Raw genomic sequence first — 61,847 nt, 5'->3', positions numbered from 1 at the left:
TGGCCTATAGTGCTATCTGTACTTAATTGATTATGTAGCACTCCTATATTGTGTAATAGTGTAAATAAAAAAAAAATAAAAAAATAAAGAGAGAGAGAGAGAGAGAGAGAGAGAGAGAGAGAGAGAGAGAGAGAGAGAGAGAGAGAGAGAGAGAGAGAGAGAGACCTCACACAAGACATCGCCCCTTTCAGGTGAGGACAGAGCTGCTCTCAGCGTTCAATATCCTTTGGCTATATTATATTTGAGGACTCTCACGCAAGAGCGGGGTGTGGCCTTCACAGTGGAAGGAGGCCAGAGTCACGCCCATACACAAGAAAAAATCCAGGTCTGAGCCAGGCAATTACAGGTCAATATCACTCCTCCCAATCATCAGCAAGATATTTGAGAGGATCATCGGGGAGCAACTGACATCCTTCCTCGAGGAAAACCACCTGCAGTCGCCGAAGCAGTTTGGTTTTCGGAAGGGCCGCTCTACCTCCGACCTCCTCCTTCTCCTCTCAAAGTCCTGGCATGACGCCCTTGATGACGGCCACCCCTCTCTCGTGATTGCCCTGGATATAGCTGGCGCGTTCGACTCCGTTTGGCACCGCGGTCTGACGGTGAAGCTACAGCAACTAGGCATCACGGGGGACCTGCTGCGCCCGCTCTCAAACTACCTGTTAGGTAGGAGCTTCTGTGTAGCAGTCAACGGAAGCACCTCGACCAGTTTCCCGGTGGAGGCCTCCGTTCCACAGGGGTCCATCCTTGGACCTATTCTGTGGAACATATACTTTAATGACCTCCTGCAAACCATCCCAGCAGCAAGCGCCTACGCCGACGACTGCACCCTCTTCAGAATATACAAGAGGGAGGAAGCCCAGGACGTGATAGAGTCCGTCAACAGACTTGGCAGACATAATGGCCTGGGGAAAGAGATGGCAAGTCAGGTTTGCCCCTGACAAAACACAGGCCATGGTAATATCACGTTCAGGGGAGGATGCGAGGCAACTCCACGGCAGACTGAGATTTGGGAACGACACCGTCCCTCTGCAGTCCAGCGTTGACATCCTGGGCATGGAGGTGGACTTTCAGCTGCGGTTCGACCGTCATATTGAAAGGGTGGCGCATAAAGCCTCCCAGGTGAACCTCCTGCGCCGCATGAAGAACTTCCTTGACGCTGAGGGCCTGAACACCCTCTATAAGGCACGTCTGTACAGTGATGGAGTATGCACTGCTCACCTGGATGGCCAGTGCCCACTGCCACCTCAACCTGCTAGACAAGGTGCAGAGGAGGGCTGAACGCCTCATCAACGGCACCCAGCACCACCGACCGAGCCAGTGGGAGACACAGCGACAACAACATCGACAACATCAACAACAACAACAACAACCACACGAGTGACGGGCAGGAGCAGCCACGAACCAGCTGGACAGCCAAGAGCACCGTCACCGCATCGCTGCCCTGACGGTGCTACACAAGGCACAAGTGGGCCTAGTGCCCCACCTAACGGACCTGAGGGCTACCTGGAGGAGGTCTGAGCGCAGCACGAGAACGGTGCTGAGCAACGCCTCCCTCCTGGAAGTGCCAATGGCCCGCTCCAGCACCCACCAATGTGCCTTCTCCATTGCAGCGGTGGTGTGGTGGAACAACCTCACTGCTGATGTGGACGTGACACAACTGTCCACTCAGCAGATGAAGGTTGCGTCCCAGGTGGCTACTCCTACACCCACCGTAAAAAGCGTAAATGTAAACGCTTGCAAATAATTTGTAAACATGTATATAATTGTAACCTCGGCAGATGCTTTTAAATAGCTCCCCAACAGTCAGGGGAGCTTTAGCTTAGAAAAATAATATTGCCATGTACTAATGTACTGAACATGTGTTTAAATAAAAATAAAAAAATAAATAAAAAAGACATTGCCCCTTTCAGGTGCACTAAAGCCAAGCCTGACTGTTGGGATGGGAGGCTGGGCGTCGCCAAAACCAAGTCCAGCATGCAGCTGTAAACACTTTTTGAAGCTGCATTGTGGGGGATTGCTTGTGGCAGGGTGTGTGAAGAGAGGAAGGAAGGAGAGGCCAAAAGGGTGGTATGTGTGTTATTCTTAGGGGTAACAATGGATAAGCGCAAACACTCAATAGTTTTGGTTAGGGCTTAACCCCTATGGGACGGGCCGGGTTGTAATTTCCTGTCTCGGCCATACAGCTTAACACGTCAATCTCTTACTCATGACATTCACTTTATCAATACTCTTTAAGTAGAAATGAGGTGAATGGAAGGATGATGGTTCGTTGACGTATCACAATAGTTTGCTTTTGCGATATATTGTGTTCTTGTTGCTCTGCGTCGTTTTATTTTGGTGCTCATTGAGGTCTAATTATGTTTGTCGTGTTTGATAGTGGGCACTTGTGTTGTGACGAGTTGGATGTGTTATTGTTTTATGCAGCTGTTGTTGGTGTTGTGCTTACCATCGTGAAGGGGCGGAGAGGAACGGTGCTATACCTGTGTACGTGGACTGACACTTTATGCTTCATCATGGTCTGATCATATGCTGAACTCGCGATAGCCAGCCGGTACCCTTCTCGTTTTGAACTTGAAGCTACATATTCATGGAACTTTACGTAAGACTGGGACATCCACACACACTTAGGAGGCGGGACACGACCCCTGATTGTCACCCAGTACCCATTCAATGCTAAGTAAGAAGAGGCACGGATGAAGGAAAATTGCCAATCCGTTTCCATCTCCTCCGGGCATCCAACCCAAGGCCTCTCGGATGTTAAGCGTGCTCTGGCCTTTCAGTCTGCAAGTGATACAATGAATGCATGTCTTTCCATTCATTTATCTCTTATATGGGTTTCTACTTATCTACCTATCTATATATCACTGTACTGCCTGATTTGCATTTATCTATTTACTTATCTATTTAGTTCTGTCTTTATTTAAATGCTCCCGTCCCAAACAGGCATACATACAGTTATATATACATACATACATACATACACAACTACATACACATCTGCATACACACATGCATACTCATATATATACATACATACATACATACACAACTACATACACATCTGCATACACACATGCATACTCATATATATACATACATACATACATACACAACTACATACACATCTGCATACACACATGCATACTCATATACATACATACATACATACATATAAACATATATATATAGACACACACCGACACACACACACACACACACACACACACACACACACACACACACACACACACACACACACACACACACACACACACACACACACACACACACACACACACACACACACACACACACACACACACACACACACACACACACACACACACACACACACACACACACACACACACACACACACACACACACACACACACACACACACACACACAAAGTCTTAATTCTGTCCAGAGCGGTTACTGTTCCCCCTTTGAGCAAGAAAGGATAGGGGGTGTGTGGTGTGTGAGAGCCGTACCATAGATCCATCGATATGCGTCTCCAAGACTTTAGGAGATGGTACTGGCTGTCGACCACGAGTTAAACACTTAATTAGACCATTGGTGAATGACACTAATATTCTGTCGAACCATCACTTCCCCTCCCGTGGGTGTCCAGAAGCCACACCTTGCACAGACACAGTAAGAAAGCCTTGCATTTATTTGTGGAATAAGTGTTATGGTGCAATCTGTGCTACTGACGGTTATGATGATGTTGGTGCTGCTGCTTGTGGTTTCCTTTTTTAGTTTTTTTTTTTAAAGTAACGGAAGTAGCTGGAGGGAAAAAGAACAACCCCCTCCCCCCCAAAAAAGCCCGCGAAGCACTGTTCCTGTAAATAAAATAAGAAATTGAGTGGCCAAAAGAGTGGGTCGGTTTCGGATGAGAGGTGTTTTGATGCTCCCCTCTTTAAAGAGTTCAAGTTGTAGGCAGTAGGAAGTATACAAACGAAGAATGGCTGTTCAAGAGTTTATCAAGGAAAGGGATGAATGAATGAAAACGATGGTTAACTCCTGCACAAGGGATTTAGAAAGAATAGGGATGAGCTATCTGATGGTAGAAAGTTGTTTGCACTGGGGTCAAGGGAGGGTGGAGGCGTGCAGTTAGCAAGTTAAGATGTCAGCATGAACATATCGATAGAAGATAAAGAGACGACATTGCGTCGGAGTTGAGGGGTAGAATATTGTCAGTAAAATGAGGGGAGTTGATGAGATGAAAAGCTTTTGACTACTCTTTCCACCAGGGCTGTCTGTGTGGAGCCAACCCCCTTCCCCACATGAGATGCATATTCCAAGACCCCTGTGTATGGATAGCATCTGTGAGGGTAGAAAAAATTGGTGGACACTATACAGAACACTGAACCTCGTGTCATGAAGGCTAACAATTTTAATATCCTGGAAGTGGGCGGCATATTTCGTACTATGGTTCGTAAGTTATGCTAAAAATGTCTTTAATGGATTTACGTGTATGGAGGCGGAAATTTTGAGTGACGTCGTGAGCTTCACCGGCGGATAGCACGTGATAATGAGACGCGGAGGAGGAACCTTCAGTGATCAAAAGTAAGGCCAAGAGGAAAGTAAGGCCAAGAGGAAAGTAAGGCCAAGAGGAAAGTAAGGCCAAGAGGAAAGTAAGGCCAAGAGGAAAGTAAGGCCAAGAGGAAAGTAAGGCCAAGAGGAAAGTAAGGCCAAGAGGAAAGTAAGGCCAAGAGGAAAGTAAGGCCAAGAGGAAAGTAAGGCCAAGAGGAAAGTAAGGCCAAGAGGAAAGTAAGGCCAAGAGGAAAGTAAGGCCAAGAGGAAAGTAAGGCCAAGAGGAAAGTAAGGCCAAGAGGAAAGTAAGCCCAAGAGGAAAATAAGCCCAAGAGGAAAGTAAGGCCAAGAGGAAAGTAAGGCCAAGAGGAAAATAAGCCCAAGAGGAAAGTAAGGCCAAGAGGAAAGTAAGGCCAAGAGGAAAGTAAGGCCAAGAGGAAAGTAAGGCCAAGAGGAAAGTAAGGCCAAGAGGAAAGTAAGGCCAAGAGGAAAGTAAGGCCAAGAGGAAAGTAAGGCCAAGAGTAAAGTAAGGCCAAGAGGAAAGTAAGGCCAAGAGGAAAGTAAGGCCAAGAGGAAAGTAAGGCCAAGAGGAAAGTAAGGCCAAGAAGAAAGTAAGGCCAAGAGGAAAGTAAGGCCAAGAGGAAAGTAAGGCCAAGAGGAAAGTAAGGCCAAGAGGAAAGTAAGGCCAAGAGGAAAGTAAGTCCAAGAGGAAAGTAAGGCCAAGAGGAAAGTAAGGCCAAGAGGAAAGTAAGCCCAAGAGGAAAGTAAATGCACGGCGTTCTCCCTGGAGTTTAGTTTTGGTTGTGAGGCGACGATGAAATACAGGTGAATTGAAAGGAGGAGAGGAGAGACATTTTTATATTTCCACATTTCCTGTTCATTGATCTACGTCTCCTCTGTTCCTTTGTTGGGATGCTACAATAAGTGTCACCCCGGAGAGAGCGTTGGAGTGGTGGCTCTGGAGTAAAAGTTCAGTCTCCACAAAATATCTCTTCATGGATGTTCTGAGGTGCACATTTTTTCTAGAATCTCGGTTAAGTTAGTTTAGCTTTTGTTAGGTAAGTCGTGGTGTAATGTAATTTTCCAAAGGTATTTTGAAGTATGCATTCTTGAGGAGTGTTTAAAAAGATGTTATTTTGTTTGAGTTTGTCGTTAGTTTAGGTCAATATAGCTTATGTAAGTCACCACGGTGTAATGTAATTTTCCAAAGGTATTTTGAAGTATGCATTCTTGAGGAGTGTTTAAAAAGATGTTATTTTGTTTGAGTTTGTCGTTAGTTTAGGTCAATATAGCTTAGGTATGTCACCACAGTGTAATGTAATTTTCCAAACTTTATTTTGAAGCATTTTTTTTTAGGAACGTTTATCAGGCTTTATTTTATTTTACTTGTGTTTTAGCCTGGAGGTTGTTGTATCAGAAGCGTTTCAGTACCATATGCCCGAGAAAGACATCCCGCGTCCCTGGTCGGCATCGGTAATAACCACTCCCAAAATAGCCCCTGTAAGCTCTCCTACGCGCATTGGTCTAGTGCAGCCTGTCAGCCTAACTACATTATACCATTGTTGGGTGTGTTCATGTTCCAGTCTATTTATGTATTCACCCGCGAGGTCACACTCACCTAACAAACATCAACAAAAACAACAAAAAATGCTATTCCTGCATATTGTAATTATGAGGGCAGTGCTACAGTTCTGTCACAAAATGATGTTATTGCATTTCGTAATTAAATCTGGCCGCACCGGAGGGGAAGAGAAGCCGCCGGGGACGCGTCGGTGGGGTTTGTGTTGCTGTTATTTTTGTTGATGTTGAAGCTTGCCAATGCTATAATACAATGGCGTGCTTTCCCCTCTTCCCATCACTGTCAGCCATAATGTTGTGTTTTTATTGTAATGTCTTGTCTCTTATTTTTTTCTTTTTTTTTTTTGGTTGGGCCCCAATAGAGCTCCTATACAATCGATTATTTTAAAAGGCCACAGTTGATATGAATATTCTTTTTATCGTAATGCCTTGTTTTCAGTGCCATGTTCCATTACTTTGGTAAATTGGCTCTTGTATTTTTGTTAGCCTTTTATTCTTTAGCCCGTGCCTGTCTCACCTAACAGACCTTTCTTCTCTTATGACGATAGCTCTCGGGTTGATGCAGAGGGCGCGCTGCGTTTCTCACTCACTATTATAGTCCATCACGCCTGTAGGAGTATTCACCTGTTATTTTTTCTTATTTTAATTTGATTTGAATAAACAGATTCCCTTAGACTCTTAGAACCATTATGACTCGATTCGGTGTCCAAGACTGAACTGCACAAAGACTGCTTTGTATGTTTTGTAAGTGATTAATACGTGTTTTCTGGGCAATTAAATCTTACGAGGTGAATCATCCTATGTAATATTCAGTGTCTTGTTTCTGTATCTTTCTTCTATGAAGACTATGCAGCTAGTTGGTGTATATTCATTCATAAAAAATAGCTAACGTTTCAATTGGTCGCACACTCTGTTCGATATGAAACTTTAATATTATTTGTATACCAACTTTATTTTTTTTTAATTCAACGAACGATACTGGCATGTACATTGGCTTTATTCAGCTTTGATTTAAATACGTCTTATCGCTATGTGTTTACAGAACTACTGAAAAGTGGCACTGGTTCCATAACTATTTTAATATCTTGAAGTAACAGAAATAGTTAAGAGATGTTTTATACAAAAAAACGGTTGGAACAGAGCAGAGTCAAAGGCTCTTCGTCTCATCAACTCCCTTCCTCTTACTGACAGTTTTCTGCCTCTGTAATTCCGCCACAGTGTTGTCTTTCTATCTTATATCGATATTTTCATGTTGACTGCTCTTCTGAACTTTCTAACTGCATGCCTCCACCTCTCCTGCAGCCAGGCTGCACTCGACTTTCAATTCTAGCCCATCCCTATACTGTCCAAATCCCTTATGCAAGAGTTGACCAACGTACATCTTCATTCTTTCATCTCTTTCAGTGGTAAACTCTGGAACAGCCTTCCGTCGTCTGTATTTCGTCCTGCTGACAACTTCACCTCTTTCAAGAGGGGAGTATCAAGACAAATCTCTACTCGAAACTGACCTCTATTTTGAGCACTTTCATATTTTTTTCCTTGGGCTCATTCTCGTGAAGACTAGGTTGATTATTTTTCTCTCTCTGCGTCGCAGTGGACAAAACAATGCTGTTACGTAAGAAAATCTCTTTCTGATGCTTTTTCTCATTTACTGTTTTCTGCAGATTGATTTAGAATGTATGGTTCCATGGCTCTTGCATGGCTAAATTGAACACACACACACACACACACACACACACACACACACACACACACACACACACACACACACACACACACACACACGCGCGCGCGCGCGAGCACGCGCACTTGATTAACAAGGAAAGGTAGCGAGCATGATGATTTAGTCACTGCAAAGTAAATATACTCACGTTTGGGTAGGCAGTGGCTGAGCGGTTAGCGTGCGGGCCCCGCATTCACCGCGTGATGGACGACGGGGGTTCGAATCCGCCGCTACCACCTGGGATTTTTCAGTCACCGACACGTGTCTTAAGACTACCCACATGCTGTCCTGAAGACCACCCATCAACCCGGACTCTAGAGGAAACCGTCCAAGTGAATCAAGAACGAGCGCTGGAGGGCAGCATGAGCCAAGAAAAGATGGCTCCACTATGAAACACTTGCCTGCGCCATGACGTGCTGGGGCCGACTACCATCCAGGCCCCTCAAGAAGGCCTAACGGCGCTATAGGCTGGCACGTAAAAAAATATCGAGTATAGATATGGCGAACACACAAGACGACGAGGCCAAGGAAGTGATGAAGCAGCAGATGCAGCAATAACAACAAAATATAAAAGAGGACGATAGTGCTGCCTGTTTTGCTGTTTTGCTGATGTCTGCGTGTTCCGAGAAGCAGTAAAAATAAGAGCGAAAAGAAAAGGAAAACGTACGCTTGTGTATATGTTGATAAAGGACAGAATCTTGAGAAGCAACAAGAGCAAATATAATGGAAAGAAAGAAAGAAAGAAAGAACGGAAGAAAGAACGGAAGAAAGAACGGAAGAAAGAACGGAAGAAAGAACGCAAGAAAGAACGCAAGAAAGAACGCAAGAAAGAACGCAAGAATGAACGCAAGAATGAACGCAAGAATGAACGCAAGAAAGAACGCAAGAAAGAACGCAAGAATGAACGCAAGAATGAACGCAAGAATGAACGCAAGAATGAACGCAAGAATGAACGCAAGAATGAACGCAAGAATGAACGCAAGAATGAACGCAAGAATGAACGCAAGAAAGAACGCAAGAATGAACGCAAGAATGAACGCAAGAATGAACGCAAGAATGAACGCAAGAATGAACGCAAGAAAGAACGCAAGAAAGAACGCAAGAATGAACGCAAGAATGAACGCAAGAATGAACGCGAGAATGAACGCGAGAAAGAACGCGAGAATGAACGCAAGAATGAACGCAAGAATGAACGCAAGAATGAACGCAAGAATTAACGCAAGAATTAACGCAAGAAAGAACGCAGGAAAGAACGCAGGAAAGAACGCGAGAATGAACGCAAGAATGAACGCAAGAAAGAACGCAAGAAAGAACGCAAGAATGAACGCAAAAATGAACGCAAGAATTAATGAACGCAAGAAAGAACGCAAAAGTTAATGAACGCAAGAAAGAACGCAAGAAAGAACGCAAGAAAGAACGCAAGAATGAACGCAAGAATGAACGCAAGAATAAAAGCAAGAAAGAACGCAAGAAAGAACGCAAGAAAGAACGCAAGAATGAACGCAAGAATGAACGCAAGAATGAACGCAAGAATGAACGCAAGAAAGAACGCAAGAATGAACGCAAGAATGAACGCAAGAAAGAACGCAAGAAAGAACGCAAGAAAGAACGCAAGAAAGAACGCAAGAATGAACGCAAGAATGAACGCAAGAAAGAACGGAAGAAAGAATGCGAGAAAGAACGGAAGAAAGAACGGAAGAAAGAACGCAAGAAAGAACGCAAGAAAGAACGCAAGAAAGAACGGAAGAAAGAACGGAAGAAAGAACGCAAGAATGAACGCAAGAATGAACGCAAGAAAGAACGCAAGAATAAACGCAAGAATAAACGCAAGAATGAACGCAAGAAAGAACGCAAGAAAGAACGCAAGAATGAACGCAAGAAAGAACGCAAGAAAGAACGCAAGAATGAACGCAAGAATAAACGCAAGAATGAACGCAAGAAAGAACGCAAGAAAGAACGCAAGAATGAACGCAAGAATAAACGCAAGAATGAACGCAAGAATAAACGCAAGAAAGAACGCAAGAATAAACGCAAGAATAAACGCAAGAAAGAACGCAAGAATAAACGCAAGAAAGAACGCAAGAATAAACGCAAGAATGAACGCAAGAAAGAACGCAAGAATAAACGCAAGAAAGAACGCAAGAAAGAACGCAAGAAAGAACGCAAGAAAGAACGCAAGAATGAACGCAAGAATAAACGCAAGAATAAACGCAAGAAAGAACGCAAGAAAGAACGCAAGAAAGAACGCAAGAAAGAACGCAAGAATAAACGCAAGAATAAACGCAAGAAAGAACGCAAGAATAAACGCAAGAATAAACGCAAGAAAGAACGCAAGAAAGAACGCAAGAAAGAACGCAAGAATGAACGCAAGAATGAACGCAAGAATGAACGCAAGAATGAACGCAAGAATGAACGCAAGAAAGAACGCAAGAATAAACGCAAGAAAGAACGCAAGAATAAACGCAAGAAAGAACGCAAGAAAGAACGCAAGAAAGAACGCAAGAAAGAACGCAAGAAAGAACGCAAGAATAAACGCAAGAATAAACGCAAGAATAAACGCAAGAAAGAACGCAAGAAAGAACGCAAGAAAGAACGCAAGAATGAACGCAAGAATGAACGCAAGAATGAACGCAAGAATGAACGCAAGAATGAACGCAAGAAAGAACGCAAGAAAGAACGCAAGAATGAACGCAAGAATGAACGCAAGAATGAACGCAGGAAAGAACGCAGGAAAGAACGCAGGAAAGAACGCAAGAATGAACGCAAAAAAGAACGCAAGAAAGAACGCAAGAATGAACGCAAGAATGAACGCAAGAAAGAACGCAAGAATGAACGCAGGAAAGAACGCAAGAATGAACACAAGAATGAACGCAAGAATGAACGCAAGAATGAACGCAAGAATGAACGCAGGAAGAACGCAAGAATGAACACAAGAAAGAACGCAAGAATGAACGCAAGAATGAACGCAAGAAAGAACGCAAGAAAGAACGCAAGAAAGAACGCAAGAAAGAACGCAAGAAAGAACGCAAGAATGAACGCAAGAAAGAACGCAAGAGTGAACGCAAGAAAGAACGCAGGAAAGAAAGCAGGAAAGAAAGCAGGAAAGAAAGCAGGAAAGAACGCAAGAATGAACGCAAGAATGAACGCAAAAATGAACGCAAGAATGAACGCAAGAATGAACGCAAGAATGAACGCAAGAATGAACGCAAGAATGAACGCAAGAAAGAACGCAAGAATGAACGCAAGAATGAACGCAAGAAAGAACGCAAGAAGATAACGACCGCCGGTTCATTCGTTGGCCGGATACTTGCTCATGCAAACGAGGTCCGGTTTCAAGACTTACACGAGATAATTGACGTTGAGAAGATTAAGGGAAACACATTAATTCGAAAAAATAGCTTCGCCGAAATTAGCTGATTTAGATAAAGAAGTGGAAGAAAAATGTGATACCAAAAAGACCGCTGTGATATACTTGTCAGGATCTGATGGTAGGGGAATGAAAACTCGCCTATATGCAAGGCAGTGTTTTACGAAGCGGGCTACTTGAAAACATGATAAGAAAAGGACAAAGAAAAATGGTAAGAAATAGATCGCTTGGAGAAAAATTATTAGGAAACGTGGATTGTGAAAAAGTTGTTAGGGGGATGATGCTGAGAAAAGGGCGTTGGGAAGAAGATGGTCGGAAATGGGGTAGAGGGAGGGTTTCGGAAAAGAAGGAAATCGAAAAAGGGATGCCGGGAGGAGGGAATGAGAGAAAAGTGTTGGGAAATGGATGTTGAAAAAGTGTTGAGAAAAGGAAATCAGAACGAGTATTAAAAAAAAGGCCCAATGTAAAGAAAAGGGTATTGGTAAATGGGAGTTAGGCTTATAGGGTTGTTTACAGGGTTGTTTATGAGTGAGTGGAGGAGACCAATGGGACATCCACGCACCGTTGACAGATTATCGTACTCAGAGCCTCGTATTTACCGGTTTCTGAGCCATAGCTATTGCCAAAAAACACCAATAATTAACCATTTTAACGAGAACTATATATGAAGGCAGTTATTGGGGTCGAGGAGGCAGTTTTGAGGTCGGAAATTGGCAAACATGGGAGGCTGATTACGAAAAAAGTTGGAAAGTTTCGTTTAGTCGGCGCAACATCTGTGGTTTTTTTTTTTTTTACAGACAGGGAGACAGCTCAAAAGCAAAAAAAAGCAAACAAAACAAAAAAAAAGCCGCTACTCTCTTGCCATATGCCGGAGAGAGACAGGAGGGGAAGGAATTATAGGAGAAGGGAGCAGACCCCAGGAGACGGGACACAACCCCCGATTGATACTTGCTACCCATTCACTGCTGGGTGGACAGGGGCGTAGGATATCGGAAAAGCCGGCCAAATTTTTCCACTCCGCCCGGGAATCGAACTCGGGCTCTCTCGATTGTGAGCCGAGTGTGCTAACCACTGCACCACGAAGCCCCCTATGGCTGAGTACGACAATCTGGCAACGTTGCATCCACGTACGGTAACTCATGGGGGGGCGGGGGCAAGATGATCGTTCCGGGCAAGAGTGGCTTAGAACGGAAAGGGTAACATCTGGGAAGGAGGACACCGTTGGGAGGGGGGGAGGGGTAGATTGCGGGTGAGTGATGCAACCCCCCCCTGGTGTATGCTTCCCGATAGTTAGTAAGAGTTAGGAAAAGAGGGGATGAGGAAGGCGTTGGGATGGGAGTGTTGTCATAAGGTGTTGCGTCGACGTGGCCTGGATGGACGAGGTCGAGGCGGATGACACTTGTTGCTGGAAAACCAACCAGTAAAGCGGAAGAAGAGGGAAATTTACTTAAGAGGGTAAAGTATTTTCTCTCTCTCTCTCTCTCTCTCTCTCTCTCCTTTCTCTTATTCACGCCTTTCTTTCTCATTGGAGGACAAAGTAAAAGAATATGAGACGATTGGTTGCATCACTCAGCTTTCCACTTCGTTGCGTGGCACATCGCCCCCAGACGCACTAATTTTTATGTGTGCGATCGCTTCAGACTTTCCTCTTGCTCTCATCGGTGACATGGTTGATTAATCGGCGTCACGATGGTATCTGAGCGGGAGAGGAAAACGTTAGAACTTATCAAGACAGAGACCAAGCTTTGTTCCCGAGCGGTCCGAAGCCCATGAACATTTTTGCATAAGGATCCCAAGCTTAAACTTGGGGGACGCATGTATAATTTCGTGGGTCCAGTTCATTGGCATGTTAGTATTACTATTATCCTGGGAAGAGGTAACTGTCATTATCTTTGCCACTGACACAATGCAATGTTAACCCTTTGACTACGGATTTCCTACAGTCAGACATCACCAAGCTACAGAAATGGAACAAAAAGTGGCTGCTACAATTCAGTGAAGAGAAATGTAAAGTCCTGCACCTTGGGAGTGGATATCCAGCACACCAATACCACATGGGATACACTCCACTATCCACCACAGAGGCAGAGAAAGACCTGGGACTATATGTTACCAGGCTACCAGTGAAGGCGAAATCCGTGCCAATCGCAGCGGACGGGTTAACCATCAGGAAGGACCGGAACACTACAAGAACAATAACTATAACCTTTCACTTTCCATCAACACCTAATTTTCATATCTTGAGTTTCTTTTTTACTTCTCCTTTGTGATAGTGATGCTTTCAACTGAACAGGAAATAAAACAACAAACCGTGTATAACTTGGTTCTTTTTTTCTTAACTCGTGCTCATTACCGTAAGGATAAAGAATGTAACTTTAATTCATAGTTAAACCTTCTTTTCTATTGGTGGCGTGCTCTCCTCAGCTCTTTCAATGCACGTAATTGACTGCTCTTTCGCCCACTTCTTCGGATTCTTTACAGGAACAGCGAGTAGCGGCCTTTTTTTATTGTTTCCTTTTTTGTGTGTGCCCTTGTGCTGTCTCCTTTGCTGAAAAAAAAATGTGTGTACACGGTCACGGTTGGCTAATGAATTTTTATCCATAGTGGTTATGCGATTATGCAGGGCTAACACTCTGCTGATGGTACGTCTCAGTCGTCTGTTACTGATGTTCCTTGCTACAGGTCTCATACAATAGGCCCATATCATAGAAGTCTGGCAGGGGAAGGCTGAGACTGTTATCATAAAAATGTCATACAAATTGTCAGCGATATAATGTAAGAAAAAAAGTTTCTTGTGTTCCTCGATAGTACTCCATACGGACTATCACCGTCTTGCAGGTAACACGCGTATTTATTATGCGAGGGTTGGTTTACTTCCCAGCCATTCAGCCAGCCAACAAGCCGTGCTTTGGAACGTTGAGACTCCATGGTAGTTGCCGCCGTACAGGCTGGCCAGTAGCTGACCCCATAAGCTAGTGTCCACCTTCACATAATGTATGTCTTCAGTGTGTCACTGACGATAGAATGGTAATCAATGATGCGACAGTATATGGCTTGGAGATTAATTTATCCCGGATTTATCGGTGGGCGGATGAGTGCCTGGGTGGAAAGGGGTGAAGGTATAGGCCTGAGAGGGCCCAGGCTTGAAAAAAAAAAGTTACTTCGGAAAAGCACGTGCATCATCTAAACACGGACACCGTAATTATTTTTGCGTTATAAGCAATTTTCGAGCGTTATTCACCCAAGGCCTCGGGTTATCGCGAGCTCTGACCAACTGGAATGAGCAAAAAGGAGATAACGAATGATACATACTACACTCTCCTATCCGCTCACTTCGGCGACATGAATACGAAGACATCCGCGTCGCGGCGGTTCCCCAAACATCCAATCAGCACTGAAAGAGAGCAAAGCGTGAGAACTAATGGGTGAGAGAGAGAGAGAGAGAGAGAGAGAGAGAAAGCATACCAGCGTCAGGGGAGAAGACCGGTGGTTTAATTAGTGAATGCCTAGGAACGGTCGGCGAACAGTTTTTCATTTTGTCGCCCACGGGTGCAGAGTTGGTGTTCGTGGCTGCTTTGAGGAGTAAATTGGAGCGTGGAGAGTGAGGGAAGCACTCCTTTGACAGTTGAAAATGTCTTTTGGAGCATTTCTCTTTTTTTTTGGCGGCCAGGAAGTGAGCGAGGAAGCCAGGAATCGGTTAATGTTTTAGTATCTCTGACTTAACGTTTCTATGTTTTTTCGTATTGGTGTCTGGCGAAAATGGATTATGGAAATATGTGAAATAGTTGCTTGATTCGAAGAGGAAGATAAACTTTGGCTGTGGCCTGTGAAGCAAAGATAAGGTAGGTAGTGGTTGTAGTAATAGTAGTAATAGTAGTGGATAGGATATAAATAGACGGCCAGGGAAAGAGCAAACAGACGAGCATATGACCAAGAGCGTCCCTGCACTAACAACGCTAAAGCTTCCGTAGTTACTCGTATTGGATCCTCCGTGACGAAAATTGAATATACTGATGTTTGATTCTGTTGGTGGTGATGGAAACGAGAGGAAATTTTGGTTGTTGCCTGTTGAGCGACGATAACTTAGTGTGTATTGGTTCGCGTCGTAGTTACTCGTATTGGATCCTCCGTGACGAAAATTGAATACCGATGTTTGATTCTGTTGGTGGTGATGGAAACGAGAGGACATTTTGGTTGTGGCCTGTGGAGCGACGATAAATTAGTGTGCATTAGTTTGCGTGATGTTAATTGCCGTAAATGTAATACTAAATGGCTCATGATGTTGCTGATAGTAAATGGAAGACGTGGACATATTTGTTGTGGCTTTGTGGGACGAGGATATGATAGGAATGTGTACTGGTCGACGATTTTAATTTTACTGTAAATGAAATAGTAAATGATTGATGATGTTGCCGATTGTAATTTTTTTGTGACTTTGAGTAACGAATATAACATAGAAAGTATATTGCTAGACATGAAGTGGCTGAAGTTAGGTGTATTAGCTGGTGGATGTGGACAGTATGCGTGTGTGTTAGTTGATGTTAGTGTGTTAGTTGATGTTAGTCGATGTATGCGTGTGTGGTAGTTGATGTTAGTGTGTTAGTATGCGTGTGTTAGTTGATTTGATATGAAGTGCAATGGGTCTGCTTGTTACTGGAAGATGGTAGACTGGACACATTATCGATTTCATGAAAGATATGACTGGTGTATAAATATTTCCTGTCGTGCGTCGATGGAATATATAGATTGGAATATTTGTTGCTGGACGTCGATAGGACTGAGTAAATAGGTATATATTGACGGAAGCAAGTGGATTCGAAACATTTCTACATGGAACAAGGCTTGGGCAGAATGAAAAAAAAAAGCTTGTTGGAGATATGAACCAAACGAATAATTTTTTTTCGCTGGCAAACGTTGGATGGACAGAACTGGAAGTGGATATTTTTGTCATGGATGCAAAAGGAGACGAAATAGTTTGCGAGGGAGTCACGAATGTTGAAAAAAATAAAAGATAAAAAAGCTCGGTTATGTTAGAGGAGTAACTTTTTGCCGCTGAACATAAAAAAACATAAAATAAAAATGCTTCTATTTTGTCAGAGGGAGCCATTTTTTTTCTTTTTCTGGGCGTTAGAAAAGTGAGAGCAGAGAAAGAATTTGTCGGGAGAACAGAATACTAATATGGTGTTTGTTTGTTTGTTTGTTTGCGTGTGTGTGTGTGTGTGTGTGTGTGTGTGTGTGTGTGTGTGTGTGTGTGTGTTAGAAAAAAATATGTATCGTTTTCTTTTCCCTTCCCTTGGTTCCATCTCCCTCAATGTGTCTCCCCGTTACTCACCCTCCATCTCTCAGACTCTCTCTCTCTCTCTCTCTCTCTCTCTCTCTCTCTCTCTCTCTCTCTCTCTCTCTCTCTCTCTCTCTCTCTCTCTCCAGCGGTAGCCATTCGTATCCCTCTTCACCTGTTTCGTTATTCCATCGAACTCGAACGCCGGAGAGACGGATTGGGAGGTCGAGGCAACGCGTATCTCCGTCTTCGGTCCTCAACGAAATTTACCTTCAGCCTCGAGTGCATGGTTTCCGTTTTCTATTTATTTTCCATTAAAACTTTTGGTTCGCCCTTTTGCTGTGTTTAGTTATTTCTCGTGTACTTATCCAGCAAAGCGTTACATCATGGGTTTTTTTTGCGTGTGTGTGTGCGTGTGTGTGTGTGTTGGGAAGCTCGTTAATTAGTCTCCAGAAAAGTATAACCTCAACTTACAAGAAAAAAATATTAATTAGTTCTCTGCATTATGTAATTTTTTTAGGCCTTGTCTTTTGATTTTTTTTTTTATCTGATTTTTTTAGTTCACTCTAGCGTCACTGTGTGTGTGTGTGTGTGTGTGTGTGTGTGTGTGTGTATTTTTTTACAGTAAAGGAAGCAGCTCAAGGGCAAAAATAAAATGAGAACAAAAAAAGCCCGCTAATCAATGCTCCTATAAAAAGAAGTATAGATGACCGGCCAAAAGAGATGTCAATTTCGGTTGAAAAGGTGTCTTGATACTCCTCTCTTGAAGGAGGTCAGGTTGTAAGCAGGAGGAAATACAGACGAAGGAAGGCTGTTTCAGGGTTTACCAATGATGAAAGAATGAAGATGCTGCTTTAATCTTGCGTAATGAATTTGGATAGTATATGGAAAGGTCCCTGTGCTATCCAAATCCCTTGTGCAAGAGTTAAGCAGCATTTTCATTCTTCATCACTTTTGATAATAAACTCTGAAACAACATTCATGTGTATGTATTTCCTCCTGCCAGTGACTTGAACACTTACAAGAGGGGAGTATCAAGACGCTTCTGCTAACGATTCTGACCCTCTTTTTTGGGGGTTCTCTTGCTATACACCATTCCTAGGAGCAGCGCCAAGGAGTTTTTGTTTCCGTGTGCGTGTGTTTGTGCGTATCTGCGCTCACGCGTGTGTGTACTTGTGAATGTTTTACTGAAAAGAATGAATCTGAAGGGCAAAAAACTTAAAAAGGGATTAAAAGCTAGCTGACGCTGCTCCTCGGAATAGTGTATAGCGAGATAATCCTAAAAGAGAGGGTCAGATCGTTTATAGAGGTCTTGATACTCCCCTCTTGAAAATGTTCAAGTCATTGACAGGAGGAAATACAGACACATGAGGGTTGTTCCAGAGTTTGCCAGCGAAAGGGACGAAAGAATGAAGATGCTGGTTAAATCTTGCACAAGGGATTTATATAGCATAGGGATCTTTCCCACCTCTTGTTAATTCCGACGGTTCAACGTCTGTCGGATCTGTCTCTAAAGCTGAACTCTTCGCTCAAACCTTCTCTGAATATTCCGCCCTGGATGATTCAAGCTGACAAGGCACTTGTATATGGATAGTATCTGGGATGGGGAAAAAATGGTGTGTGCAGTTCTACGTCTGCATATCTGTCTATCCTCGCGCCTCTCTTCTTAACCTCACTCTTTTCGCTGGTGCGTGAGCTGGAACAATAGTAAGAGGAGGGAAAGACGATTAACTAAAACATTTCCTTGATCGTCTTCTCTTCTCTTTTTCTTATTGCTCCATTCCACCCACCTTCTTCCTCTTTCCCTTCGATAAAGCTTGCCTTCTTTTTGATTCCTTTCTTTTTCTTTTCTTTTTCTTTAATCGTCTTCTCTCTCTCCCTTCCTCTTGGTTTCATATCACACATTTTTTTTTTCATTCGTCTATGCTTGCTTGCCTTCGCTGTCTTATTTTATGCAACCTTTTCCTGGCCTTTTTTTTGTATCCCTAAGAACTTCCCTCACATCATGAATATCCTGCTAATCTGTGCTTCGTGGGAGAGGGTTGTTCAGTTATGTTGCTGCAGCTTGTAAGGGTGTAGACTGAATGGGGCTTAAATTTCTTTGTCTTCGTGTAAATCATGCCTTTCCTGGTTGCATGTTGTTGAGGTTGTGAGCGACGTCATGATTAAGTGACTGACATACATAGAAACAAACTCTCTCTCTCTCTCTCTCTCTCTCTCTCTCTCTCTCTCTCTCTCTCTCTCTCTCTCTCTCTCTCTCTCTCTCATCCCCCCCCCTCCCCCCCTGCATAAGTCAATATAACTGGCTCGAACTTTTTTCATGCATTTAGGTGCAAAAGTTACGTTATTTTTTTTTTCTGTTCCTTGCTGTGTCGCTCCCTCAGTCACACCGTGAGCTTCCCTTGCGTTATTGTTTGCTAGGAAGCGTTCATCTTCAGGTGGTGGTGGTGCTGGGGCTAGAAAAATCTCCAGCCGATAGCGCTCATGTCATTAAGTTAGGCAGAATATGCTTCGAATATTGAAAACTCAACCCGTTATAACGCAGAAGCCATTTAGTATTGCGACAGGATTGGAATGAGGAGCTTCTGTCATGCACGGAATTAGAAAACCAGGACTGTGAACATAAAATAGCAAAAATAAGGAACATATGATGCGTATATCCTGATAAAAAAGAAATCTTACACGTTAGCCGTATTTACTCCACGGAAGATAGGCTTGAACCACACATTATAGACTAGATTTTACAAAATAAACTCATTTGTTCGTACTGCATTGAAAAAAAAAAAAAAATCAGTGTAAAATTGTTTCTGAAACTAAGCTAATTACTAATGTAGGAACGCAAAAACATGAAAGTAAAATTGGACAGAGACTAAATAATATCAGTAAAACTAATTTCAGGTAGTAGTTTGGAATACTGGTTAAAAGAGGACGCTTGGGATAGGAAAAACTGTTCGTTCTCCTCGCCAGGACGCGTGGATCATAGAGATGAAAATCAACCAAGGCTCTGGAAAATAAATTAAGTATTTCCCAAAGAAGAATGGAGAGATTTTTGGTAGGAATCATTATAATGGAAAATAACATCTGCAAAATAGACTTAAGGAAAGGCAAGAGTGGACGACATAAAGGCGATGGTCAGGATACAAGTGTAGGGGAGAGAGCAAGTTGAACGAGAAAAGTGAGGGACTGGGAAATAACTGTTATTATAAGACCCAAGGAAAGACAGTTCAGTTGTTGTGATGCATTTTAGAAGTATAGGGAACGTTTGCATCGAAATGGGAAACAAGAGGCCCGCAACAGACACGAGTGGAAATGTTTGTTGAGGCTTGTGTGTGTGTGTAGAATTATACAGACTGAGTAGGATAATGTTGATAATGAGGATGATGATAATGACACGAATTTGCATTATGACGATATTGACTGCACAAAGAAATTATGTTAATGTCAACTATACCGAAGCAACTAGACCCAATGGAAAGTAGAAACAAAACTAATAAACATAATTACCTCCTGTCCATCTCCACAACACCTTGTACTGAAGGTATCGTGGTGGTGTTCAATCAATCAATAAATGGGGGCATACGCCGGGGGCCGCGTCGCCTCGCTCAGCCTACGACGCCAACTCCGGGGGTCCCTCCGGGCGAGTCTGCATATACGTAGGCCCCTTTCCCATCCTGAGTACCTCCCGGCAGGAGATCAAGCCACGAACTCCGTGTGCGTTCCCCTGGCCTCCTCCACTCAAGGGTGGCTCTTACAGAGACAACCCGATAAGCAGGATCAGCTTCTGGGTAACGTTCCACGTGCCCGTATAGCTGGAGTTGGAGTTGACGGACGAAGCAGGCAATATATGTCGAATCAGTCTCACGGAGTAGTCGCCGGTTTGACACAAAGTCATTCCGGCGATATCCCATGATTCTGCATAGACATTTGTTACCAAAGGCATCAATCCGCCTCTCCAAGTTCCCATTTAGTGTCAATGTCTCACAGCCATAAAGTAAGACAGGGAGCACAAACGACTTGTCACTTGTAGATCCGGATCTTTGTCCTTCTGCACAGGTATCGAAATCGCAATATACTCGTGGTGAGCCAGTTCATAAGACCGTGGGCCAAGCCAGTCCACCGTAAGACTTCCTGGCGAGACTCACCGTTGTTCTGAACTACGCTACCAAGGTACGTGAAATTTTCCGAGATCTCAATGTCCTCGCCACACGCATGAACAGACTGTACTGTTTCATCTAGCAAGCCTTCAAACACCTGTACCTCTTGGCCTAGGAGACCTGGAGTCCCAGAGTGGAGTGCTGGTGTTGGTGATAAAATAATATGTTAATGGTGTGGATACTGTTAATATTGTTTCTCGGTGGTGATGGGGTGGTGGTATTGGTGATGTGAGTGATTTCAGTGTGTTAATGGTATTGTTGTTTTCCTGTTGTTTTCCTATGTGATTGTGGAGGTGACAGTTTAGGTTGTGGTGGTTGTGTAGATAGTGCTGTTGTATTTGTTGTTGTTGGTGGAGGTGGAGGTGGTTGGTGAGGTTATTAATGTTATTGTTTTTGGGGGTGCTAGTAATGGAAAGGGGCTGTGTGGATTAAGATTTTGATGATAATGGTGGTGGTGGTGAGGGTGGTGAATGTGATGGTAGTGATAGTCGTGGTGGTGTGTGGTGTTGATGAGATTATTACTACAGATGTTTTGTGGATTCTACTAGCGGTGATGGTCTGTGTGGATTAAGGAGTTTGACGATAATGGTGGCAGCGGCGGTGGTGGTGGTGGCGATGGTGGTGATGGGCGTGGCGGTGGTGGTGGTGGCGGCGACGAGGGTGAGGACATCAAGAGGGACGTCAAATTGTGGTCCTTGAATCGCTGGAAACCCTTAATGAATTTTCGGTATATTACTTTGGTGTTTGGCTCACCGTATTGATCCGACGACCGAGGCCTAACCCCCCCCCCCTCCCCCTACCCTTCCACGAGAGAGAGAGAGAGAGAGAGAGAGAGAGAGAGAGAGAGAGAGAGAGAGAGAGAGAGAGAGAGAGAGAGAGAGAGAGAGAGAGAGAGAGAGAGAGAGACAGACACAGGCAGAAAGATAGATACATAGATAGATAGATAGATTTAGAGATAGATAGACTGATAGATAGATTTATAGATTTAGAGAGAGAGAGAGAGAGAGAGAGAGAGAGAGAGAGAGAGAGAGAGAGAGAGAGAGAGAGAGAGAGAGAGAGAGAGTCTTACCTATAACACACTGAGTTGTTAGCACGGAACGAAAACCTTGCTAATTACGGGCCCAGGGGAGGGAAGGAAAGTGGAGGGCAGAGAGCACGAAGGCGAAGTTAAAAGAGAAAGTATAGGAGAAGGGAAAAGTCTGGCGGCTACACGTTTTAGAGACAAGTTTTACACATTTCACACTTTTATCTTTTTTCTTACTCTTATCAGGACGTATCTTCCTTCGCTCCTTTGTGCCACACCCTCAAGCCACTCCTGGTTCGGTTTATCCTTCCCTCCTTCCCTTGCTTTGCCTCCCTACCACACTCCTGGGTGTTGGAAGAGACTGAAGCGAAACTGGCAAGTGTGTTTTGACTTATCGATTCATTGATTATTTGAGAGCAACACGTACAAGAAAAAAAGAATGGAGTTCAAGAATAACTTTGATCTACTACTACTACTACTACTACTACTACTACTACTACTACTACTACTACTACTACTACTACTACTACTACTACTACTACTACTACTACTACTACTACTACTACTACTACTACTACTACTACTACTACTGATAATAATAATAATAATAATAATAATAACACTACCACTACTGCTATTAATATAACTACTGTTGCAGATAACAATGAAAATAATAAATATCATTAGTAATGATAATTAATAATAATAATAATAACAATAACAATAACAATAACAATAACAATGATAATGATAATAATAATAATAATAATGAAAATAATAATGCTACTACTACTGCTACTACTACTACTAATAATAATAATGATAATAATAATAATAATAATAATAATAATAACAAAATAATAGATAATAATAACACTAATGATAATAGTAATTACTCTAGCTTAGCATTATAAATAACATGAAAATAAGATAGTTTCCTTTTTAACTGAAATGTATTACAAAACGCATGTATATTTTACCAGCACCAATAGCTCAGTCATGTACTCGCAAGCGACGGTAGGAGATAAAACAGGAGGGAAGGAAAAGCAATGAAACAGAACTGATAAAAAAAACGCAATTCATAAAAAAAGAAAGGGAGCTAAAAATGAAAAGTCATAAACATAATTGACTGCTCTTTCGGCCACCTCATCGGATTCTTTACAGGAGCAGCGAGTAGCGGGCTTTTTTTTATTGTTGTTTTCTTTTTGTGTGCCCTTGTGCTGTCTCCTTTGCTGTAAAAAAAAAAAAAAAAAAACTAATCCATTTGTGTATCAGTGTCAGATGCAGAGATATTCCAGGAGACACTCACCGTTCCCATATCTGTACTGACTAATAGGAGCATTGGAGCATTTGTTGTGTGTGCGTGTTGTTTGGGGTGTGTGGTAGGGGGGATTTCCAGGCAAAGCTTACATATGCCCTCTTTTCTGTACTTCCCTACCATACTCCCGCTCACTCTCTCCCCCATTTTATTTTCTCTTCTCCCTTCCCTCTGTCCTTCTGTCAAGCCATTTCCTACTTGTTTTTCTTGTTTCCTTGGTTGTGTTATTCTTGTTTTCCCTCCTCGCTTCCTTTCCTTAATTGCAGTCTTTGTTTCCTTCTCTGTCTTCCCTCCGTTCTCTCCTCTTCCCTGGATCATATTTCCGCCTTTCCTTCTTTCCATTACCTCCCTTATTGCTCGTCTTCCCTTCCTCTGTCTTGCATCCTTTATCATGCGTCCCTTGGTCTGTCTTCCCATATATCCTTCATTTCACAACCTCCTCTCTTTTTACCTCGTTTATTAATTGTTCCTCCGTGCGCTCTCTTTGTTCTCCACCCCTTCACTTCTCCTCTTCCTTTAGTCCCTCATTCCTGATCCATCTGCTTACTACGCTTTTACGTCTCCTCATTCCATTTCTTTCTTGCGCTTTCTCTCCGTTCCCACGTTTTTTTTTTTTATCAATTTTCAAACTCTCTCTCTCTCTCTCTCTCTCTCTCTCTCTCTCTCTCTCTCTCTCTCTCTCTCTCTCTCTCTCTCTCTCTCTCTCTCTCTCTCTGTTGTCTTTTTCGATTTATTTTTCTTTTTTTATTTCTCTCTCTCTCTCTCTCTCTCTCTCTCTCTCTCTCTCTCTCTCTCTCTCTCTCTCTCTCTCTCTCTCTCTCCTCACCCTCCTTCTCTTTCGTCTTTCTTTACCTGTAAGCCGCTTTTCTTTCCTTCCCATTTTCCTTTTCCCCATCCACCCCTCGTTATTTCTGGTTTGTGTCCCTCCCCCTCTTTTTTTCTTCCTCTGCATCCCTTCTTTTTTCTTTCTTTCAGCCATCAGAGAACTGCACTTCGTTGGCTGTACTTTGTTCCCTCAGCCCTTTGTCTTCCTTTGATCCTCATCTCTTCTACTTTTCTTGAAACCACACTTCGTCTCTTCCTTCTTCTCTTTTAGCTATTCTCTGCTTCCATGCGGCCTTCCCTTTTAGTAATTATCCTCTTCCTGTCTTTCATCCTTGGTTTTCTTTCCTTTCCTTTCTTCTTCTTCCCAGCCTGGAATCGGCCTTCATTTGTATATGTTTAAAATGTTCTTTGTATATTTCATTCGTTTGATATTTCGTTCTTTTTTTCCACTTTTTCAAAACTGTTCTTTATGTAAACTATTTGGTTGCTTTTCTCATTTCCTTCCTTTGTGGTCTTCAATATTTTGTGGATTACATTTACGTAATATTTCCTTTCTTTTTTTAACTTTATTTTCTCTACTGTCCTTTAGAATGACTTTTTTTGTTCTTTTCTCTTTCTCTTTCTCTGTACTCTGAAAGCCTCTCCTTGACGTATCTATTCTTCTTTGCTCTCTACTTGTCTTTCTTCCGCGCACTATTCTCCTTCATATCCCATCATCCCCACATCACCCTCTCTCTCATAACTCCTTCCCTCACACCCTCATCTCCATGCCATTCCCATTCTTTGTCATTTATTTCCATTTTCCACTTTTTTTTATATCAGACTCGCGTACTTTTTTTTCCATCTTCATCTCTTCTTTCTCCCCTTCGTCCCATATTCCTGCTCATAGGTACTCTGTCTTGTTGCCAATTCAATTTATTATCCTTTCTCTGCTCGTTTTCTGATTTTCCGTCAAGGTTGGTCATTTTTTTGCGGGATTTTCGAACCGACCTCGCCTCTATGCTTCGCCTTTGCCTCGTACCCATATTCTTCCTCATTTCTGCATCGTCAGTCAGTCTTTTAGTCGATCAGTTTGTCAGTCAGTCAAACAGTCAAAGCCAGATGCGAGAAACTCTTGTCATATTGTAAATGATTTTATATTTTGTCAATCAAAATGCAAATTAAAACTAATTAATGAGTTAGTCATTAATTCACACTCAATTAGTGAGTTGATAGTTGGTAACATGGCAAACTTGGCGAGTCAGTCAGCCTCTCTCAGTTAGTCAGTTCAACAATTAAATAGATACTGAATCAATCAGTTAAGCCTTCAAACAGTCATTCCGCTGGTACTCAGTCAGTAAATGAATGAGAGAGTAAGTCAGTCGGTCAATCAGTAAGTCACTCAATCATCTCACTCATTTATTCATACAGTCAGTCAGTCAGTGTTCAGTCATTCGGTCAGTCAGTCATTTTTCTGTTAGTCAGTCAGTCAGTCGGTTGGTCGGTCATTTATTCGTTCCGTTAGGCAGAAGTGGAGGCATTTCGGGGTCCATTACGCACTGGTGATTATCCTCGTGGCAATGGTGATGGTGGTGGTGGTGATGGTGGTGGTGGTGATGGTGGTGGTGGTGGTAGTAGTACTTGTAGTATTAGTGGTGCTAGGGCTGTTGGGGATATTGCCGATAATGGTGGTAGCGATAGTAGTGGTTGTGGTAGTTGTAGTAATAGTATGCATGGCAGTGGTGGTAGTGATAGTGGTGATAGTAGTGGTTTTAGTGGTACTTATAGTAATAGAAGAGGCGATTATGGTAGTGGTAGTGATGATGTTAATGGTGGCGATGTTGGTGTTATATGTACAGGTGGTTAAATATGAAATGACGGTAGTGATAGTAATAGTGATAAGTAGTTGGGGATGCAGCAGTGGTAATGGCGGTGGTGGTGGTGGTGGTGGTTGGGGGTCGTATGGCCTTGAGACAACCTCGTAAGTCGTCTCGTGTGACTGGAAGACAACACGAATCTAATCAATCAAGTCACTTCAAAGTCGTTACTGCCTCTATAATAGTCGTGTGAGTGTCTGTCATCATCATTGTGTGTGTGTGTGTGTGTGTGTGTGTGTGTGTGTGTGTGTGTGTGTGTGTGTGTGTGTACATGCGTTCGTCCCTCAAACAAACACACTCTCTCTCTCTCTCTCTCTCTCTCTCTCTCTCTCTCTCTCTCTCTCTCTCTCTCTCTCTCTCTCTCTCTCTCTCTCTCTCTCTCTCTCTCTCTCTCTCTCTCTCTCTCTCTCTCTCTCTCTCTCTCTCTCTCTCTCTCTCTCTCTCTCTCTCTCTCTCTTTGCTTATCTGCACCCGCACCCTCAAACACTTCCTTGTTGTGCTTAAGAGACACGACACACTTTGAAGTTTAGGAATAACTTTGGCCGCCGCGTGAAAGAATTCAAGTTTGCGATGGCGGAAGCATTAAATTTTGATCTTGAAATTTTATTTATGGAACAGGGCTGGCTTTATCCGCAGGTATATTTTTAGACATGATTTGGATTACTCTCTCTCTCTCTCTCTCTCTCTCTCTCTCTCTCTCTCTCTCTCTCTCTCTCTCTCTCTCTCTCTCTCTCTCTCTCTCCTGCTGAGTAATGAAACACGAGCTGTGGTGTCCGTAGAGTTTTATTTAGAGCTGAACATAATTAAAATCTACGCACTACATTTGTCACCTGGTCATCTAATTACATTCATTCATCACAATTGCCGTCACTCACCTGCATCAGTTAGCTTCATTCTCTCCTACCATTTTGTCATACGTTCATCTCTTTTCTTGCTTCATAACCTTTTCTACGCTTCTTTGTAATGTATTTTTCATTCTGTTCGTCCTTCCTCATTTCCTCGCTCATCTCATCCTACTCCTGCTTCCACTCTTGTTCCATCTCCACTTCTTCTTTTTCCCTCTTCTTTTCCTTCTTTCACGTCCATTTTTATCTTTTTCTTGTCCTCATCTCTTTCTAATCCTTCTCCTCTCTCCCTCTTCTTTTCCTTCTTTCTCGCCCATTATAATCTTTTTCTTGTCCTCATCTCTTTCTAATCCTTCTCCCCTCTCCCTCTTCTTTTCCTTCTTTCTCGCCCATTATCATCTTTTTCTTGTCCTCATCTCTTTCTAATCCTTCTCCTCTATTTCTTATCTTTTTTATATTCCTTTTCCTACACTCCAAACCGAGCACAAAGGAATGAGCGATGTGGTTCACAGCTAGTGTCAGGCGAGTTTCACATTCACTCATTTGCGCGTCAAGTTGTGGAAATGGTGCGACCGAGTGTTGAAACGGAATAGTAAATCACGTTCTCTTGGCGTCTCTTTTGTACTCTGTCGGAACTGGTTCATTATTTGTTTTAGTCCGGAATCTGTCACGCAGGGATGAAAGAATTTCGCACTGGTATTACACTTTTTTTTTACAGTAACGGGTAATCAAGAACCCAAATGTCTTCTATAGTTTCTCATTATTTCTGTTGATTTATGTACCTTTAGAAGTTCTTAGGGATCATTATGTTAAACCAAATACCTTGTAGTCTTCATTATTTTTTGTTCATTTATTTTCTTAACTGTAGAAGTTTTCCAGATCATTAAAATTACGAACTCACACACACACACACACACACACACACACACACACACACACACACACACACACACACACACACACACACACACACACACACACACACACACACACACACACACACACACACACACACACACACACACACACACACACACACACACACACACACACACACACACACACAACTTACTTGATTGAGATTCCACCATTGAGCGCATTCTGTTGCTCGCTGCGGCCAGTAAATCTTCCCTGACGCTTCCCCCTGATCGCTATATATGTCCCCTGTCAAAGTTAAATGAGACATAAGGTGAGTAGCGTGACCAGAGTGAGAGACAAGAGGAGTAGGAGGAGTAGGAGGAGGAGGAGGGCAAAAGTGCACAGGACCAAAATAGGGATCAATGACCAAAGTGAGAGAAAGGAGAAAGGGAGGGAGAATCAGAATCAGAAAGGAAGAGGAAGTGCACAGGACGACGAAAGGGATTAGTGATCGCAGTGAGAGGGATTGGAAAGGAGAATGGGAGGGAGAAGGGAAGAGGAGGTGCACAGGACGACGAAAGGGATTAGTGATCGCAGTGAGAGGGATTGGAAAGGAGAAAGGGAGGGAGAAAGGAAGAGGAGGTGCACAGGACGACGAAAGGAATTAGTGACCGCAGTGAGAGGGATTGGAAAGGAGAAAGGGAGGGAGAAAGGAAGAGGAGGTGCACAGGACGACGAAAGGGAGTAGTGACCGCAGTGAGAGGGATTGGAAAGGAGAAAGGGAGGGAGACAGGAAGAGGAAGTGCAGAAGACGAACATTAATGACCAAAAAATGTGATTGGGGAGGAGGAAATGGCGGCAGGAAAGATGGATGAGCATTGCAAATAACATGGAGAGAGTAGTGATTGACGACTGAGAGGGAGAGGAAGAAAAGAGAATGGAAGATAGAAGAACACTGAGTAGCGGAGAGTAGCGATTAACGATAGAGAGAGGGAGAGCATGGGGAGAGAAAGGAAGATTAAAAAGAATACGAAGGAGCATGGGAGAGCAGTGATTGGAGATCGAGAGAGAGGAGGAGGGATAGATAAAGGAGGATGTAAGAGCATACGCAAGAGTCGGGGAAAGTAGTGGAAAGAGCACATAGAGAGGTCAAGGAATGGAGGGAGGGTCGGAGGGATTGGGGTGAAAGAGCATAACAAGAGCATCTGAGCGTTTTGATCAGAGTGAGAGGAAGGTAAAGAGGGAGATGCAGGGAGTAAAAGGATGGAAAGAGAGATGAAAGAGCATGTGTAAGAACGAGGAAAGGTTACGTTTATTTTCCTTCCCTCACGCTCACCCCCATGTATAAATATCTACCTTTACCTCAAGGAAGTGTGTGTGTGTGTGTGTGTGTGTGTGTGTGTGTGTGTGTGTGTGTGTGTGTGTGTGTGTGTGTGTGTGTGTGTGTGTGTGTTTGTCTGTCTGTGTGTAGGTCTGTGTGGTGGTGGTGGTGGTGGGGAACCCCCTTCCACTCCCTCCCACATATAAATAACTGGGTTTATTCCCTGGAATGAAGCCTTTGTGTGTGTGTGTGTGTTTGTATGTGTGTGTGTGTGTGTGTGTGTGTGTGTGTGTGTGTGTGTGTGTGTGTGTGTGTGTGTGCATACTTACGTACATATCAACGGGGTCAAAAGGTGTCTTACGTATATACGCACATTAGTAATACGTACAACTAGGCACAGTAGGGACGGATCACGTGTCTGGCATTCCAAAGACAGCTGCCTAAGTGCACTTGCGTGTGAAATTTAACTCATCACTACCTGATCACGTGGTGGAGTAGTGGTCACCACCCAGTATCCTTCCGGGGTGACCTTTGGACCTCGTTAGCCGACCTATTAGTACTTTTTTTTACAGTATAGGAAACAGCTCAAGAGCATAAATAAATGATAAAAAAAGTCCTTTAATCCCTACTCCTATAAAACCAAGTATAGATGAGTGGCCAAAAGATATATCAATTCCGGCTGGAAAGGTGTCTTGTACTGTCCTCTTGAAGGAGGTCAAGTCGTAGGGAGGAGGAAATACAGACAAAGGAAGGCTGTTCCAGAGTTTACCAGGGAAACGGATGAAAGAATGATGATGCTGGATAACTCTTGCATAAGGGATTTCGACAGTGGATTTGGACTGCTGGAACCTCTAACACTAAACCTTGTACCCCTTGCTCAAAGGGGAGAATAACCACTTTTTTGTCAGCGTGGAAATCGAGTGGAGCTTGAACCTCAGCTCTCCAAGGTGGAGCCTGAATGGGCAGAGCCTTAGGGCCACTGTGTGTGTGTGTGTGTGTGTGTGTGTGTGTGTGTGTGTGTGTGTGTGTGTGTGTGTGTGTGTGTGTGTGTGTGTGTGTGTGTGTGTGTGTGTGTGTGTGTGTGTGTGTGCACGCGCGCGTGTGTGTGTGCGTATGTGTGCGTGCAGCGTGCATGGTTGTTTGTGGCTGTGTATGTATGAGTATTATTGTGTATGTTTTTTTTTTGTGTGTGTAACTTAATGGGACTTCTTAACAACTTACTTGATATGTACCCGGGACTTGATAGTTAGCAACGCAGAGTGTATATACTAAGATATTAATACCTTACAATTATATCCCAGACTGTGCAGAAGCGCATGTATGTATGTATGTATGCATATATGTATGTATGTATGCATGTATGTCTGTCTGTCTGTATGTATGTCTGTATGTCTGTCTGTCTGTCTGTCTGTATGTATGTATATATGTATATATGTATGTATGTATGTACGTATGTATGTATGTATGTATGTATGTGTGTGTGTGTGTGTGTGTGTGTGTGTGTGTGTGTGAATGTATGTATATGTATAGAAATGTTTGTATGTATGTATGTATGTATATGTGTATGAATGCATGTGTGTATGTATGTATGTATGTATGTATGTATGTATGAATGAATGTATGTATATATGTGTGTCCAAGCCCCGCCGTGTCCGCAGCACCATCATATATCGCCGTCGTGTCGTGGAGGCGTCGCGTTAAATATTCATGGCGTGAGGCCGAACATCAAACTAGGCGTAAGGGACGGGAGAGCAATAATATTTGTCTTCGTTTCTGGGGTTCGCGACGCTGCCCTGCTGACGACGAGGCCGAGGACGACGACACACCATGATTTGGCAATGGTCAGGCGATGCTTTGGTGCGGTGAAGGATATTGAAATAGTATGTTTTAACTCTATCGACAGGCAAACAAACAAAAAAAATCATATAACTTTCTTTCTAATGAATTTCTACTTCCTCCGATACATAACCGTTTCAAGAGAGGAGTTTCTAAGCATCCCTGGGACTATATATGACCATTCGTTTGACCTATTTTGTTTTATTTGCTGGAAGAGGAAGTTATGGTTACTCTATATTTGTTTTGCCTTCGTCTGCTTCTTTTACGGGGGCTTCGTGGTGCAGTGGTTAGCACACTCGGCTCACAACCAAGAGAGCCCGGGTTCGATTCCCGGGCGTAGTGGAAAAAAATGGGCGGCTTTTCCGATACCCTACGCCCCTGTCCACCCAGTAGTGAATGGGTACCAGGTATTAATCGAGGGTTGTGTCCCGTCTCCTTGGATCTGTTCCCTTCTCCTATAATTCCTTCCCTTTCTGTCTCTCTCCGGCATATGACCACAGATGTTGCGCCGACTAAACGAAACTTTCCAAACTGCTTCATTCACAGTAAATACGAACCCTACAAGCACACACAGACCTAGGAAATCAATAGAGGTCGTTGAAGATGCTTTCTAATGTCACCATGCGTCCAGGAACAAAGTAATCAACTATTGTGTGTCTTCATTGCCGTGTGGAGCCTCAGGAATCAATGGCAATCAATAAACAGGAGAAATATTCATCATGGGTCGCCGCAGGCCGTCGTGCGTGGAAGACCTTAAGTGACAGCGATATTATAAGTTTTAAGCGGTCCAAAGGCTTCAGGGTTTACAATAGCTGTTAACTACTTACAGACAACCCAATCGTCTCACTTCTACTATTTTCCTGATATGGGTTGGTTAGTGGTTGGGTCCAGTCTGTGCCGCCTTGTGTGAATTCAATTATGTTTTTTACAGTACCGAAGTATTTGGTTTGAGAGAGAGAGAGAGAGAGAGAGAGAGAGAGAGAGAGAGAGAGAGAGAGAGAGAGAGAGAGAGAGAGAGAGAGAGAGAGAGAGAGAGACAGACAGACACAGACAGACACAGACAGAGAAACAGAGACAGAAACAGAGACAGAGACAGAGACAGAGACAGAGAGACAGAGACAGAGACAGAGACAGAGACAGAGACAGAGACAGACAGAGAGAGACAGAGAGAGAGAGAGAGAGAGAGAGAGAGAGAGAGAGAGAGAGAGAGAGAGAGAGAGAGAGAGTAAAGGAATAGGTGAATAGAGCTCGGGGAGAAAAAAAAAACTTCACAAGACTAACTTTTTGAAGCCTTGCACACTGAAACCTAAGAAGAACTGAGAATAAGAAGAAAATTATTGACTGAAGGAGTGAAACGTAGATCCAGTGAAAGAAACAAGCAGAGAGACAGGCAGATAAAAATAAATAAGAAAGGAAGTGAAAAGACGATAACGAACCCGGACTCTCCTTTACATTTTACACGCCAAAAAAACGTGAGAGTAGAGATTCTTACCTTGCTGGCACCACAAGGCGAAGAGAGCTTGTGAGGAGGGGCCATTGTGCTGAGAGGAGAAGGAGAAGAAGAAGGAGAAGGAGGAGGAGAAGGAGGAGGAAGGAAAATGGGAGAAAGAAAAGTACACGCAGAAAGACCGACACAGAGGCGTGAATGAGATTAAGGAGGTTGTGGACGAAGAAGATGCGGAAATAAAAGTGAAAAGGAGGTGAAGGAGAATGAGAATGAGGACGAAATGGAAGAGGAGGACGTGGAGGAGGACGTGGAGGAGGACGTGGAGGAGGAGGGGGAGGAGGAGGAGGAGGAGGAGAGCATGAATGGAAGGGAGGGATTTAGCATCAATATATCGTTTATAATGTAGACGAGCACGTGGGAGGACAGCGGGGGCCTCAAGCCGTCGATAGGATGAACGTGTGTGGGGCAAGCGTGGCACGTGGCGGGTCGTGTGTGTGTGTGTGTGTGTGTGTGTGTGTGTGTGTGTGTGTGTGTGTGTGTGTGTGTGTTATTCCTCATATCTCATCGCCTACACTAGAGTTTCTGGAAGAGTTAATGGATGCGTGTGTGTCTATGTGTGCGTGTGTGTGTGTGTGTGTGTGTGTGTGTGTGTGGGTCAAAGGGTCTCACCTCACTGCACCACTCCGCCTCTTCCTTTCCCTCACTCTTTCTACATCTCGCCGGGGAGTGTGGGCGAAGGGCGAACAGCGGAGGTTAGTGGACGCGACTCGTCTCTCTCTTTGGCTTCCCACGCCCTCTCCCTCTTCCAGGCGTGTGTTAATGGAAGGGAAATGTGTAAGGCGATGGAGGAGCTTTACATAATACCCTTTCTTCCCCCTCCTGTCATTCTCCCTTCCTACTTCTCTCTTCAGTTTCGTCTTTTTCTTCATTTCGCAGATTGTACTATGTGGGTGATGACTGCGAAACTTTAGATGAAGTTAAAATGAAACGTTCGGGACAAGAACTCCCTCGCTGATGCTGCAAATAGAATGAATAAGAAAAATAATTAATTTAATGGATGGAACAGTGTGAGGAAATCACAAGGCGGGTAACTTGAGAATGGGGAAGATGGGAAAGGAGGTAAATGAACGACATCAAAAAGAAAAGAAAAAAGAAAGTAAAGAATAACTGGTGACGCATTAGAGGTAAAAGGAGGACGAGTAGGTGCAGTGTGTGTGTGAGAGAGAGAGAGAGAGAGAGAGAGAGAGAGAGAGAGAGAGAGAGAGAGAGAGAGAGAGAGAGAGAGAGAGAGAGAGAGAGAGAGACACAGAGACACACACACAGAGACACACACACAGAGACACACACACAGAGACACACACACAGAGACACAGAGACACAGAGACACAGAGACACAGAGACTCAGAGACAGTGTGAGTTCATGGAAGAGAGACAGTCCATGAGAGCCGATTTTTCCATCCCTGATCATGCTGGCAGGAGCCGTGTTGCCTTTTTTATGCCCTGTGATTCACGCGTGTCCGCCGTCATGTATGCAGATGAGAAAACTGAAACCAAATTAGGAGTGGGAATTGCCTTTGGCGCCTCCGCATCGCCCCGTGCTTGACCCGCTGCGAGGCCCTTCCACCCGGGGCGAGGCCGAGACGAGACGAGGGACGCGGGGAGGATGTCAGGGGGTGGAGGCAAGGAAACGGAAGAAAGGGTGTAAGAGGAATTGAAGATGATGTAGAATGCTGGGAGGACGTTAAGGGCGGTAGGCAAGGACACAGAAGAAAGGAAGTAGGAGGAATAGAAGGCGATATAGAATGCTGGGAGAACGTTAAGGGCGGTAGGCAAGGAAACGGAAGAAGGGGAGTAGGAGAACAAGAAAATATATAGTACGCTGGTAGGACGTCAGGGGGTGGAGGCAAGGACATAGAAGAAGAAGTAGGAGGAATAGAAGAAAATAGAGGATAATGATAGGACGTTAGGACTGACGGCAAGAAGGCAAAAGAGTAGGAAGAATAGATGGCAATATAGGACACTGGTAGGACTTCGGGGACGGGAGGAAGGGAAACAAAAGAAAGGGAGTAAGAGGAAAAGAAGAGACATAGGACGCTGGCAGAACGTCATGGGATGGAGGCAAGGACACAGAAGAAAGGGAGGAGGAAGGAAAGAAGAGGTATAGGACGCTTGCAGGACGTCAGGGGATGGAGGCAAGGACATATAAGAAAGGGAGGAGGAAGGAAAGAAGAGGTATAGGACGCTTGCAGGACGTCAAGGCGGGTGGCAAGGAAACAGAAGAAAGAGAGTAGGATGAATAGAAGATAATATAGGATTCTGGTAGGACGTCTGGGGTTTGAGGCAAGAAAACGGAAGAAAGGGAGTAGGAGAAATAGAGGACGATAGAGGATGCTGATAGAACGAAAGGGCTGATGGCAAGGAAGCAAGAGAGAGTAGGAAGAAAAGAAGAGATTAAGAACGCTGTCAGGACGTTAGGGGCTGATGGCAAGAAGACAAGAGAGGAAAGAGGATGAAAACAGGAGATTTAGACAGGTGATAGAACGTTAGGGATTGGTAGTGTGGAAAGACAAGAGAGGGAATAGGAAGAAAAGAAGAGATTTAGAACGGTGATAGAAGGTTAGGGATTGATAGTGTGGAAAGAAAATAGAGGAAACAGGAAAAAAAAGACGGGATTTACGACGCTTCTAGAACTTCAGGGGCTGGAGGGAAGGACACGGAAGAAGGGAAGTAGAAATAATGGAAGAGGAGGAGGTGAAATTAATAAAAAAAACGCTGTGACAAGATTTAGGACGCTAGGAGGACTTTAGTGAGTGGGAGGCAGTGAATTGTAGGGGAACTGGAAGGTAAGAGAGAGGGTGAATCATACTGGGGACGGCAAAGCGTGTATATTGAGTCGTAACTAAATAAGGAACAATCAGAGGCTCTTGATCTACTAACGTGGATACAAAGGAAAGAAAGGGGGGAGAAAAAGATGTTACTAGTCTATGAGGAACCAAGGAAGGAGGTAGTGAGGTTACGGAGCTGGAAGAGAAGGGATGGATGGATTGCAAGATAAATAAAAGGTAAATAAAAGCTGGAATGAGAGTAACAAATGAGCGACAGTGTATTCAATGTGTGACAAGACTAAGGATATGGTAACAAAGGGGAATAGAAAAGTTAAATATAGTCAGTGGAAGAGAGAGACACAGAGAGAGAGAGAGAGAGAGAGAGAGAGAGAGAGAGAGAGAGAGAGAGAGAGAGAGAGAGAGAGAGAGAGAGAGAGAGAGAGAGAGAGAGAGAGAGAGAGAGAGAGAGAGAGAGAGAGAGAGAGAGAGAGAGAGAGAGAGAGGAAGAAAGAAAGAAGGAGGAAGAAAGGAAGGAGGAAGGAAGAAAGAAGGGGGAAGAAAGAAAGAAGGAGGAAGAAAGAAAGAAGGAGGAAGAAAGAAAGAAAGAAGGAGGAAGAAAGAAAGAAGGAGGAAGAAAGAAAGAAGGAGAAAGAAAGAAGGAGGAAGAAAGGAAGAAGGAGGAAGGAAGAAAGAAGGAGGAGGAAAGAAAGAAGGAGGAAGGAAGAAAGAACGAAAGAAGGAGGAAGAAAGAAAGAAGGAGGAAGAAAGAAAGAAGGAGGAAGAAAGAAAGAAGGAGGAAGAAAGAAAGAAGGAGGAAGAAAGAAAGAAGGAGGAAGAAAGAAAGAAGGAGGAAGAAAGAAAGAAAGAAGGAGGAAGAAAGAAAGAAGGAGGAAGAAAGAAAGAAAGAAGGAGGAAGAAAGAAAGAAGGAGGAAGAAAGAAAGAAGGAGGAAGAAAGAAAGAAGGAGGAAGAAAGAAAGAAGGAGGAAGAAATGAAGAAGGAGGAAGAAAGAAAGAAGGAGGAAGAAAGGAAGGAGGAGGAAGAAAGGAAGAAGGAGGAAGAAATGAAGAAGGAGGAAGACAGAAAGAAGGAGGAAGAAATAAGAAGGAAGAAGAAAGAAAGAAGGAGGAAGAAAGAAAGAAGGAGGAAGAAAGAAAGAAAGAAAGAAGGAGGAAGAAAGAAAGAAAGAAGGAGGAAGAAAGAAAGAAGGAGGAAGAAAGAAAGAAAGAAAGAAAGAAAAAAAAAGAGAGATTGCTATAGAAATAACAGTTATAGAAACACCGTAAAAAGAATGAGTGATGTTTCCAGAGAGAGGGAAGACAAGAAAAAAGAAATAGAAAAGAGTTCTGAAACGTTGATCCTTTGTTTTCTCTGTCCATGTCGATTTGTAATCCTTCATCCTTATCCTTTATTTTATTTCCCATAATAACTATAATGACCAAACTTCTGGAACTCCTAAATACGTAATAGTTTAAGTAGATATACAGACCTTACCGTATAGACCAAAAGTGTCCATAATTGTGTGTGTGTGTGTGGGTGCGTGTGTGTGTGTATGTGTGCGTGTGTGTGGCTGTAATTTGATATCGATAACACAAAATATTATGGACTTGCAATTATGATTTTCGGGATAGTTTGACACCCATTTGCTTGCTGATGCATTCTCTCTCCCAATCACTATATTTTATTCAGCTTCCATATGCTCGTTAATTTTTTTCTTTTGAACCACTTGCTTTTGATGCTTGCTGTTAATAACTCTCTTTTGTCATTGCTGTCTGGAGTCCGTCTCATTTTTGGTTCCCCCTTCTTTCATTTCTTTCTACACCCGTCGCCCGTCGCTGCAGTATTTCTTTGTTCCTATCTTCCCGTCTTTTCTTTCAAAGCCGCTCTGTTCCCTCCTCGGCTGTGTTTCCTTTTATTAATCTAATTTTTGTCGTTTTCTTCTCGTCTCTCATTTCTTTCCTTTACTACAGTTCCTCCTCTTTCTCTTGCAGACTTTCTTCTCGGTTTTAATTCGCTATTCTCTCCTATTTGTTTTTCTTTTTTATTGTTTCTTTTTTTTTTCTATCGGGTGTTTCTCATATACACTACTTGTTTGTCCTTGCCTGCTATAGCCATGAAAAATCCCCCCTGCTATCGACTCCGCCTCCTCCTCCTCCTCCTCCTTTTCCTCTTCCTCCTCCTCTTCTTCTTCTTTGCGTCCTAGGCCTACTACTTTTATTCGACTCCTTCTCGTCCTCTTCCTCCTCTTCCTCTTATTTCAATCCTATTTCTATTTGTTTCCTACTTTTTCTCTTCAATATCTCCTCCTCCTCCTCTGCCTCTTCCTCCTTCTTCCTCCCTCCTCCTCCTCCTCCTCCTCCTCCTCCTCCTCCTCCTCCTCCTCCTCCTCCTCCTCCTCCTCCTCCTCTCGTGGCCTACGGATCATTTTTATTACAAAGAGTTATGACAGGCAATACCGGTTACATATTGCTCTGACCTCTTTTTACATCACTTTATTGCTAGACACGAGGCGCTGGGCCCTGAGGTGTGTTTTGTGTGTACGTGCAGTTATGTATATATATATATATGGAAGAGGAGGAAGAGAAGTACTCGTAGGAAGAGTATATTGTGTACGTGTTAAATATGTATGTATGTAGATATGTAAAATTATTCTGCATTTATTTCTCCCTTAGTCTTTGCAGCGATCGCAGTTACAGAAGGCGTTAATGCTTGGTTTGGTGGTATATTTCTTTTCCCGTGGCACCGTTAAACACGCAGAATTTTATCATTAACCCGGTAGCAGCGACGGGCCAAATTTGTGGCTTTACCGTGTAGCAGCGACGGGCCAAATTTGTGGCTTTACCGTGTAGCGGCGACGGGCCAAATTTGTGCCATGATATAAACCCCCCAAACTAGATGATACATAATCTGATCACAAATACTTTGATATATATTATGCAATGGTTTGTGTGGGGGGTGATTTTTTTCTCATTTTTCTCGCTTGGAGGGACCATTAAAAACATGATCTCCGCTGCTAGAGTACCCACAAAGCGGCAGCCCACGGCCGATAACACTAACAAGGTGCCGTGCGTCACCCAGGTGTTTATATTCAGAATTCCTCGTCTGGTGTTGTTGAATGCATTGTGTTGGAAGGGGGCCGGATTGTTCTTGTTTTTTTCAGCTGGTACGTGAAAGGAAAAGAAGCGTGCGTGAGACTAGAATTTGTACATCATGTTGCATAAGACTTGCGTGTACAAACATACCTTTTAAGCGTATTTACATGTTGTCCGATAATAATGATAAAAACAGTGATTAAAACAACTGATAATTCCTGTCTTGATGTTTTATTCCGTTGGGGTTATTTTTTTCTGGATCCTATTATGTCTGTTTGTTATTCGTGTTTTTTTTTATGTCAATGCTGTGTGTTGTGCATCGTTTATTCTGAAGGTAACGTTACTTCATGCTTTTCTGCACATTTCCATCCATTCGACCTCTCTTTCGGCCACCTCTTTGGATTCTTTTTAGGGCAACGAGTAGCGGGCTTTTTTTTTTATTATTGTTTCCTTTTTTTTTTTTGCCCTTGAGCTGTCTCCTTTGTTGTAAAAAAAGTCTTGCCAACCAGTCAACTTCTCGGAGACTTTTTAATGTTTTGGCACCAATGGGCGCGACATTTCCCCCTCGTTGCGTACAAATAGCTTGGCGAGGCTGCAGACGTACATTCTTTAAACCGGTAGCAGCGGGGATCATGTTTCTTAATGGTCCCTCCAAGCGAGAAAAATGAGAAAAAATCACCCCTCACACAAACCATTTCATGATATATATCAAAGCATTTGTGATCAGATTATGTATCATCTATTTTTTGGGGTTTATATCATGGCTGCTACACGGTAAAGCCACAAATTTGGCCCGTCGCTGATTTCCACGAAGAGTATTGAAAAATTTCTGGTATCGTTAAGATTGGCTAATGGTATACTGGGAACACTGGAAGACCGGCGTGTTCAGAGAATCTAGCTCGTAAAAACACGAAAAAAGATGTAAAACGACCTTTGCATTCCTGGAACAGTTTTCTTCTGGGGCGGTTTCCAGCGAGTAGTTTTTCAGGGTTGTTTTTTGTCGATCTATTTTTGTTGTGTTTACGTGTGAAGAATAACAGCCACACGAGGCTCAGTTAGTTTTATCTGCTTTTAGGTGTTCGCTTTTAGGAGGATGAAGAGGGAGGACACGTGTTACTTCTTATGTATACTTAAAAGAGAGATTGAGTACATAAAAACACGTAAATGTATAGTGAAGGAGTTTTTTTTCTTGTCGCCTTTCGCTTTTAGGTGTTCGCTTTTAGGAGGATGAAGATGGAGGACACGTGTTACTTCTTATATATATTTAAAGGAAAGATTGAGTACATAAAGACACGTAAATGTATAGTAAATGCGATCTTTTTCTTGTCTTTCCATTATTTCCCCACCACGTCTCCACCTCTCTCCTGCACTACTGTTTTTCTTTTGTTTTACCGCACTATTCTACCTTCATATTCTTGCTTTGACGTTTCCCAGTTTTCCTCCTTATTGTTTCTTTCTGTATTTATATTGTTGATTTATCTCATACACTACGGGTTCGTCCCTGTCTCTCATAACAATGAGAGATACAAATCAACCATTACCTCCTCCTCCTCCTCCTCCTATGAAGTGGAGATGAGATATGAGCGACATTTTTGTTACTATTTAAAAATGCAAGGACAAAGGGGGTCGCTTTATCATTTGTGTGGAAAATGAGGAGTTTGTTTTGTCATGTAACGGAAAGGGGTGACAGTCCTCCTCCTCCTCCTCATCCTCCTCCTGTGAAGTGAAGATGAGATATAAGCGACATTTTTGTTACTATTTAAAAATGCAAGGACAAAGGGGGTCGCTTTATGATTTGTGTGTAAAATGAGGAGTTTGTTTTGTCATGTAACGCAAAGGGGTGGCAGTGTAGGGTTTTCAGCACTATTTCCATTGTGGCAAAGGGGAAGTTAAAAGTTAATAGTTCTGCCTCCCGATCAGTAACTCGCATACAAAAATGAAGAGTGGAAATGAAAAGGTGATTGAATTTGTCGCCTGGTGGGGCCGCGGACAGCGCTCCACAGAGGTAAAAGTTGGAGGGCGTGTGAATGTTTCCTTTTGTTGGCGCACTGTTCCATTTTTCCCTGTTGCGTTGCGCTCCTCTTTCTGTTTTACTTGTTTGAATTTAGGAGAAAAAAAACTTCGCAGATTCAGCGTGAAAAATGAGACTAGCCCAAAAATAGGGGCTCCCCGTGATGAATGCGCGGGCGAGTCATTTTGGGAGTACAATAAAGAATGGTCCTCTGCTGGGGGTGCTTAAAAATAGACCAACTGACTGAAAACAAAAAAAGAAAAACACGAGCATTACGTCAGACCATCCGTCTCACTTACGATAAAAAAAGAAAACTATCTTGTGCATTTTTAACCAGGGGTGTGGAGTTAGAGTTGAAATTTTCCGACTCCGACTCCGACTCCGACTCCTACTCCGACTCCGACTCCGACCCCGACTCCGACTCCGACTCCGACTCCGACTCCGACTCCGGCCCCCATGCCCCTCCCCCTCTATTACAATTTTTTTTTTTGAGGTCCTTTTTCTTACATGTATTTACAATTAAATTACGTGCACTCTATATAGACAACATGTAGATAATGTAAAAGAAAAAAAACTTCACAACTACATTACACGATAAATGATTACGTTAAGGAGTCGGAGTCGGGGATATTATTACCGACTCCGACTCCGACTCCGGCCAAAAGTACCCGACTCCGACTCCGACTCCGGCCAAAAGTACCCGACTCCGACTCCGACTCCGGCCAAAAGTACCCGACTCCGACTCCGACTCCGGCCAAAAGTACCCGATTCCACCGACTCCGACTCCTACTCCACACCCCTGTTTATAGCAATGGTGCACAGCGGGAAAGCAAAGAAGAAAACGTCATTCTGAACTGTGACCAAAACGTTTTTTTTTTTTTTTTTTTACCGACAATGTTCCGGTAAAAAAATATTCCGTGTAAATAGATTTTCCATTACTCATCAATAACTGTTAGCGTCACTTGTTTAAAAAATGACCTGAGGATATTGCCACAGTGCCACTTATAATAGATAGGCTGTTTCTGCTGTTGTTTCGGTGCACATACACACACACACACACACACACACACACACACACACACACACACACACACACACACACACACACACACACACACACACACATAAAGATGACATTGCACACTTACTCCACACTTAACCTGCGAAAAACTATTATGAAGAGGAGGAGGAGGAGGAGGAGGAAAAGGAGAAGAAGAAGAAGAAGAAGGAGAAGGAGAAGGAGAAGGAGAATGACGAGGAGAACCAACAAGAAGAAAGAACTAAGAAGGAGGAGCATGAGAAATAGCAAAAGAGAAACAGCAGAAGAGAAACAGCAAAAGAAAGACCAAGGAAGGAGGAGGATGAGAAAGGTGAGAGGAAACAGCAGAAAGGAAGAACGATCAGGCGGCGCGGAAGAATATCCCACTTCACGTTTTCTCTTTCACCCCCGTAATACCCTTGTAACGACGTGCCAAAAGTGGAATCATGAGCGAAACACCGATAATTGGAACGTGTGTGTGTGTGTGTGTGTGTGTGTGTGTGTGTGTGTGTGTGTGTGTGTGTGTAAGAGAGAGAGAGAGAGAGAGAGAGAGAGAGAGAGAGAGAGAGAGAGAGAGAGAGAGAGAGAGAGAGAGAGAGAGAGAGAGAGAGAGAGAAATAGAAAGAGAAAGAGAGAGAGAGAACAAAGGAGAAACACTAGTGGGAAAGAAGATTAAGGCTGCGTTTACACCAAGCGAGTCGCGTCGAGTCGCGTCGCGTCGCGTCATGACGATTCATGACGCATCATGAATCGCCACCCCAGTTTTAACACTGATTTGTATGGGTTTTTGAAAGAAACCGTTTACACCGAATGCGTCGAGTCACGTCACGTCGCGTCACGTCGCGTCGCGTCGCGTCACATATAGGACTGGACCTATTTTGACGTCAGTCACAGCGAGTCTGCCGTGGTGTCTTGAAGTATGCTGGTGGAACACCTTATCAACTTGCACGCCTGTAGTTAGTGTTGATTTTCCTAATGGAAGGTCCAGTCAACTCCACCAGCTTCTTGAAATTTTCATTTGTCATCCAAAAAAAGTTGTAGAATTTTTCTGGATAGTTTACCAGGTCTGGGAATAAATGACTGAAGCTTCCAAAATCTGGCCTCTTGGTGTTCAGATGATGCATCCAGATTCGAGCTCTATTTTTCCGTCTGCGACAACGAAGCCAGAGCAAAGCAGTTACTTCAGCAAGAGAATATGCATCCATTCTCCATGAGGTCAAATGGGTGACTGAGTACTGACTTGACTCAGGTTGACGCAGTCGGTGTAAACGGAGATGCGTCAAAATTAATCGCATCAAATGACTTGACGTGACTCGACTCGACGCGACTCGCTTGGTGTAAACGCAGCCTTAGGTGTTGTATAGATAAGGAGACAAGGATAAGACAGGGAGAGCAAGGAGATAAACAGAACATGAGATACCAGTCATGAGAGGTGGGGGAGTGGGGAGGGGCCGGAAGGGAGAAATTGAGGAGGAAGAAAAGATCGCAATGTAGAGTTCTCAACAGCAGATTGCAATGTCGCTTCACGGGTCTGGAATTGACAGGTTTCAGTGCGGATCTGAGAGCAATTGCAAGGAAAGCGAGGGTGAGCCGGAGAGGAAGAAGGTGGAAGGGTTCTTTTAATTTCTTCCTACTCCTCTACCACCACCATCACCATCACTACCACCTTCACCTATTTTTTTTTTCCACAGCACAGGGAGCAACTCAAGGGTAACAAAAAGAAAGTGTAGAATAAAAGCCCGCTACTACTACTACTACTACTACTACTACTACTTCTTCTATTACTCCTACTCCTACTCCTACTACTACTACTACTACTACTACTACTACTGAATTAGAATAGTTTATGCAGTGGTCGTCGTCCGTATTACCTGCATTTCCTTTGCCTAACCCCGCACGCTCCTCTCATAAGGGTTGGGAGAGGGGGAGGGGAGGGGGCAGGTAAAGTCGGGCTGTCAGAGGCACGTCAGCTGAGAGGGAGACCGACGTGCCTGGCTTTAGTAAGAGCCCTTCACTGCTGCTGAGTCGCCCCGCCCCGCAGCAGTGTCTGGAGGAGGAGGAGGGGTAAGGTGGACTAGGAGAAGGACGAGTAGAAACATATGAAAGAGAAGGAGAAGGGGGAAGAGATGGAGGAAGAAGGGAAGGAGAGAGATGCTGAGGAGGAGAACCAGGACACAATACAGGAGTAGAAGTGGGAGTACCAGTGGGAGTTCGAGCTGGAAGAAGAGGAGGAGGAATAGGAAGAGGAGGAGCAAGTGGTGGTGTAGGTCGAGGAGGCTTGGGTTAACGTATGTGGTAGTGTGCAAAGAGCGAGAGGGAGAGGGAGAGAGCGAGAACGAGAACGAGAGCGAGAGCGAGAGAGAGGAAGAAAAAGAGAAAGGATAAATAAAGAGAAATAAAAAGAGAAAGAAAGAAAGAAAACAAGAAAGAAAAGAAAAGAAAATCGAAAAAAACAAAATGGGAAACCGAAAGAAAAAGAAAGAAAGGAAAAAAATGGAAATAAACAATGAAACAAAGAGGAAGAAGAATGAGGAGGGAAAAAAGACAATAAAATATGATAATAAGAGAGAGAGAGAGAGAGAGAGAGAGAGAGAGAGAGAGAGAGAGAGAGAGAGAGAGAGAGAGAGAGAGAGAGAGAGAGAGAGAGAGAGAGAGAGAGAGAGAGAGAGAGAGAGAGAATTATGCATTTTTGGCGCTCAACGCATAGTTTTCCCAGCGCTAAGTCGTCCTATGTAGTCGTTATGGTTTTTAGTTAGTGTTGTTGTAGTTGTAGTGAGTGGTGTCCCTGTTGGTTGTGATCTTGGCTGTGGTGGTAGTGGTGGTGGAGGTGGTTTTGATCTTGGTTGTGGTGGTAGTGGTGGTGGAGGTGGTTTTGATCTTAGTTGTGGTGGCGGTGGTGGTGGAGGAGGTGGTTGATCTTGGTCGTGGTGGTGTTGGCGGTGGAGGTGCTGGCGGTGGAGGTGGTTTTGATCTTGGTCGTGGTGGTGTTGGCGGTGGAGGTGCTGGCGGTGGAGGTGGTTTTGATCTTGGTCGTGGTGGTGTTGGCGGTGGGGGAGGTGGGGTGCTGGCGGTGGGTTTTGATCTTGTGGTGGTGAGTGGTGTGCGCGTGCTGGCGTGCTGGCGGTGGAGGTGTCTGGTCGTGGTGGTGTTGGTGGTGTGAGCGGTGGAGGTGGTTTGATTGTGGGTGGTTTTGAACTTGGTCGTGGTTGTGTTGGTGGTGGTGTTGCGGTGGAGGTGGTATTGATCTTGTTCTTCTTGTAATTGTTGTTGTTTTGGGTGTGGCGGTAAGTCTCGTCCCACTGATTTTATTTATTATTTTTTTTTTACAGCAGAGGAGTCAGTTTAAGGGCATAAAAAAAGGTAACATATGTGAAAAAAAAAGCCCGCTACTCACTGCACCTATAAAGAGTTAGAGGAGTGGCCGAAAGATAGGTCAGTTTCGGGAGGATACCTGATACCTGGTGATGATTTTGTTTGTTCGGGCTTTGTTTACATACACAAGGTGGATGAATTTCGATGCGGTACCGTGTCTTTTGTCAACTGCTTGTCAGGATCTGTCCCACCCAAGTTTATTTATATTTTTATAAAAGTAAATGATGACGTATGTATGTATATTATGTATAGACTATATCAACACACTTCCTCTTTTGCCCTGTTCCGCCTTGCATAGCTCTTTTTTTCACAGCAAAGGAGGCAGCTCAAAGGCACAAAAAAAATAAAACAATAATGAAAAAAAAGCCCGCTACTTGCTGCTCCTGAAAAGATTACAGAGTGACCAAAAGAGAGGTCAATTCCGGGAGGAGAGGTGTCCTGATACCCTCCTCTTGAAAGAGTTTAAGTCGTAGGCAGGTATTTTTTACACTTAGATGCTTACTCTTTGGTAGTAATGATTGGGCTCCGGGATGCGCAGATCAGGATGGGACAAACCAATTCAGAGGGACGAGATTTACAGCCACAGTGGGTGTTGCTGTTGTGGTGGTTCATTGTGGAAGAGCTTCGAGTGATGTTGATTCTTCGCCCTTTTTTTCACGTATTTTTCCCCTTATTCCCTTACCCCGCCACATGCTCTATGATTAAAGCCGCTGTGTCGCATCTAGCTTATTTTTTTTCTCTAGCCTGCCATGTTTATTGTATGTCTGAGTATAGTTTCTGAACACACTATTGTCATATGCACTCAGCCTTTGATGGAATACAATGTCTGCCTCACACCCTCACCATATCACCTCCTTTTCTACGATCACTAACACTACTCTAACCACCTCCTTTCACTACCACCACCATCACTACCACCACCATCTCTACCACCATTATCGATATTTTCTTGGAAGGCATTTATAGCAAGAAAAGAAATGTCAACAAGCCTGATTATTTTTTCTTAGTGAGGAGACAAAATATTAAACACGTTGACTGCTTATTATCCTTTTATTACGAGGTCATGTTACGTTTTATTTATCCTTATATTTTTGCCGTTGCTTGCCTAAAAATGCGGTCGTATTTTGTATTCTTTCTATTTTTTTCCCTACGCTTTGCATTTTGTTGCAACGACCCGCAGCAGCACGCGCAGAAACACACGATGAGAAAAAAATATTTAAAAAGTTAGTTCGTCCTTCCACTGTGCAAAACTTCGTGTTGTAAGTTGGATGAGGAAAAATGTGAAACAATTTACAAATAGTGCTGACAGTCATTTGTTGACATTTATAATTATCTTTAGTATTCTCATGAGCTAATCCTTTCACCATTAATGATTGCGCCTCGAGAGTGAAGTTTTTGTACAGGGATTCTAGTCACACAAATGATGCGTCTCCATTGCTAGACGCACAGTGCTACTGTACGCTACTGTACAATATTTTTTTTCCTGCGAAATCTATTATTTTACGAGTGTGAATACATTTTTTTAGCAGCGGAGTAGATTCATTTTCATTTGTTAAGTTTTTCAAATCGTTTTTGTTTTTCCAGTGACTGAAGCTACAAACACATTTCAAGAAATTGCTAGTTTCATGTTTTACCAAACGAACAAACAAGGGAAGAGAAATGAACCTTTGTATGTATAGGCTATGGAAAAAAGTCTTTCATCCCGTGTTCTGTGCACTAGACAGTGAAACGCATTTTTTTTTATTCTATGCTGACACACACGCCCGCCCGCCCGCCCCCACCCACACACACACACACACACACACACACACACACACACACACACACACACATTTTACCTTCAGCCAACATTCGCCAAAACAAGTTTCATCAGCAGCGTCCTCGGGCAGGTTTCTGTACTTGAACGTGAAACACTGAGAGCCTCCCACACTTTTGCCGGCACTCGCTGCGTATTTCTCCTTTCCTTGCAAAATACATGGCAGGAGATCACCCAGCCTTGTGGTAAAAAGACGCTGGAGTATTCCCCAACCGGCAGCATCGGAGCGTGAGACCTTAAATAACTTGGAATGAAGCTTCAGTTAGTTGTTCACGAGTTTAATTTTGTATCCGAGTGTGTGTGTGTGTGTGTGTGTGTGTGTGTGTGTGTGTGTGTGTGTGTGTGTGTGTGTGTGTGTGTGTGCTCTCCGTCCCAATTACATGCTGAGACCAGGACCGGAGATATATAGATAACAGCATTGTAGTGTTCCTGTTGGCGCAGCAAGCGTAGGCAACACAGTATAGAGCCAAGCCGGACTGTCTAACTTGGCCGCTCGCACACGCTCCATGCATTAAACCCGGTAGCAGCGATGGACCAAATTTTGTGGCTTTACCATGTCCCAGCAACGGGCCAAATTTTTGCTATGATATAACCCCCCAAAATAGATGATGGATAAACTAATCACAAATGCGTTGATAGGTATATATTATGAAATGGTTTGTGTGAGTGATGATTTTTTTCTCATTTTTCTCGTTTAGAGGGATCATTATGAAACATGATCCCCGCTGCTACCGGATTAAATATGTCCAAGCTCTCCCGGCCAAGAAGACAACCAGACGTGTAGTAATAATAAAATACTTTAGTGTATCACGTAGAAACAGGAACACGCGAAGCAGCAGTCTGGTCAAGCTTTCCCTTTGTTTACAGAACGTCTGCTGGCGAGTCTGTGTTGACGTTGGGAAGTAAATTGGAGGCAAAGGCCGCCCAGCCTCACTAATCTGGGTTTATTAAGCGCACCAGGGTTTCAGAAAATCTCTAAAGTTTGGTTGGCGTCCCGGGTTATGCTTGGGTGCATTTACTGTGGCTCATGGGAGAGAGAGAGAGAGAGAGAGAGAGAGAGAGAGAGAGAGAGAGAGAGAGAGAGAAAGAGAAAGAGAAAGAGAAAGAGAAAGAGAGAGAGAGAGAGAGAGAGAGAGACAGACGAGTTGAGACAGACGAGCTGAGACAGACGAGTTGAGACGGACGAGTTGAGACGAATTGAAACGAGCTGAAACGAGATGAGACGAGACGAGATGAGACGAGACAGAGAGAGAGAGAGAGAGAGAGACCGAGATAAGGTCATTAACCCGGTAGCAGCGACGGGCCAAATTTGTGGCTTTACCGTGCACCAGCGACAGGCTAAATTTTTGACATGATATAAACCCCCCAAAATAGATGATGCATTAACTGATCACAAATGCGTTGATATATATTATGAAATGGTTTGCGTGAGTGATGATTTTTTCTCTCATTTTTCTCGATTAGGGGGCCATTAAGAAACAGGATCCGCGCAGCTACCGAGTTAATTAAAATAATGCTGACAACCAGTATTATAGCACTGAGAGACGAAAAAAAAAGGCTATGGATCCATTCTGGGAGTAAGCGCCTTTATTGTACGACGGAAACTGTACCAAACATTTACTCTACACGATTTCTACCGACAGATACAAAAAAATACTGGTTTGTTCATATTGCTTTACATCCTTTTTGGTTCTGAAGGGGTCTGTGGCGCAGCTTGGAGGGCGGATCTCATTTCATCTTAATTTCAATGAGTGCAAGTTTGAAGGTTGCAAGGATTGAGAAGGATAGAAAGCAGAGGGACAAGGATAGCGGTTAGGAGGTGGGAGGAGGAAAGAAGAACCGAGTTTAGTCTGGCATGGTAGCAAGTTTCAAGGCAGTAAGTTCAGGGTTTCAAGGTAGCAAGGATTAAGAAGGAGAGAAAGCAGAGGGACAAGGATAGCGGGTAGGAGGTGGGAGGTGGAAAGAAGAATCAAGTTTAGTCTGGCATGGTAGCAAGCTTCCAGACAGTAAGTTTTAGGGTTTCGAGGTTTCAAGTTTCAAGGTTTTAGGGATTGGAAAGGACGGAAGGGAGAGGGACAGGGATAGTAGGGAGAATGTGGGAGGTGGGAGGGAGGAGTCAAGTTCAATCTGGCTGGGTAGTAAGTTTCAAGGTAATAAGTCTCAAGATAGCGAGTTTCAGTGTTCCAAGGTGGCAAGTTTCAAGGTTTTAGGGTTTAGCGGGTAGAATGTGGGAGGTGTGAAGGAGGAGCCGGGTTCAGTCTAGCTGGGTATTAAGTTTCAAGGTAGAGAGTTACAACATTTCAAGGTTTCAAGGTAGCAAATTTCATGGCTTTAGGGGTTAAAAACGGCAGAAGGAAGGGAGAATGGGTTAGCGGGTAGGAGGAGGCGAGTTAAGTCTGGCTGGGTATTAAGTTTCAGTAAGTTTCAAGCGTTCAGTGTTTCAAGGTAGCAAGATTCAAGGTTTCAAGGACTGGGGAGAAAAGAAAGGAGAGAGGGACAGGGATAGCGGATAGGATGTGGGAGCTGAGGAGGAGGCGAGCTGAGTCTGCCTGGGAGGGAAAGATGAAAGGGGTGATGCCAATATATCTCTCTCTCTCTCTCTCTCTCTCTCTCTCTCTCTCTCTCTCTCTCTCTCTGTCTGTCTGTCTGTCTGTCTGTCTGTCTGTCTGTCTGTCTGTCTGTCTGTCTGTCTCTCTCTCTCTCTCTCTCTCTCTCTCTCTCTCTCTCTCTCTCTCTCTCTTTGATGGCCGGCTATCCTTTATCCACTTTCCGTAAATCATGAAATCAGATCGCTGCGAACTAGACGGGCTCGTGGAGGCAGCGCGAGAAGCCAAAGTTTAATATTTTGAGTAAACTTTTTATGTATTAAGGTAGTAAAAATGTCTTAATGAGCGATATGAATTAATTAATTATACGAGATAATGAGAGTAGGTACACGTGTCGAGGCCGATAACTCCGATAAGAGAGAGAGAGAGAGAGAGAGAGAGAGAGAGAGAGAGAGAGAGAGAGAGAGAGAGAGAGAGAGAGAGAGAGTGAGAGAGAGAGAGAGAGAGAGAGAGAAGACTCCGAAACTAAAAGAACCCGATGTTGATCTCTCTCTCTCTCTCTCTCTCTCTCTCTCTCTCTCTCTCTCTCTCTCTCTCTCTCTCTCTCTCTCTCTCTCTCTCTCTCTCTCCCCCCACTACACACACGCATGACGCTTTATATGTAGCACCGTACTAATGACCGATAAGTGTTTTCACAAAGGCGAACAAGGGGACACATAACCCCCCGCTGATTGCCTGCCTCGCTGCCCGTATCCCTCCTCTGATTGGACAGCCGGAGGTCAAGCGTTAGATGTAGTGGCGCGCTGATTGGCTGGCCGCTTTGCCCTTGTAATGCTTCAGTCAATTATGGCAGGCGAGTTCGCAGCGGCTAACACACAATCTGCCATTCTTTTATGAGCTTTGATGATTAGACAGCCAGAGAGGGAGACAGCGATGGAGGGAGGAAGGGAGGAAGAAGGGGGGACTTAGGTATGGGTTCGTTTAGAGGGAGAGAGACAGGGAGAAAGAGAGGAATAGAGAAACTTCAAAGGGATAAAGGGAGAAAGAGAGGAGGGGAGGAAGAGGGGGACTGAGGTATGGGTTCCTTTAAAGGGAGAAGGACAGGGAGAAAGAGAGGAATAGGGAAACTTTAGAGGGACAAAGGGAGAAAGAGAGGAGGGGAGGAAGAGGGGGACTGTCACGGGGTAAAATAAGATTATACCAGGCGTGTGCTCAAACAGCGGAAACTAGCCAACAAAAGGTTTGATCCCCGCGGCGCGCCAGACACACTACGGTATACACACAACTTACCTGCTTAAATCACACCCGTGGGGTTCTTATTTACTCTCCTTATGGGGCTGGAAGGCTCACGCACAAGCAAAAGGGTTACTGATAAAGCTTGTGTACAACTATGCACAGACTTTATTACACAAGAAACGAGGCACAGACAAATCTCACATACACACCCAGCTGAGCCTAGCGTTTCTCGTGCTCGCACAAGACTAACCTGCCCTGGCTACACTAACAACTAGCTACTTGGTGCGGAGGGAGAAGAGTAGAGGCTCGTTGCACAGCCTTGCTCGAGGTGGCTGCAGTTAGCCTTCCTGCCGTGGGCTCCTAGCTCAGGCGCGTGATGTCGGCGGTAGATGCGGCTTTCAGGAAGAGACCGCCGCGGCCTCGACACACCCAAGCTGAGACCCGGTGTGGGCTGTGTCCCGAAGTGGCGAAACCCACACTACAGCAGGAGGGAACCGCGTGGTACCAAGAGGCAGGCGAGAGCAGAGCACAGCGCCCCTTGACCTCATCCGGTGATGGTCAAGGGGAGAAGGCTGCCCCGAGCCGCGGCGAGTGACCTGGCGGGCCCCAACTCGCCCGGCCGAGGGGAGGGAAAGGGAGACGAAGGCATGGGTTCCTTCAGAGAGATAGAAGGATAGAGGATGGGAGGCCGGAGGGAAAGGGAGGCAAAGGCATGGGTTCGTTCAGAGAGAGAGAGTGATAGAGGGAGAGAGAAAGGGAGGGAAAGGGAGATCAAAGCACGAGGTCATTCAGATATTGGGACAGAGGGAGGGAAGGAGGAAAAGAGGGAAAGGAAGGAGAGGGACATGAGGGAGGGAAGGAAGAAAGAAAGAATCGAAGAGATGGAGAGGGAGATCATGACTAGAAGGCAAAGAAGGAGAGAGAGAGAGAGAGAGAGAGAGAGAGAGAGAGAGAGAGAGAGAGAGAGAGAGAGAGAGAGAGAGAGAGAGAGAGAGAGAGAGAGAGAGAGAGAGAGAGAGAGAGAGAGAGAGAGACAGAGACAGAGAAAGAGACAGACAGACAGACAGAGAGACAGACAGACAGACAGACGTTGTCAGACAGCTGAACACAAAGACTTTTTCACTACTTTAGCGAAGACGTTATAATAGTGTAATGAAGTCTTTTTTTCTTTCGCTCCCTTTTGCTTCTTACTCCTACTTTCTTATTTCGTTTTTGGCCGCTTCTAATTTCGCTGGAGAGACTAATTTGCTGACGAGCCTCCCCGCATTCTTCGTCTTGGGGGAGTGTGGCGGACGCGGTCTTTTTTGTTGCTGTTTCTAGTGCGTTTTTTTGCCTAATTATTTTTTTCACTTTTTTTCTTTTTTTAGCTGATTTTTTTATGTGAGGTATTTTCATTATTTTTTTTATTTCGTCTCTTCTAATTGTATCTTTTTTTGGTTATTTCGAGTACTGTTTTCCTCACTATTTTCTTATTATATCATATTTTTTTAACTTATTATATTACGTTTTTATCTTTTTCTTTATCATTCTATCTTTTTTAAATTTTTTGTAGTTTTTCACATTATTTTCCTTTTTTATCTTATTTTTTTTTCTCTTTCTATCTTACCTTTTCTTATGTGAGCGGCATTTCTCACTACTTTATTTCCATTCATCTTTAATTTTTTTTCTCGTTTTCCGTTATTTTTCTCTTTCAGTATTGTGTGCGGTTTATTTCTTTATTCTGTATGTTGTATTTTTTATTATTTTTATTACATCTTTTCTCTCCCTTATTCTATCTTGTTTCTCGTTATCTTGTGTGCTTTTTCCTTTTAATTTTGTTTCCTGTATTTCTTATTATTTTCCTGTTTTATTTTATTATACGTCAACATATTTTTCTCTATTTTCTTTTACTGTTCTTGTGTTTTCATTTTGTTTGCTGTCTTTTCTTTTAATTTTGTATGATTTTTCCTTTTTTGTGCATTTTTTATTGGGCATGTAATTTTGTTTATGTATTGCTGTCTATGTATTGCTGTGTATGTATTGTTCTGTATGTATTGCTGTGTATGCATTGCTGTGTATGTATTCTCTTTCTGTGTGTATGTATTATTCGTCTCATATATTTTGTGTGCTGTTAATGTCGCTGTTTCGTTGTTGTTAGTGATGGTGATGCTGGTGGTGCTGAGAATCGTGACTTGACTGAGGTTGTTGGGGTTGGTCTTGGTCTTTGAGGTGGTGACAGAACGGTAGGGGCGGGTATGCTGGTGTTGGTAGTTGTAATAATGATGATGGCGGTGGTGGTGGTGGTGGTGGTGATGGTGTTAGATGTTGGTGGTTGTAGTAATGGCTGTGTTAGGGTCGGTGATGGTGGTGGTGGTGGTGGTGGAAGTAAAGTCGTCTGCCGTGGTGGTGGTGGTGATAATGGCGCTGGTGGTGCTGGTGTTAATGGTGGTGCTGGAGGTAATGTTTCATCTTTAACGTAACTTTCTCACCGCAGTTTCCGGGTTTTTCTCACACTATGCATGCTATTTTATCATCATCATCATCATCATTATCATCATCGTCATCGTCATCGTCATCGTTATCATTATCATCATCGGAAATAAGTTACTTTCACGCTTCTCTACAGTGTATATTATTAACTATTGTTTCTCTCAAATTAAATTCACTTCCCTCAAAAAAATAAAAATAACAAGGACGGCGACGAAGGTGGCGGAGGTGGCGGGTGGGGATGGCGGTGCTGGTGATGTCATATTCTTTATTGTTCTATAAAAACCAGCGGCGGTAATGGCGGAGGGGAGGAGAGTGGGGAGGAGGAAGGAGAGGAAAAGTGGGTAGGAGGAGGAAGCGGAGGAGGAGGAGGAGGAGGAGTAGGAGAGGACTAAAAACAGCAGCGGCCAGATAAAAGAGAGAATACGGAAGAAAACTAATCTCATTGAGTGCATAGGTTCTTACGACTGTGCATTTGAAGATGAGGAGCAACAACAAGAACGACGCTACTACTACTACTACTACTACTACTACTACTACTACTACTACTACCCCTACTCCTACTTCTACTACTACTACTACTACATAAATGATACCTCCACCCATGTTTATTTTCCCGACACATAATCATGGAGGGCTCCATAGCTTGGAGGTCATTAGCCCCAACTCTGTTCGCTAATGACTGTGGCATCCACCCATATCACTAATACTACCTGACACTAAATCACCTATCATCTATTACGTCTAGATCCCCCTTTCCTTCCCTACTCAAGTCACTCCCGACCCACCCTAATGTCACTCTCCACCACTGTGGCTTCATAGTCCATATTGGAGATGTTGGTGGCTTTTGGGCCAGTGTCTGGTGCCCCTGAGACATAGGATGGCCGACCTGAGCAGGGAGAACGAGAGGCGACACCTCATCCAGGCGACAACGTGACTCCTTGGCTGATGCTTCTTTTCTAAGATTAGTTCCGCGAGGCGTGCGTAGAAGCATTGGGCCCTGGGACCCATCCCGCCGGATGTGGTGAAGACGAGGGGGGTGAAGCTGCCCTGATCCACATGTTGGATTCTTTCACCGTATGCCCTTGTCTTCTCCTGCTCGTTCCTGTGGTGGGCGGCTTGCAGGGGCAGCTCACGGTGACAGGCAGCCATCGGGTCGAATATGCGGATGTCCATGAATGCCCGCTGTCCGCGCACCCAGAATCCGCGGGCACTTACATCAACCCGTGCCTCCTGTGAGGTATTGGCTGTCCTGTACCGAAGGTGTTCGCCGTCCAGAGGAAGCAGTGCCGGCTCGGTAGTGACGTCTTGGCATACCTCCCCGAGCATGCTGGCTGTCAGATCCCTCACTTCATCGTGTCGAATACAGACGAAGCCTCCTTTTTTACATGTCAGGCCACAGCTCTTCCAGCCGGGGTGTTTAAGGATACGACATATCTAATACAGAAAGACAAGGGTCATCATTCATGTAACGTCTCTCTGACCACATACTGTAATAAAACTTCCGTTGCTTGTGTCATATCAAGTCAGGCAATGACGGGTATCCTATCTCCGCATAACAGATATTGTTGGCAGTGGTTCTCCTCACCCTAAATAACTCTTTTACTGACCAATTGTATAATTTAACAATGGTCTTCACAGCGGGGCCAACCCAAGACTCGCAGCCATACAACAGTGACGACATGAGGGCAGCGTCGAACAGACGACGTTTCACAATAAAAGGAATGTCATTGTTTTCCGAATAAAAGAGACAAAGTTTAGAACATGACATAACTCACTTTGTGCATGAATTTTTACAACAAAGGATACCGAGCCGTCGCTTGTGAAGGGAGAGCCTAGATACACGCAACTGCTGCAATGTTCCACCACTAACCCATCCACGCCAAGCGGCTCGGCGTTACTTGCTTGATCGTTTATCACACACACACAAAAAAAACCTGTTTGTAGCCAGATTAATCTTCATTCCACACTCATCACAAAATTCCTTTATTATACGACACTTTCTTAATATTTTATTCCTGGGTGTAGCAGATAGTACCGTGTCATACATATAGAGCAATATATGTAACCATTTTATCAGTGTCTCAGGACTACATTTACCTCATCATTTTCACCAACTCAACGACATATATTAAAAAGAGTAGAAGTGATGTGGACAGACTTTGCCTTACCCCCACCGTGGAGGCAACTACTGCACAGCCTAAAATACTTTCCGTGACGCGGTACATGGCAATTATAGCTGCGAGGATCATCATTCCACAACCTAGACGCTTAAAAGTCATAAACAGCTTTTTTTTCTCGGATTACGTCATAATCTTTGGAAAAATCTATGAAAGTCAACACACACACACACACACACACACACACACACACACACACACACACACACACACAAACCGGTCAGGCAGTGCATCTATCAAGAACCGGAGATAGTGAGAATGAAAGGATGAATAATTGGTGTGTGTGTGTGTGTGTGTGTGTGTGTGTGTGTGTGTGTGTGTGTGTGTGTGTGCTTTCTCTCTCTCTCTCTCTCTCTCTCTCTCTCTCCTGCTGTAAAAGGTTTCTGTGTTGTTACATAGAGTGAAATAATGTTGTGTTTGCGAGGCTTGTGCAGGTGTGTATGTGTGTGAGAGAGAGAGAGAGAGGGAGAGGGAGAGAGGGAGAGGAGGAGGAGGAAAGTGTCGTTAGTGACTCGTTAGCGCCTCGTGTCGTTGGGATCTAAAGTGACAAGAATGAGACAACAGCAGGTGGACACCCTCGAGTACCCTGTTTGTCGCGCCGGTCCGAGTGTTGTGTCGTGTGAGCCGCGGAGGCTGAGACGTCTGGCCGGGCAATAACGGGAGTGTGTTTTTAAGGCGAGGAGAGTGCAAAACGTACCCTACCACCCACTCAGTAGCCGTTAGCTTCAGGACGAGGTGATAGAGAGGGAGAGGAAGTGAAAAAGAGAGAGAAGCAGCGGATGAGAAAGAGGAAGAGAATGAGGAGCGACAGTGGTGGTGAACTCTTTACAACGCAATACGATAACGCGGTACGAAGGATAGATAAGACCAAGGCTCGTATTCTTAAACATTTCCGCGCCCTAGTGCACATATTTAACAAGGCTTTCGTAGGAGTTTGGGGCATTTCCAGGGGTAGTTTTGTGACCCTGGTGGTAGTTTGACCCTTCTACTGTACCATGAACCTAGTAGAAGCACTCATGAGAACCCAGGTGATCTCCCTTTTGGCCTTTGGAAGTAGTTGACGTGGGAGGCAGAAGTGTTTAAGAATACCAGCATAAGGGCCAGTTTTACAGTCCAGTACAGCACGTTTGTAAGCTCCCCAACCAAACACAAAACACGACGAAAATTTCTTGTATAGTGTTTGGCGTTGATGTAATAAGGAGGAAATTTTAAGAAACCACACAGGAAATCTCTCTTGTATGTAGTATTGAGTAGAAGTAAAACGGATCATTGTGAAGAATATAGTTTGGTTGGGGCGCTTAAAAGGACTATGAGCCGATTTCACAGTCCAACAGAGTGTCTTCGTAACAGCCCGAGCCAAACTACAGAATCCCATACAATCCAAAACGGTGAGGTCTTCGATGCCGCACTAAATACACAAGACTTTTCCTGTATAGTTTCATCAAATTTGTGAACTTAAATATAAACACCAGACACTATACATGGAAATTTCGAAGCTTCTGATATTGGTTTGGGAGCTTACTAACCCATCATGGGGAACTGTGAAACTGGCCCTCTGTGTTGGACTGTCGAACTGGCCCCAAAGGGAGGCGGGTCGGAGGCGTCTCGGCCCTGCCCTAAGTGAGACAGTTCAGCGTAAGAGCGGATCGTTGCAAAGTTTACACGGTCATCAGACGTAAGGGTTAATACGGAGTTTCTTGGAGCCCTGATATGTCCCTTCACTTTCACGTTGTATTCATGTCCCAAATGTTATATAATAATCTCACCTAGATGTACCGGTGCTGGCGTGTTTTAGGCGTTTGTCCTGTTGTGATTGTATAAGTCCTAGTTAAGTGTACTAATTAAGTGTGGTTAGCTACTTATGTGACTTGCTTTGTAATGCTGATATGCCGACTTACAGGTCTGACGAATCCCAATAATCGGGAAGAGAGTGCGCCGCAGTGGTATCAGTCACCATGTTACTTCACTAATAAGCACTTGTCAACGCTCCTACATATTCCTTGCCGAGGGATATAACATAATCCCACAGACTGTTGTCGCGTTATACATGAGCGGTAAACTTCTCGTGGTGAGGGAAGGTCACAGTGTGAGTAAGAACAATAGCTTTAAAGGGTCATAATTACTTGTCTTTTCGCGTCTCTCCAGCTTTTAATATCCTGAATCCTCAAGGCGAGGTGTAGAAGGGTTCAGGAAAACGTAACAGGACTCTTGCCTAATGGGATTAACATACTCAGCATTTTAGCCTTTTTAGCTGATTTTGCTGATGTTTACTCCATACTTGTTGGTGAATATAATCTATGTATTATGTATACCCCTCGTGTAGAACTATGAATACATGTCCATTGGTAATGCAGCCTATAAAAGTGCTATGAGATGCACACTTTATATATCAATGCATTGGGAAACTATATTGCGTGTCATTTATTAACCCGGTAGCTGCGGGAATCATGTTTCTTAATGGTCCCTCTAAGCGAGAAAAATGAGAAAAATCATCACTCACATAAACCATTTCATAATATATATCAAAGCATTTGTGATCAGTTTATGCATCAGCTATTTTGGGGGGGTTATATCATGGCACAAATTTGGCCCGTCGCTGCTACACGGTAAAGCTACAAATTTGGCCCGTCGCTGGTACACGGTAAAGGCACAAATTTGGCCCGTCTCTGCTACACGGTAAAGCCACAAATTTGGCCCGTCGCTGCTACACGGTAAAGCCACAAATTTGGCCCGTCTCTGCTACACGGTAAAGCCACAAATTTGGCCCGTCGCTGCTACACGGTAAAGCTCAAATTTGGCCCGTCGCTGCTACACGGTAAAGCCACAAATTTGGCCCGTCGCTGCTACACGGTAAAGCCACAAATTTGGCCCGTCGCTGCTACACGGTAAAGCCACAAATTTGGCCCGTCGCTGCTACACGGTAAAGCCACAAATTTGGCCCGTCGCTGCTACCGGGTTAATGACATTGTTATTGAGACTGTCACAAGGGAGCTGCGCCACACAATAAAATCGAGGGGGCAGTGCGACAGTCGCGTCTATACACCCATCGACACGAGACTCACAAAACTCTGTGGCGTAAATAACAACAGTAGTAGTTTAAGGGAACAAAAGAGAGAAAATAGGAATTACGATAAAAAGGAGTTGGTAATGAAATACATGTATGATTCAAGCCACTCATAAAAATCAATGTAACCGTCGATATCAGCTATTTTTAGTGACACACACACACACACACACACACACACACACACACACACACACACACACACACACACACACACACACACACACACACACACACACACACACACACACACACACACACACACGCCCGGATGATTATTCAGCTTTGTTTGAGAGCTTTGGATGGTAGAAGAGGAGGAGGAGGAGGAGGAGGAGGGGGGAAGCGGGAAGCGAGGAGGCGGAGGCGGATGAGGCGTAGGAGGAAAGAGGAGACGGAGGAGAGAAGCGAGGTAGTAATGATAATAGCTATATAGAAAAGCTGTTGAGCGTGTGGGAGGTTTTGTTGTTGATTGATTGTGTGGTTCTGAGGAAATGGAACAACAAAGAGTAGCACGGATGGTCGAGGAGGAGGAGGAGGAGGAGGAGGAGGAGGAGGAGGAAGAGGAAGAGGAGGAGGAGGAGGGAAAACAAGTACGAAAAAAGATAAAAGATAAGGAAAAGAAAGGACAGTGAAAGGCGATGAAGTCCAAAAGATATAATAAAAGAACAAAAAAGGAAAGAAGGAAAAAAGGAAAGGGAAGTGGTGGTAGAAATATGTGAGTAAGAGAGAGTAAAAAGAAGAGAAGAAGAAGGAAAGGGAGGTGTTGGTGGAGGCAGAGGAGTCGAATGTTGAGAAAGTGACCCAGAGTGGATATGAAAAAGCATCTTGAAACGAGGAAAAAATACAATTGCGATGAAAATACTTGATGTGCGTGGATCCGGGAATTATATAGTTTTACTCCTTACAAATTTTTAAGAGATACACTTCACATTCAAACACGAGTCTTCCCAGTAACTTGAGTATCTTGAAACGAGAAAAAAATACAATTGCGATGAAAATACTTGATGTGCGTGGATCCGGGAATTATATAGTTTTACTCCTTACAAATTTCTAAGAGATACACCCCACATTCAAACACAAGTCTTCCCAGTAACTTAATACACAATAAACTGGAAACACGTAGTACATATTCAGTGCAGTCGAAAAAGCCTGAATATATAAAACAAGCCCACACCCCAGCTAAGCAGATTAAGTATCCGACGACTCCGAGGAATGGGAAAGTTACAACTATCGTAACCTCTTTGGCGGGACGCTTTTAGTTAAGTGAACGCTGGTTGGTAAGACTTCACAAGCGGAGGGAGGAGAGAGACTAAGATGTATATATTTGCATTCTTTTAACGGAACCATTGTACAAGACTTGCAAATATTACCCAACGCACGAATGGAGATAGTAAAGATAATAAAGGAGGAGGAGGAAAAAGAGGAAAAGGAGGAAAAGGAGGAAAAGGAGGAGGAGAAGGAGGAGGACAAGGAGGAGGACAAGGAGGGGGAAAAGGAGGAGGAAAAGAAGGAAAAGGAGGAGGAAAAGGAGGAGGACAAGGAGGAGGAGGAGGAGGAGGACAAGGAGGAGGACAAGGAGGGGGAAAAGGAGGAGGAAAAGGAGGAGGACAAGGAGGAGGACAAGGAGGAGGAAAAGAAGGAAAAGGAGGAGGAAAAGGAGGAGGAAAAGGAGGAGGACAAGGAGGAGGACAAGGAGGAGGACAAGGAGGAGGACAAGGAGGAGGACAAGGAGGAGGAAAAGGAGGAGGAAAAGGAGGAGGACAAGGAGGAGGACAAGGAGGAGGAAAAGAAGGAAAAGGAGGAGGAAAAGGAGGAGGAGGAGGAGGAGGAGGAAATACAAAAATGAGGAAACCAAAAGCCGGTGTTAGAGAAAGTGATGGTGAAAGAGATAGCGGTGGTGATGGTGATGATGGTGATGGTGATGATGGTGATGGTGATGGTTATTGAAGTGGTGCATGGTGTTGGGAGCAGGCACAAGGGACAAGGGGCGGAACAATTATATCAGGACAAAAAAAATATAGTTGAAGGAGGAGATAAAATGATGTAGTCTCGGAAATGGTAGTGTTGGCGATAACGATGGCGGTGGCTGAGGGGGGGGGGGAGGGGGCAAAACAAGGTGGAAAAATAAGCCATTAAAAGCAGACGCTATCAACACACACACACACACACACACACACACACACACACACACACACACAGCGAGCGGGCGTTCAGGAGAGAGGGAGTGCAGGAGGGACGAGCGTTTTCTTCGGAAATAACCCGAAATGGAGCAATAGCAGGACCTTTTATGGTGCCCACGGCGACGAGAATGAGCGGGAGAGCAAGCTAACGAGTGCTTGACCCGCGCCATGGCTGAACGGTAAGGGGAGAGGGGAAGGCTAGGGGAGCGTGGTCGAAGGAAGGAAGGAAGGGAACGGTCGAGAGAGAGTGAGAGTGTAGGATAGAAGGAGGAAGTGAGACGGAAGAAGAAAGGAAGGGAAAACTGATTGGCTGGAGGAACGGATTGAGGGAGGGAGGAAAGATGAAAGAAAATGGAGACAGAGGGAGGTGTTGGTTAGAGAGAGAGAGGAGATAAAGAGAGAAAGAGAGAGATTGACTGAAGTGAGTGGACTGGAGGAACAGAAAGGGAGGAAATGATGGAGATAAACGAGAGAGAGAGAGAGAGAGAGAGAGAGAGAGAGAGAGAGAGAGAGAGAGAGAGAGAGAGAGAGAGAGAGAGAGAGAGAGAGAGAGAGAGAGAGAGAGAGAGAGAGAGAGAGAGAGAGAGAGAGAGAGATACACACACACACACACACACACACCCACACACACACACACAGAGACAGAGAGACACAGAGAGAGACACACAAAGACAGAGATAGAGTCGGAAGTATAGGAAAGATGGGAAAGTGATAAACTATTGGAAAACAAGAGAGAAACAAGTGGAAAAGAATGAGGGACACTGAGGGCTGGATTGGCGTGAAGAGAAACTATAGCAGGGGGGGAGTGGGGGGAGGATGGGAAGAGGGAGAGACACGGAAACAGGGAGAATGGGAGAACGATCGACGAGAGGGACAATGTGAGGGAAACAAGTGGGCAGGAATGACGGACGCCAGTAGAGGAACGCGTGGGATGAAGGGAGAGGGAGGGAGGGAGGGAGGGAAGGGTAAGGGGAAAGAGTGGATATAAATAGGTAAGAGGGAGCAGCAGGCGGGGATACAGACGGGTGGAGAGCTGCGGCGGTGTGAATGGTGGAGGGTTGTTGCTGAGAGGTGGAAGATGGCTTGAGGTAGATGAGGAGAGAGAGGCTGGGGAAGGAGAGTTAGTGAGAGTTGTAGAAGGAAAATAGTAGGCGTCAAAAGGTAAAGAAAACTGATGTGAAGGAAATATAGATAGATAGATAGTTAGTGAGGGTGAAAGAAGGAGAAACATAGGCGTCAAAAGATACTGGAAACTGATGTGAAGGAAATATAGATAGATAGATAGATAGTGAGGGTGAAAGAAGGAGAAAGATATACGTCAAAAGATATTGGAAACTGATGCGAAGGAAATATAGATAGATAGATAGTTAGAGAGAGTGAAAGGAGAAAAATAAGCGTCAACAGATATTGGAAACTGATGCGAAGGAAATATAGATAAATAGATAGTTAGTGAGAGAAGGAGAAAAATATACGTCAAAAGATATTGGAAACTGATGGGAAGGAAATATAGATAAATAGACAGATAGATAGACAGATAGAGATAGGTAGATAGATAAATAAATAGAGACGGAGATAGAATAGAAAGAAAAGATGCCGCTCGAATTTGCTATATATTTCATTCTCGAAGGAAACTCGTACAAAGTAAAAAAAAAAAAGGATTGATATATGGGGAGGCGGTGGCTGAGTGGTTAGTGTGCCGGTCCCACGTTCGCCGCGCTCTGGATGATGCTGGTTCGAATCTGCCGCTACCACCTGGTTTTGTTCAGTCACCGCCGAGTGGCCTAAAACTACCCACGTGCTGTCCTGAAGACCACCCATCAACCCGGACTCTGTCAAGAATGAGCTCGGGGGGGGGGGGGGGCAGCCTGAGCCAAGATTAGATGGCGCCAGGCCCACTATAAACACTTGTGTGCGGCATGATGGACTTGGGCCGACCACCAACCCCAACCAAGAAGCGCACCAGCTCTATAGTTTAGGATGTAAAAAAAAAAAAAAAAAAAAAAAAAAAAAAAAAAAAAATACCTAATTTTTTTGCCTACTCTACTGTTTTTTG

The 61,847-nt window shown here is 44.1% G+C and overlaps 1 protein-coding gene across 1 annotated transcript; it reads left to right on the top strand.

Annotated features, from left to right (window-relative positions):
* The first annotated feature begins 1,137 nt into the window (after window positions 1-1,137).
* On the top strand, window positions 1,138-33,384 carry LOC127003902 (RNA-binding protein 25-like). The gene is made up of 3 exons (XM_050871007.1): window positions 1,138-1,182; window positions 9,671-10,756; window positions 33,358-33,384. Exons 1-3 carry the CDS (start codon window positions 1,138-1,140, stop codon window positions 33,382-33,384), a joined length of 1,158 nt encoding a protein of 385 aa, XP_050726964.1.
* The last annotated feature ends 28,463 nt before the right edge of the window (window positions 33,385-61,847 follow it).

Source organism: Eriocheir sinensis, chromosome 26, assembly GCF_024679095.1.
Source record: "Eriocheir sinensis breed Jianghai 21 chromosome 26, ASM2467909v1, whole genome shotgun sequence".
NCBI lineage: Eukaryota > Metazoa > Arthropoda > Malacostraca > Decapoda > Varunidae > Eriocheir > Eriocheir sinensis.
This window is presented reverse-complemented; position numbering and strand designations above follow the sequence as displayed.

Excerpts from the sequence above, each read along its gene's own strand:
- LOC127003902 (XM_050871007.1), top strand. The coding sequence starts at position 1,138 with ATGAAGAACTTCCTTGACGCTGAGGGCCTGAACACCCTCTATAAG. Across the intron at positions 1,183-9,670 it reads GCCTGAACACCCTCTATAAG|AATGAACGCAAGAAAGAACG; the intron begins GCACGTCTGTAC and ends AATAAACGCAAG. Across the intron at positions 10,757-33,357 it reads AGAATGAACGCAGGAAGAAC|AGACACAGAGACTCAGAGAC; the intron begins GCAAGAATGAAC and ends ACAGAGACACAG.